General features: G+C 36.7%; 1 protein-coding gene across 1 annotated transcript; it reads right to left on the bottom strand.

Annotated features, from left to right (window-relative positions):
• Nucleotides 1–14,763: 14,763 nt before the first annotated feature.
• Nucleotides 14,764–62,394, bottom strand: QSER1 (glutamine and serine rich 1). Its single transcript, XM_047071562.1, has 12 exons — nucleotides 62,281–62,394; nucleotides 61,051–61,212; nucleotides 54,654–58,334; nucleotides 42,137–42,459; nucleotides 41,065–41,181; nucleotides 39,827–39,960; nucleotides 37,900–38,117; nucleotides 29,786–29,923; nucleotides 27,308–27,405; nucleotides 21,559–21,711; nucleotides 19,999–20,094; nucleotides 14,764–19,024 (listed from the first exon to the last, which is right to left on the bottom strand). Exons 2-12 carry the CDS (start codon nucleotides 61,145–61,147, stop codon nucleotides 18,884–18,886), a joined length of 5,196 nt encoding a protein of 1,731 aa, XP_046927518.1. The 5' UTR covers nucleotides 61,148–61,212; nucleotides 62,281–62,394; the 3' UTR covers nucleotides 14,764–18,883.
• Between the last annotated feature and the right edge of the window lie 9,695 nt (nucleotides 62,395–72,089).

Below are 72,089 nucleotides of genomic sequence, written 5' to 3'. Positions count from 1 at the left end.
AAAAAAATCAGCTTTGCAACGTAAGTGTCCATCAATAGATGAGTGGATAGAGAGGATGTAATATATGTATATATATATATATATATATAATATATATTTATAAATATATATTTTAATGTATTATGTATTTAATATATATGCACACACAATGGGATATTACTCAGCCATAAGAAAGAATGCGATCCTGTCATTCATGGCAACATGGATGGAACTAGAGGGTATTATGCTAAGTTCAATAAGTCAGACAAAGGCAAATGCCATATGATTTCACATATAGATAGAAAAAACAAAATAAAAAACCAAATTGAAATAAGTTAAAAACAAAATAAATGAACAGACATACAAATAAATAAAATGTTTATTCATTTAGGCTATTACAAAGTCTTAAAAGCTTAAAGAGTAAATATACATGATGCTGAAAGTATCCTCTTCTGTTACCTAGGAGGAACATTTTTTTTTCACAGGTAGTTTGCATTATTTGGTTTAGATTAATGTCAGTTCAGATGAGTGCATTCAACAAGTTTGAATCCATCACTCATAATTTAGAAAAAAAATTTAGATTTGCATGTCCTTACAATGGCCTTTTTGACCCTGGGTCTATCAGGACTTTAAAGATACTCTAGGGGTGCCTGGCTGGCTCAGTTGGAAAAACATGCAACTCTTTGATCTCAGGATTGTGAGTTTGAGCCCCACATTATGTGTAGAGATTGCATAGACAAACAAATTAATTAAATAAAATAAAGATACTCTAAAAATCGCAGTCTAGGGGCATGTTGCTGGCTGAGTCTGCAGACCATGCAACTCTTGAAATTGGGATTGTAAGTTCAAGCCCCATGGTGAGCATAGAGCTTACTTAAAAAAAAAAAGAAAAAAAGAAAGAGAAGAAAAATAAACATCATAGTCTAAAATAAAAGTTTCAATAAAATATTCTGACAATGGTTTCTACCATTACACACCTTTAAAAAATGCACATAAGGGGCGCCTGGGTGGCGCAGTCGGTTAAGCGCCCGACTTCAGCCAGGTCACGATCTCGCAGTCCGTGAGTTCGAGCCCCGCGTCAGGCTCTGGGCTGATGGCTCAGAGCCTGGAGCCTGTTTCCGATTCTGTGTATCCCTCTCTCTGCCCCTCCCCCGTTCATGCTCTGTCTCTCTCTGTCCCAAAAATAAATAAACGTTGAAAAAAAAAATTTTTTTTTAAAAATAAAAAAAAAATAAAAAATAAAAAAAAATGCACATAAGTGGGGTGCCTGGGTGGCTCAGTTGGTTAAGCATCCAACTTTGGCTCAGGTCATGATCTCTGGGTCTGTGAGCTCGAGCCCTGCGTCGGGCTCTGTGCTCACAGCTCAGAGTCTAGAGCCTGCCTTGGATTCTGTGTCCCCCTCCCTCTCTGCTCTTCCCCTTCTCTCACTCTGTGTGTGTCTCTCTCTCAGAAACAAACACTAAAAAAATTTTTTAATAAAAAATAAAAAATGCAGATTCATGTCTTCCACCCCACTTTTTGATTTCTTGCTTCTGGGGTGGTGTCCCTGACAGTCTTCATCATTTTTTAACTATGGTAAAAATAGACAAATCATCATATTTAACATGTATCACTGATATGCAGAATGCAGAATGTCAGTGAACCACATTTTGAGAAATACTTCTCTAAAATCTCAAAGTTTCCTTTTCCCTGATAGGACATTTTTCATAGGTTATAAGTTCCAAGACTGCAGGAATTTTTGTCTTTTCACTGCTATATCCTCAGTACTTAGTTCAGAACCTAGTTCATAATTAGCTCTTAACAATTTTTGTAAATGCCTGAAAAAAATAAAATATTTCAGATGCAGTATCAAGAAAAATATGTATAATTTTCTGTATACATAGTTTACTTGATATAATGGTATATCCTAAGCTTTCTGTTTTAAGAAGCATAAAAGTTTTAATGTAAACTTCTGTACAATTTTACTTGGAAAGTTAAATCATAGAAGATTGAGTACCAAATTGGTATTTTTAAAAAATTTTTAATGTTTATTTAGTTTTTTTAAATTTTTTTTTTCAACATTTATTTATTTTTGGGACAGAGAGAGACAGAGCATGAACGGGGGAGGGGCAGAGAGAGAGGGAGACACAGAATCGGAAACAGGCTCCAGGCTCTGAGCCATCAGCCCAGAGCCCGACGCGGGGCTCGAACTCACGGACTGCGAGATCGTGACCTGGCTGAAGTCGGACGCTTAACCGACTGCGCCACCCAGGCGCCCCGAATGTTTATTTAGTTTTGACAGAGAGAGAGACAGAGCGTGAGTGGGAGAGGGGCAGAGAGAGAGGGAGACACAGAATCCCAAGCAGGCTCCAGGCTCTGAGCCACCCAGGTGCCCCTCTTTTACCGATTTCTTATCTCTTTCTAATAGATATATTGACTTTTTAAAAAATTGTTTATTTATTTATTTTTCAGAGAGAGAGAGAGAGATGGAGAGAGAGGGAGACAGAGAATCCCAAGCAGTTCCGTGCTCTCTACACAGAGTCCGACTCTGGGCTTGAACTCAAACACTTTTACACCATGACTTGAGTTGAAATCAAAAGTTGGAGGCTTAACTGACTGAGCCACTCAGGAGCCACATATACTGACTTTTAAAAAAAATCTATTGTGGGGCGCCTGGGTGGCTCAGTCGGTTAAGCGCCCCACTTCAGCTCAGGTCACGATCTCGCGGTCCGTGAGTTCGAGCCCCGCATCGGACTCTGGGCTAACAGCTCAGAGCCTGGAGCCTGCTTCGGATTCTGTGTCGCCCTCTCTCTCTGCCCCTCCCCCATTCATGCTCTGTCTCTCTCTGTCTCAAAAATAAATAAACGTTAAAAAAAAAAATTAAAAAAAAAATCTATTGTGTATTGTCTATTTCCTTCCCCTCCCTCAATGTAATCTCTATGTAGGTAAGATACATTGATGTAGACTGAGTACCTGGAAGAGTGCCAGGCACACAGTAGGTGTTTAATAAATAGCTGATGAATTAAGGATTGAAAACGAGACTGTCCTTTCCATGCTATTAGGTTCTTTTATTTACACTGCAGAATTGTCCCATAAACTCCATTTTGAGTTTTTTCAGGTTTTTTTTTTTTTTTCCATTCTTGAAAGAGGAGAGGTCTTTTTAAGTCTAATATCTGCTTTAAAACAGGGGAAAGAGATCCTTTTTGGATCTCCATGTTATACACTGTCGTGTTGTTGAATGCCTTCTCTCCAGTCTTTCGACCAAGAGCTCATTGGTGTACATTTACATGACTAGATCTGTAATCCAACATCCCGAGAGCTTCTTTTCTGTGTTTGATGAAATATTTGTACAAGGGCCAGCTTTCTAACTTTATATTTGATCCAGTTCCCACTCCATGTACATGGCGTGACTGTATTCAGTGTCTTTCCTGTTGCAACTTCCTCCTGGTGGGGAATTACTTCACCACCTACTGGCTTACGTTTAGTGTGGAGGTACGTGCCCTGAGGCTTTCCAACACCTGTGGCTTTGGAAGGAAGGCCTTTTGAATGTGGGGAGGGTGTTTTAATTGAACTGCTCCACTAATGTCTTATGACCTATCCTTTCTGCCACCCTTTATTTCTCTGAATTAGGGGTTAATAGCTGGAGTCTGCCAAGATCTCCATTTACTCACCCTAGCAACATCCTGCCCTGTTCAGAAGAGTTGAAGATTATCTCTGGTATTTCTCTTCAACCTTATCTCATTCAACACTCTGTTTAGCAGATTTTTTTTAAGTTTGGAGCATTTGGATTATATCTATTTGTTATTGCAGATTTTTTCCTTATTTTTAAGTTCCTCTGGTCTTTTCAGTGGCAGTTTGGCAGGAACCAATTATAAATTGGTGCTCGGAAGTCCAAGAGTATATAATTTAATAATTGCCAGTAGGGTGTGTACAAAAATTTTCCATCTCTTTTGCACTTGGAAAGAAGCTTTCTAAATGCTTTCAGGATGCAGCCAGATTTGGGGACTGCTGGAATCGATCAGTGAGGCTTGTATTTAGGATTTAGAGGAAAGGCAAAATCTTGTGCTGATTATAAAAGCAGGACCCTCAACTGGTCACCACTTAGCTGCTTTTTTTGCTGCAGTTCATTTTTTTTTTTTTTCAAAACCAAAACACATTACCCAGAATACCAAGTTACTGAAGGTATCCAGCCAGCATCACTGCTTGAGGGGTGTTTCAAATTAGGGGTTTTTTTTCCTTGTTATTTCCCAATATTTTAAGGGAACCATTCTTTATAGGATTCAGTGTTGAGTACCATCATTTTATTAGATCTTAATTATGGGATTTAATCATTTATCCATTTTATTTTTTATTTAAAAAAATTTTTTTTTTAATGTTTATTTATTTTTGAGACAGAGAGAGACAGAGCATGAACAGGGGAGGGTCAGAGAGAGAGGGAGACACAGAATCCGAAACAGGCTCCAGGCTCCGAGCTGCCAGCACAGAGCCCAACGCGGGGCTCGAACTCACGGGCCGTGAGATCATGACCTGAGCCGAAGTCGGACGCTTAACCGACCAAGCCACCCAGGCGCCCCACATTTATCCATTTTAAAAATATGTATTGAGGGGCGCCTGGGTGGCGCAGTCGGTTAAGCATCCGACTTCAGCCAGGTCACGATCTCGCGGTCCGTGAGTTCGAGCCCCGCGTCGGGCTCTGGGCTGATGATGGCCCAGAGCCTGGAGCCTGCTTCCGATTCTGTGTCTCCCTCTCTCTTTGCCCCTCCCCCGTTCATGCTCTGTCTCTCTCTGTCCCAAAAATAAATAAACGTTGAAAAAAAAAATTAAAAAAAAAAAAAAAAAGGAAAGAAAAAAAAAAAATATGTATTGATTTCTTTTCATGTGCTAGTCCCACAGGTGGATCCAGGCTCTGTGAGGCCTGAAACTTATCACAAATCTGTGAGTCTTATTTATTTATTTATTTATTTATTTATTTATTTATTTAAATGTCTACCCATTTATTTTGAGAGAGAGTGAGAGAGGTGATCTGGGGAGGGGCAAAGAGAAAGTGAATCCCAAGTGGTGTGGAGCTCGAAGTGGGGCTCAATTGCACGAACCAGGAGACCACGACCTGAGCTGAAATCAAGAGTCAGATGCTCAACCAACTGAGCCACCCAGGTGCCCCATGTGAGCCCTCTTTAAAAAAAAAAAAAAAAAAAAAAAAGGAGAAGGAAGAGAAAAAAAAGGAGGAAGGGAAAGAGGAGAATAATACAAAATTATAAATTCAAAATTGGTTAGACTTCTGTTTCTGGAAGGATGGAATAGAAGTACATTTCCCTGTTCTTCCTAGTAAGTACAACTAAAAACTCTAGATACTATTATAAAACAAACATAAGAAGACTCTGAATGGTGTAGAAAAAGAAGACATACTGGCTAGGGACCAAGAATGACATGATGATGAGTTGTTTTTTTGTTGTTTTTTACCTTGTATATTCCAGGCTTAGAGCTGAAGAAGCCAGGAACCTGGATACCAATAAGCATGGACAAAAAAGCCCCTGCAAAAGCCTGCTCCCTCTAGCCAGGTACGAAGACTTGAAGGTAGGACGACTTGTTTCTAGTCATGGCTCTGCCATTAACAAATGTGTCTTGGAAAACACTCTCTCCAGCTCTCCATTTACAGCCAATAGCTGAGCCACCCAGACACCCCTAACGGAAACTGTTTTTAAAAATCTTTGTTAGGGAGCACCTGGGTGGCTCAGTCGCTTAAGCCTCTGACTTCAGCTCAGATCATGATCCCACAGTTCATGGGTTCGAGCCCCGAGTCAGGCTGTGCTGACAGCTCAGAGCCTGGAGCCTGCTTCAGATTCTGTGTCTCCCTCTCTCTCTGCCCCTCCCCTGCTCACACACTCTCTCTCTCTCTCTCTCTCAGAAATAAATAAACATTAAACATAAAAAAAAAATTTCTATTAGGGCACCTGGGTGGCTGAGTTGGTTAAGTGTCTGACTTTGGCTCAGGTCATGATCTCACGTTCGTGGGTTCAGGCTGCACGTCAGGCTCTGTGGTGACAGCTCAGAGCCTTGGAGCCTGCTTTGGATTCTGTGTTTCCCTCTCTGTCTGTCCCTCCCCCACTTGCGCTCTGTCTCTCTCAAAAATAAATAAGTAAACATTAAACATTTTTAAATTAACATTTAAAAAAATTTAAAATGATCTTTGTTTATCTTTTATTTATATTTACCCTTTTTGTGGCATTTAGATACGTGTACTTCGAGTTTACATTTCTCTGGGACATGGACTGAAATATTTGATTAAGGCTCTTAGAAGTTATGGGCCAAGGGCGCCTGGCTGGCTCAGTTAGAAGATCACGTGACTCTTGATCTCAGGGTCATGAATTCAAGCCCCATGTTGGTGTAGAGCTTACTTAAAAAACAAAAGAGAGACAGAGAGAGAGACAGAGAGAGAGACAGAGAGAGAAACTGACCCTAAGGACACACAGTGTTTTCAATTTATGAGACAAAAACTTAAAATCAGCTATTATAAATATATTTACAAAACTGAAATAAAACATGTTTAGAGACTTAAAGGAATTATGAGAGCAATATCTCATCAAATACAGAATATGAATAAAGAGACAGAAGTTATAAAATAAAATAAAGTTGAAAAGTATAATAACTGAAGTGAAAAATTCAGTAGAAGAGTTCAACAGCATATTTGAGCTGGCAGAAGAGAGAATCAGCACAGTTCAGGATAGATTAGTTGAAATTATTGGGTCTCACAAAGAGAAAGAAAAGACTGAAAGAAAATGAGCACCTCAGAGACATGTGGTACACCATCAAGTGTGTGAACATACCCATAATGAGACTGCCATGAAAAGAGTAGAGATAGAAAGGGCTAGAAAGAATATTTCAAGAACTGATGACCAAAAAAACTTCCTAAATTTGATAAAATCTGAATCAACACATTGAAAAGTTTAACAACTTCTAAGTAGGATAAAGTCAAAGAAATCCAAACATAAGCTGTCAAAAGACAAGGAGACTTAAAAATAGCAAGAGAAAAATGTCTCATTGCATACATGGGATGCTCAATTTGATTAGCTTCTCATCAAAAATCATGAAGTGAAGAAAGAAGACATATTCTAAAGTGCTGAAAGAAAAAGACTCAACCAAGACTTCTCTATCTAGCAAAACTGTTCTTTAAAAAATAAAGGAGAAATTGAGATATTCCCAGACATTATTAAAGTGTTATGTTTATTAAGCTAATTGTTTAACACATAGAATATGCTTAACAAATCTTTCTTGGGGAGCCTGGGTGGCTCAGTCGGTTGGGCGGCCGACTTCGGCTCAGGTCATGATCTCGCGGTCCGTGAGTTCGAGCCCCGCGTCGGGCTCTGTGCTGACAGCTCAGAGCCTGGAGCCTGCTTCCGATTCTGTGTCTCCCTCTCTCTGACCCTCCCCTGTTCATGCTCTGTCTCTCTCTGTCTCAAAAATAAATAAACGTTAAAAAAAAAATTAAAAAACAATCTTTCTTCTTCCTGTTGTATTATGTATCCCCAATTTTTATTTTTTAATTAATTAATTAATTAATTAAGTAGGCTCCATATCCAGTGTGGAGCCCAATGAGGGGGCTTGAACTCATGAACCTGAGATCAAGACCTAAGGTGAGGGGCACCTGGGTGGTTCAGTTGGTTGAGCATCCCACTCTTGATTTTGGCTCAAGTCACAATCTCAGGGGTTGGGATTGAGCCCTGCATCAGACTCCACACTGAGGTGGAGACTGCTTAAGATTCTCTCTCTTTCTCTCTACCCCCTTCCCTGCTCACTCTCTCTCTCTAAAAATAAAAAATATATATATATTTAAAAAAGAACCCTGAGCTGAGATCAAGATTTGGATGCTTAACTGACTGAGCTACTCGGGTGCCCCCACTCCTAATTTTTCAAAGTGCCCAAGGGGCTCCTGGGTGGCTCAGTCGGTTAAGCGTCCAACTTTGGCTCAGGTCATGATCTTATGGTTTGTGAGTTTGAGCCTTAAGATGGGCTCTCTGCTGTCAGCGTGGAGCCTGCTTCAGATCCTCTGTCCCCCTCTCTTGCTGCCCCTTCCCTGCTCATGTGCTCTCTCTCCCTCAAAAATAAATAAACATTAAAAAAATATAAAAATAAATAAAAGCCAGGACTGGGGTGCCTGGCTGGTTCAGTTGGTAGAGCTCACAACTCTTGAAATCAGTGTCAGTGTTGTGAGCTCCAGCCCCATGTTGGGTGTAGAGATTAAAGAAGAAAAATCCTCAAAAATAAAAAATAAAAAATAAAAGGACCCAGGATGACTGGCCCAAGTATCAAGAAGAAATAATTTCTGTTTTCACTACTAGTTAATAAATCTTAGCTTATCTTCATCCTAATTTTTATTGTGGTGTAAATCTCAAAAGTAGAGCACCTTGTACGGAATGGGTACTTTATAAACTAGGTAATGAATTATAAATATTGTTTTCCAGTTAGCCAAAAAATAATATTGTTTACAAAGAATGGGGCTTGGGAGCTAATGTCTTTATAGACAGTGAATTAATAGTAAATTACACCCACTAAGCTAATCATCTACTTTCTTTAACAAAATACATACACACAGAGCACTTAGGGCATGGACCATAATGGCATACTTACCAAGATAAACATTGAGTGGGATGTGAGATTGTGACTTCAAAGTTCACAACAAGCAGTCCTAAATCCAATGACAAAACTTTCTTTTATTTAAAGAACTGGATACAATGTAGTTAGTAAATCACTTTCCTATAATCTCAATATATAATAAAAACCTAATCATGCCAACATGCGTATTTGGAGTAATGTTTAATTCCCAATTGAAGGAAGTTTTGCTGCTCTCTGATTTAGAAAAAAACAGACCTTGCTCCTATTAAGGTTAATATTTATAAATGTTACATATAATAAGAAAAAGAAAAAAATGGAACATGAAAAAAAAGACTAAGGGACAACAAAAGGTAAAAGAGAAATGTATTCCCTAATATTTCATACCTATAATAATACCTTTAAAAAAACTAATCTGGGGTGCCTGTGTGGCTCAGTCAGTTAAGCGTCCACCTTGGGGCTCAGGTCATGATCTCATGGTTCATGAGTTCAAGCCCTGTGTCGGGCTCTGTGCTGACAGCTCAGAGCCTGGAGCCCGCTTGGGATTCTGTCTCCCTCTCTCTCTCTGCCCTTCCCCTGCTCACGCTCTATCTCTGTCTCACAAATAAAGAAAATAAACATTAAAAAAATATTTTTTAAAAATTAAAAGTTTACCAAAAAACCCCTGAATTTTAAAAATTATTTTTATTGCTTAAGCTATATATATATATAATATATAAAATTATATGTGTATATATATATTTATAAAATTTTTTAAATATTTTATTTTTAGCAATCTCTGCTAACATAGTGCTGCCAACATAGTGCCAACATAGTGCTGAAACACACAAAGCTGAAATCAAGAGTTGCATGCTCAATGGATTGACACAGCTAGGTGCTCCCTATTATTTTAATTACATTTAATTATTATTTTTATCACATGCAAACATGGTATAAAACTCATGGCATTGGGGCGCCTGGGTGGCGCAGTCGGTTAAGCGTCCGACTTCAGCCAGGTCACGATCTTGCGCTCCGTGAGTTCGAGCCCCGCGTCAGGCTCTGGGCTGATGGCTCGGAGCCTGGAGCCTGTTTCCGATTCTGTGTCTCCCTCTCTCTCTGCCCCTCCCCCGTTCATGCTCTGTCTCTCTCTGTCCCAAAAATAAATAAAAAACGTTGATAAAACTCATGGCATAGACCATTGAATTTTTTGCATAAAATCATACACTTAAAGTTTTTAACAGCTGGAGATTGACATCTGGCATGATAGTGTGAGGAGTTCCATTGACCCATTAACCAGTAAACTGATAAAAGTTATTTTCAAAAAACAACCAATTTGAGGTGCCTGGCTGGCTCAGTCAGTGGACCATGCAACTCTTGATCTCGGGGTTGTAGATTTAAGCCCCATGTTGAGATTACTTAAAAATAAATTCTTTAAAAAAAAACATTTGGGGCACCTGGGTGGCTCAGTTTAGCATCAGACTCTTGATTTTGGCTCAGGTCATGATCCCAGGGTTGTGGGACTGAGCCCTGAGTCTGGCTCTGCACTGAGTGTGGAGCCTTCTTGAGATTCTCTCTCTCCCTCTGTGACTCCTCCACTCATGCTCTCTCTCTCTCAAAAAAAAAAAAATAGGGTAAAAAAAAAAACATTAAAAGGTCCTAGGTATAAATAAAAGGTGAAGAAACATTTATTCAAGAAAAGGTGTGAAAATTGGGGAAGAGAGAAATTGGGAAAGGAGGGTTTATTTAGGAAGGAACTGATAGCCTGTTTTTGCCTATGTGAAGTTCAAAGTGGCAAGGCTTTGACCTCTATGCTAAGAGAGTTTCACTGTGGTCACTTCTCTATGATAGAAGAGTTATATATAAACTATGTTCTTGCTTCTGGATAGACCAGAGTTATTTTTTTTAATATAATTTTTTTAAGTTTGTTTATTTTGAGAGAGACAGAGAGTGAGCAGGGGAGGGGCAGAGAGATAGGGAGAGAGAGAATCCCAAGCAGGCTCCGCACTGTCACAGCAGAACCCAATGTGGGGCTTGAACTCACAAACTGTGAGATCATGGTTAAGTCTGATGCTTAACCAACTGAGCCACCCAGGCACCCCAGACCAGAGATAATTTTAAGCCAGTCAGTGCTGACTATTTGCAAGGCAGGCTTCAGCTTTTCTGTCATAACTGACACCTCAGTTATTGTCATGGACTGAACGTTTTTGTTCCTTGCCCCCAATTCATATGTTGAAGCCCTGACCCTCAATGTGGTGGTACTTGGAAGTGAAGCCTTTGAAAGGCAATTAGAGTTATATGAGGTCGTAAATTTGGGGTGCTCATGTTGGGGTTAGTGCCCTTAGAAGACACCAGAGAGTCTCTCTGTCATATGAGGACACAGCAAGAAAGTTGTTATCTACAAGCTAGGAAGAGAGCCCTCACCATCAACTCAACTGCTGGACCTTGATCTGGACTGACAGCATCTGGGATTGTAAGAATATAAGTCTCTGTTGTTTAAACTACCTAAGTCTGTGGTATTTTGTGATAGCAGCCCAAGAAAGCTAATGTAGTGGTGCTCAGCTACCAGTCAGTGATGACTTCTCGTGTTTCTCATTTGGATTGCACAGTATTTGCTCATGAGTGTGGGCATTCTTTAAAACGACAAATTTTTGCTTTGCAATGCTTTGTGAATGGTGCTTTAATACATAATCTTTTTGATAGTGAATTGTTTGCAAACTCCTGTGATAACATTAATGCATTTGTAAAAAACCTTCACTTCCTGACTTCTACTTAAATCAAATAACGTTATCTTCTAATAAACTCAATGGAGGACTGGCATTGAAAAGACTTTTACTGATTGGCCCATTAACAGTTTTTAAGTCATTGATGAAAAGAGTATGTAAACAAGGTTAATTTAAAAAATACATTAGAAAGCCAAGTTCTTTCGGCTAAGTTGTTGCTAGTGTTTTTAATTCTCTTGCTTCACTGCTTAAAGACAGCTGCTCTCTGATGATAGCTCATTCACTTCCATAGATTAAATGGAAATTAAATAGAAAAATTAAGAGAATGGACTTTGGTCTGTTGAGAAGCACAGTGATGAGAGGTTTTCTTTTAAAGATAGAGAAAGCAGGTAATGGACCACTGACATTAATGGCATTTTTAAAAAGACTTTATTATTTAAAAAATTTTTACTGTTTTATTTTTGAGACAGAGTGAGTGGGGGAGGGGCAGAGAGAGTGAGAGGAAGACAGAGGATCTGAAGCAGGCTCTGTGTTGAGAGCGGAGAGCCCAATGAGAGGCTTGAACTCACGAATCATGACCTGAGCTGAAGTCGGACACTTAACCAACTGAGCCACCCAGGCTCCCCTAAGATTTTATTTTTAGGAAATCTCTACACCCAATGTGAGGCTTGAATTTACAACCCTGAGACTAAGAGTCACATGCTCCCCTGACTGAGCCAGCCAGGCACCATACTAATGGCATTTTGAGCTTACAGGCCAGCTTGAAAACACTGTCCAAATGAACACTCATGTATAAATCACCCATCTATTCAACACATACCTATTAAGAGCCTATTGTGTAAAATACTTCGTGCTGTTGGAGCGAGAAAGGTGAAGATGATGTAGATATGACCTTAAGTACTTCACAAGTGACTGGTGAGAGCAGATGTTTCTAATCTTATACTACTGTCACAAGGTAAACTAAGCGCTGCCAGGGGGGATGTGTGTATAAAATACCTGCTTAATGATTTTAATCTAAGTCTTGCAAGTTAGTGAAAGCTTGGAAATAATGTGGTAAAGTCATTCTTCCTGTTCTGCTCTCTTTGGTGCTACTGTTGAACAACTCTGCATTTCTCCCAACGTTCCAGTCTCTATAGAATCAAAGAACATTAATAGTTTTAGAAGACTTTGTTTCTTACCTCACTTTCAGGATGAGAAAATAGACTAGGCTTCACATAACATGTCTGAGGACAGAGCTAGTTTAGTGGCAAATAGAAACCATTTTCCTGAAAACAAAGTATTATGCCTTTTTCTTCAGTCAGGTTTGTGTAAAATTTCTCCCAACCTTTGAGACTTGGCTTAATCATTACTGCTTCCATGAAGCTTTGCAGGATGCTCCCCAAGTAGATAAACACTACCTCTCGAGTATTTTGCTCACAATGAGTACTTCTAACAGAAACATTCATTCACTTTTACTGGAAATTTGTTCTCTAATTATTCCAGCTGGAGTCTCAAGCCCAAAAGAGAGGAATGTGAAATCAGGGTCCCTGGGCTGTCTCTGCAGATGAGGACAAAATGTAAAAAATAATGGCCACTACATTGCACTTTTTCATAAAATACCAATATTCTATTGTACAAACTCTTGGTATTGTCGCTTTCTTCTGACGCTGCAGTTGCACATTGCTCACTAAAGTCATTAATGCCTTTATTGCAAAATGCAGTGAATACTTTCCTGTTTTTACCTTTCAATGTTCCATGTAACTTTTCTTTCATATATCCAGTTATTCATTAAATATTTAATGAGATCAGATATTGCACCAGATGCTGGGAGTGCAATGATGAGCAAAACACACATAGGTCCTATCATATCACAGTAAAGAGCACCAGTCAAGTAACCATAACAAAGTGTGGTAAATGCTACATTATAGGAATCACAGGGCACATAATCTGGGCCAGAGGGTTAAAACCTAATCTGATCCAAAAGAAGTGATATTAAAGTGAAACCTGAAGAATTAAAAGATGAAGGAAGACTAATTCAGCAGAGGGAACAAGAACTACTAGAGGCAAGAAAAAACACACATTTGAGGAATTTAAAGATGTTCCTTAAGCCTGGGCCACAAATGGGGAAAAAAAGGAGGAAACATTTCATTTCATAAAGTGCTTTTAACTTTATAAGACTCTGGGTTAAAAGCAATGAAAAGACACAGAAACATTGTGAAGAGAGGAAGGACAAGGAAGAAAAAGATCCTTCTTGCTACAATTTAAGACAAATTTCTACCATGTCCATTATTTTTTATTCTAGGTCTTAAATGATTTTCATTGTTGCCTTACTCTAAATATTGTAAGGAGCTAAATTAAAAGAAAATCTGTATTTGCTACGGGTGAAAACATCTCTCAGTGTGTTACAGGTAAATTATATGTAAAACAGAAGTGATTCTTGCAAAGCAATTTCTGGACTCCTGATTAACATCACAAAATAGGTAAGGTTTAACAACAGACTACTAGGTAATTCTATCTTCCTTTTATTTGAAACCGGTCAGCTCTAAATTATTCATGCTAACTGAACAGATATATATATATATACATATAACCTAAAATGAACAATAATCCAGATAGTTTCTATTTCCCTTTGGAATGTGCCTTTTCATTTTCATTTAAACACAAGTATCTCTGAAATCTAAGAATTTACTTAAAGTCACACCACAGAAAAGGGCTAATCGCTAATACCTAATTTTGTGACCCATCCCAAATTGGGAATTGAAAGCATGTTCTGGGCTGATGTTAAGACTTAATATTGAGAGTGGTTTATACCTTTTTCTTTACATTTTCATATTTTGTGACTTTTTTTCATAAAATAAGTATGTAACTTTATTATTTTTCTGGTAATAAAAACATTTCCATATGGAAAACAAGTCTCCTCTTACACGTATTTCTTGAGAAAGTCAGGTTAAATAATTGATTTTAGAGAGCTCCTCTGAGATACAAAATTCATTTTAAAAAACACTAATGGGGCACCTGGATGGCTCAGTTGGTTAGTTGGTTAAGTGTCTGACTTTGGCTCAGATCATATCTCAAAGTTCCTGAGTTTGAGTCCCACGTCAGGCTCTGTGCTGACAGCTCAGAGGCTGGAGCTTGCTTTGGATTCTGTGTCTCCCTCTCTCCCTGCCCCTCCCCTGCTCATGCTCTCTCTCTCTAAAATAAACATTAGAAAAGAAAACCTTAGGGGCACCTAGGTGGCTCAGTCTGACTCTTGGTTTCAGCTCAGGTCAGAATCTCACGGTTTTGTGGGTTAAGCCCCACATTGGGCTCTGCACTGGCAGCTGGGAGCCTGCTTGAGATTCTCTCTCCCTCTCTTTCTGCCCTTCCCCCATTCGCACTGTCTTTGTCTCTCTTAAAATAAACTTAAAAAAATTAAAAGAACATTAAAAAAAAAATAAAAAATAAAAAATAAAACACTAATAAAAAGAACCAGAAAGTAACAAGACATTAATAAAGCAGTGTAGAAGTGTTATAATTTAGGTTTGCAATATAATTTTAATGACTATTTTCTACGATATTTGAATAATGACTATTTCTGAAAATTAACACAATTTTAGCAACCAATGGAGAATAAAACAGGGACGTTACAAAATTTTAAAACAATTTTTGATAGAGATCATTGATTGAAGATTTGGTTTTGAACAATGTAAAATAAGTCAAGGATTGAAATGTGCTCTTACAATCAAAATTAATTGGGGTGTCTGGCTGGCTCAGTCGGTAGAGCATGCAACTCTCAATATCAGGTCATGAGTTTGAGCCCCACGTTGGGTGTAAAGATTCTTGGAAAAAACTATTTTAAAACACAGCAAATATGCTGAGCATGTATTTACTTGGAATACTTAATGTTTTAAAATAGCATATGAAGGTAAAGGCAGGATATTATTACTCTGAAAATTAATGAATCAGGATAAACTCGTTTTTACATATTCAATAGTTAATATAGATTTGTACCTAATAACTTTACAATAGGACTTTACAAAATAGGTGTTGTGTGAAGAATCTATAACATGATGATGCTTTTGGATAATAGAATACCTCAGTTTTCAATTCTTAAAAAAAAAACAACAAACCCTCAAAACATTCTGATTTTGTTGTTTAAAAAATTGTTTTCATTTTAATGATCTGAGTTAGTAACAAACAAATATACAAAATTGTCTTTCACATTTCCATACATTGTGTTATGGACCACTTAAAACTCTGGGCTACAAATGCAGGTTTCTTTGTATCCTTAACTTCAATCATTGTCACTTATAAATAAAGGTGATTTTCGAAAACATGCATTTGTGAACATAGATGCCAAAAGTTGTACATGTAAGTTAATGCACAACCAATAGTGTACATTGTTCATTTGTGCAGTTACGTGTCAAATGCAACTGACATGGGTAGAAGCAGTTATCCCGGGACAGTTCACTCTGTTTGAAAATCATTTTTGAGAAGCAGATGAAACTGTAGTTCAAAACAAAAACTGTATTCTACAAATACAATAAAATTCACAACTTGCACATCTGAAGCAACTTTTGGGACCCAAAGCTGATTTAATAACCCTGCTGCTACATTGGGTTTTTATTGGTGTATCTTCAAAATCATAGATTGGAAAACAGTTGTTTCAACAAAAATAAATATATATATTAAAAGGAAAGTGAGACTTTAAAAAATGTGAGGAAAGCTTTGAAACCAGTAATAATGTATGAGTCACCTATCATTTTCAAGTTTTAGAAACTTAAAGAAATTTAGAAACTTAAAGATAATCTGAACGTCTCCTGTTTAAATTAAGATTTTTGCACCTCACCAATGTTTTCTATTTGATAGTGTAAAAGAAGAGTGGACAGTTTGTATTGTTGACTTACTATGATAAATTCACATCATCATAAGTTTGTGACTTCATTAGAGATCAAATAAGTGGAAACTGGATTATTATGAAAATGTGAACAAGGAAGCTCCTTCTACAACCACCAGTCGGAACTACAAATAAACACCAACACAAACTGATTTTTTATATTATTTCCAGATATATCTGCAGGAAGGAAAATCCAATCTTTCTTAAAAATGTTTTTCATGGGTTGTGGCAATGTGTGCTTTACCTCTTTAATTCTATCTACAACCTAAAATTATTTCTATACTACAAATTTCAAACTCCGTGGCAAGGAATGTGAATGCTAATCAGCTAGGTATTTATTCAACTTCATACAAAGAAAGGACTCATGAATGGTTATCATAATAATAGTCCCACTTTTTGCGAAGGCCCGAGTTTGAGGCCCTTGCCTATATTAATGATCAAATGAGAGAAGACAGTGCCAAACAACTGGGTCTCCTTCAGGCAGTTATCACAGACTTGGCCTCTGACATTATGAAAACACTTGTTTTACTAAAATGAATACAACTGCAAACATTTTGAGGACAACTGCAGTTGAAGAGGAAATGGGTTATTTTCTATAGGAAACATAAGATTAACTTTAAGGAAATGTACCTGTTTTCCATGGGCCTTAACAAGGAAATGTGGCTAGTGATTTCAAACATGTACTTCAAGTGTTACCTAAATGCATGATGGCATTTCAACCATCAATGATTCAGGAAAGTTAAACTGAGGGAGGAAAGACATGTACTTATGTACTTAGAACACTACATTAGGAGATGTAGTTATCTACTCTGCACTTTGGAAACGAAAGAAACCAATTCTGTCCAGAGTCAATATCAGAAAGAAATATGGCTGCTTCCTACTCTTCTCCACCTGGTGAAATTAATTTTATGATGCTCTCACTGGTAAGTCTCTCATTTGAGTTAGGCAAAATGAATCTAATAGGTTACTTTTGTTTTCAAAATCAACTGTTTAAACAGGTCTTTTTAGAAACTTTCAGAAGTGGAACATTTAACCCTTGAGAGAAACTTCTATTATTATCTCATCTAATGGCAGGTACAAGGATTGTTGGATTAAGAATTATTGCTTTTAATAAGATAACCATCAAAAATAAATATGTAAGCTTAACTCACTCATTTTCTACCCAATGCTACAATGTTTTACTCTCAAATCAAGTCACATGTTATCTTTAATTCTTTGCCAATTTAGCAAGGTTTTAAGTATAAGAAGTTGGCCTGTTAACTCAAAATCAAGACAACAGCAATGTCCACATAAGCATGTCTTATTTGGGCATTGAGCAGTAACACTGCTTTCTTGATAGGGCTTAAGGCACTAAACGGTGGTAAAATAAACAAAAAGTATGATGATTAACAACTTCTTTAGAATCCTAAAAAAGGAGATCATTTAGAAGGACACTAGTAAATCTTTTTCTCAAACAAATAAGGCATCCTGTTGGCAAACACAAATAAAACAAAAGGTCATGTTGAACCTAATACATTCACTGTCTCAGCTATACTACTTGAAACACTAGCTATCAAACTAAAGAAAGCTACAACAGCATGTATAAAGGTTGGAAAGGCACCAAAGGAGAGTTCTACCACTTGCAGTTCTAAGAGTTAGGTAAGCTGTGTTTAACACTGCATGTAGCCTAATCATAAATTTCATTCTTCCAAACGTATAACGTGGTGAATTTTGATTTGACAAATCAGTTTATCAAGTACTAGTTTAGTAAGAAATTTACTTTCATGAATTAGAAAATTACTGCAGTGTCTAACACAACTCCATTTATAAAGCTAAACTAATTCTAGTACTGAATGCATATTGTGGATAACACTGAAGCAAATCTGTATAAACAAAAATGGTTACCTCAAGATAGAATTCACAATAGAAATTCCATATATAACTAAATAAGATTTACTGAAAATAATGGAAAGTGTAGTACAGATACATCAAACTTAATTATAACCACAACATTTTCCTTGTGAAAAATACAACTATTAGTGAAATAAAATGTACAATTGAAAATTTTTCCAAAGGAAAAACAGTATAAACGAAAATATTCTTCGAGATAGGGAAAATAGTATGTCATTGTTTTTCTCATTACAATATAATTTGACACAAAAAGCAGTCCTAGAATTGCACCAATTCCACATCCAGTTTCCTGAACATGTTAAGAGTAAAAGGAGTTCGTAAAGCAGAATGCAGTTTCTGAATTTCATATTTTAAATTGAGGATATTCTCATACAAAATGTCACATCACACCAGATCTGTTTACATAATGTACAATACTTTCCATTTTGTGGCCAGACATGAATATAAACATATGCTTTCTGTGCCACCTCTCTTTCATTCTGGTATTTAGTCAGAGTCAGGAAAAAATAATCAAGTTACGTAAGTGTTATTTCTCTAGCCATAAAGAAAAATTATATTTAGTGCATGCTTCATCATTTGTCAAAAAACATTTCTGAAAATAAAACTCAGTTACCCAATGGTTTACAAAATAGAAAAGTCATTCATTAGGATAAAAACGTGGTAGGGTTTTAGGTCCATTTCCAAAGGACTGACTTCCTGGGCAGCACCGCTGTCCTTCAGCAGAGGTCATGATGCAAGTTCTATGGTCAAAGCAGGTGTGCCCGCAGGAGACCACTGCCTGACATTCAATTATCTGAGGCTCTGCACCCCCTTCGACCACCCGCCTCTGCCAGTTCATTAGTGCTATAAAATAGACGGAATTTTTGTGGAAATGTTAGGAACATTTCTGCTGTACATGATTTAGAAGTTCTCCAAATTTTTCAAATAGGTCTTCTACCCATTTTACATTTTTCATACAAAGTTGAACAATTTCTTCCTGTCCTAAGTCTTCATTTCTTTTCTGCACAGAAGAAATCTAAAATAAAGAGAATTGCCACATTAGCTTATACTTATCCCTTTATTAGCTCTTAAGAGCTCACTGTTTGTAGATCTCGAATGAAAAGGATTTATGAATCCACCTACAAATACTGCTTTAAAAAACAAATTCCATCCATGGAGAATGATTATGTCACATAAATTCAGGTGAAGTCTAATCCTATCATTTTTAGTTCCAGGAGGGCAAGGAGGAAGCTAGAAAAAAATGGCTCAAACTTTCTCAATTGCTTCCAGTTGTGTTAAATTTAAGTGGCCAATTTTGGGGTCAATTCTACATTTCAGAGCATTGTAAAAATAGTCAACATATATTGCACGACCATCTTTCCAGCACATTATCATCAAACACATCAAGTATAGCCTTGGGCCAACTTAACTCTTTATTAAAAAACTGGTAGTGCTGGTCAAAAAAGATACTACTGTCTAGAACCATTAAACCTTTGAGGAAATCGAACTTTATTATCCCACCTACAAAGTGGTAGTATGGTCATATATAATTTCTGAGCAACCTCAATTATGATACTTAAAAGTTACAATTAAATTTTAACTATCATTTCTTCCTGCCAAGGCACAAAAACCCCTTTCTCTGCAATTAAGTGGGATAAGGCCATTCTAGTGATAAGGAAGACAGCAGGATGTCAAAGCAGTGCCTGAAGTGAATTAAAGCAGGATCATTCTGTATTATGGGAGAAGAAAATGAAATAAAGTACCATTTATTATGGCAAGGTAATTAAGCATAATAGCTTAAAAACATTACCACTTACAGCTTCCCTAAGAGCCTCAGATTAATATGAGCACAACACATAACAGAGATACTCAGAATAACATTATTTACAGGACAACAGAGGGACATATTTTTCAACAGTTTTCTTTAAAACATTAAAAAACCACAATAGGTATGGAATCCTTAAAAGTTCAGAAAAAAATTTTCATTTTTAAATAAGTGAAAAAAATTACCTCATCTTTACATATCAGATAAACATGATATTTGTAATGATGGAGTGAATGATACAAAGAATACAGCTGTATTTTCTCTGGATCAACAGCAAACTCCTATAAAAAGAAAAGAGTTTATAGGTATATTTATTTCATGGAATATTTGAGCTGCGAATACTTTTTCCAAGAACACTAGACCAAAAGTCTCAATGGAAATCTTAAAAATAAATGACTAATATGGCTAGATATATGCTTAAATATGGACAAGAGGCTTATTTAAGAATTTAAATTGTATTTTAAAACCTTCACTCTTTTTCCTGAATATAAACACACACTATTTCAAAAAGTTTAAACATAGAAAAAATTTAAACAGTAAACATGTCAGATGGCTTATAAAGTATAAGAATCTATAATCTCTTGCTTTAGAGATAAACAAGATTAACAGCATGGTATATATTCTTTCATATTTTCCCTCGATGTATACTACGTATTAATAACTCTCATTCTGTAATGGGAAGGAAATCCTACTATACATATTGTTCTGCAACTCTATTTTTTAGAACTTATTTTTTCCTAACTAAAACTTGAATATCTATTTATTACATATATCCCCCCTGCCACTATAAATGATATGAGGGCAGGGATTTTTGACCATTTTTCACTGTTATATTCCTAGTACTTAGAACTGTATTTGCAAACTGTAGGCACTCAAAATATTTTACTGAAAGAATGAATGAGTCTCTTTTTAAAAAGTACATAGTATTACATTATCTGGATGGCTCTTTGTCCAATCTCCTACTGGCAAAGCATAACTGGATTGCGCTTACCAACAACTGCACAATGAGCAAGGGCATACGTTTTTATGCATTTGTGAATGTGTTTCTACAGAATATATTTTTTTTTTAATTTTTTTTTTTAACGTTTATTTATTTTTGAGACAGAGAGAGACAGAGCATGAACGGGGGAGGGACAGAGAGCGAGGGAGACACAGAATTGGAAGCAGGCTCCAGGCTCTGAGCCATCAGCCCAGAGCCCGACGCGGGGCTCGAACTCATGGACCGCGAGATCGTGACCTGAGCTGAAGTCGGACGCTTAACCGACTGAGCCACCCAGGCGCCCCCAGAATATATTTTTGATGTGGAATTGATTGGTAAAACTGTTTTCTGAAAAGGCAATAATTTAGACTATGTTTGAAAATGAGTGAATTCCAATTTCAATAATTTTACAGATATGGAATATTGAATCTCATGGAAATGTGTATGCTCACTTATCTATATGCATTTGTATCCAATGGTAAAAAGTATATATAAAATATAAATACAGGCATCAGGTGATTCCTTGCCTATTAATCTAGTTTAAAAATCTGCGAGCACTAACTACATGCAGATACCCTGCTGAACGATGGAGAAACACAAAGAATAAGACCAAATCCCTGGTCCTTGAGCTGGAGCTGCTCATGCGTATCTGAAAAGATTTCATATTTACAACAAAATTTAGTAAAATATTTGCTTGTTTCAATGTTTTAAATAGGAATTATATTAAGTGGAAAAGGTATAATTTTATCAATCAATATCTACTTACTTGTGCAGATTTGGTGGTTGTTTTAGAAGTCCTTAGAGTTTTCTTATTATAAGCTTTGCCATTCATTTTGATTTTAGAAATAGCAGAACCCCCACTTTTTGCTTTAGAGTCACGGGTAATTATTGTTAGTTCAGGAAAACTTTCCAAAGCATTCTTTAAAATAAAGCAAAAATAACTGACATCAGAGGAAAACTAAACTACTTTCAGCTATTCAAAATTTATTTTAAAAAATACAGAAAAAAATACATACATACATTTATGCTTAGTACACACACGAATATGCAGAGGGTACAGATGGCATGTGGTAAATATATACAATACAGATATATACACGGGTATTAAACATAGCTACAAATTCTTTGTAGCTCTTCCATCAAGATGTGGAATCTATTTCCTCATCCCTTAAATTTGAGTGAGCCTTATGACCTGCTTTATGCCAACAGCACATGGCACTGTAGGGACTCCTTAATGAGGCAGGGATTTCTAGTAATGCCTCTCTGTGGCTTCAAAGTAGGGGAAAGAGGGACATATGTTTCTCCAAAGCTCTACCAATTCCACTTGGCCAACCCCTGCTATAAAGAATTCATTGGATCACAGGTGAGGATGAGAACAGTGAAAATGAGCAGCATCATAATACTTCTCTGGCTTCACTACTCCTCTGCCTTTTTTGACTACGGTTGTGTTAAGAGAGTCTAAAACAGGTCTTGATGAATTTTTTGGCCACAATGACACAGTAGTTACTCACTGACAAGTTAGTGGTCATATAGCCAAACCAATTCTAGTCCATACTTTTTTTTTTTTAATTGTTATTTATTTTTAAAGAAGAGAGAGAATCCCAAGCAGGCTCTGCGCATTCAGTGCTGAGCCTGACATGGGGCTCAATCTCAGGAACTGTGAGACCATGACCTGAGCTGAAATCAAAAGTCTGACACGTAACTGACTGAGCCACCCAAGTGTTCCTCTAATCCATTCTTTAAAAGTCACTGGCACATTTATGCCCTTACCTACTTGGTAAATCATGAAAAGCCACAAACAATAACGAATGATCTTTATAGCTAAATTTAACTAGTTTAAGTATTGTTTTAAGGTGGTGGAGTGTGTGACTCTTGATCTCAGGGTTGTGAGTTTGAGCCTATGTTGGGCATAGAGTTTACTTAAAAAAAAAAAAAAGAAAAAGTTGTTTGAAAAGATTAAATTGAGTAACCACTATCATTTACTATTTTGAATTCTGACAATATACAGGTTCAAGTGCCTCCATTATTTTGATTATTCAGAATGTAATTACCATTTGACAGGCTATACTGTTTTATAAACAGTTACAACCTTTAGGGCCACCTCTTCCAAACTCTGTATGGGTTCCCAAGTACTTTCTGTGACAAGATGCTAAAGATGATTGGAAGCACATGGATTTCTGAGGAAAACAGAACATGATTTACTTCAAAAAGCTTTAGGATTCCTAAAATTACTAAGATCATCATGAGTAATGGTGTTAATTATTTCTAAAGGACTGACAATCTTTTACAATCTACTGTTTGTATTTTGGTTTTAAAATGCAAAATGCTGTAAATGAAAATAATAAAAATTAATAACTAATTTCAAAATTAGAAATTGTTTTTTTTTCTGTGCAAATAATATGAAAACTAATTTTTCAGTTGTTCATTATAAACTATCGCATAAGCTTTAAATATCTACAGAGTCTATTAAATGTCAAGTGGTGGCTTTATTTTAATACAAGTTATTAGAGAACTGGTTTAACATCCCCCCCCTTTTTTTTCCACACAAAAGCCTTCACACAAATGTTTTGAGAGAGAGACAGTGAGTGAGGAGGGGAAGACAGAGAGGAAGACACAGAATCTGAAGCAAGCTCCAGGCTCTGAGCTGCCAGCACAGAGCCCAACATAGGGCTTGAATCCACAAACTGCAAGATCATGACCTAAGGTGAAGTCAGACGCTTAGCTGATTGAGCCACCCAGGCGCCCCTCCTTTTTTTTTTTAACGTTTATTTATTTTTGAGAGAGAGAGAGAGAGAGAGAGAGAGGAAATGCAGGGGAGGGGCAGAGAAAGAGGGACACATAGAATCCAAAGCAGGGTCCAGGCTCTGAGCTGTCAGTGCAGAGCCTGACACAGGGCTCGAACCCATGATTTTGAGATCATGACCTGAGCTGAAGTTGGCCGCTTAATTGACTGAGCCACCCAGGTGCCCCAGAACGGGTTTAACATTTCTAAATGGCTGAGCCAAGGGGAGCCTAGCTGGTTCAGTTTGTAAAGCGGGAGACTTGATCTCTAGGGAGGAAGTTTGAGCCCCATATTGGGTATAGAGATTACTTGAAAAAAAAAGGGGGGGTACCTCAAACTGCTCATTTTTAAGATTTGGTAAACTTTTAGAAAACACACATCTAAAAGCATTCCTTTCTCTGCAGAAAGCAAGGTATTTTCTAAATTTCAATTGATAATAGCAGTTAAGCAGAAAATACTGGACTGTAGTCTGCAGACCAAATTCTTAGTACCGGGCTTCTTACTACCTTTTGACTTTTTTGTCTGTAAGTGCACGTCTGTGAATGATACAGGACTATTAGTAGTTTGGTGTCATTTAACTTTTGATTTTTTTAAGTAAACTCTGCAACCAACGTGGGGCTAGATCTCATGACCCCAAGGATCACATGCTCTGTTGACTGAGCCAGCCAGGCAACTCTGGTGTCATTTAACTTTGAACTCAATCTCAGAGCCTTAATTTTTACCTAGTAAAATGAGCCAATTTTCACTTTTATGTGGAGTCTGGATAAAATAGGGATGTGAAAAAGCTATACAAATTACCCAAATGAGCTGAAAACTTACATCCACACAAAAACCTTCACACATATGTTTATATACTAGCTTTATTGATAACTGCCAAGATTAGGAAGCAATCAAATATGTCCTTCAGTAGATGAACAGATAAACTGTGGTACATTCAGACAATGGAATATTATTTAGTGGTAAAAGAAATGAGCTGCCAAGCCATAAAAAGACATGGCAGAAAAAAAATTCTTTTTTTTAAAACAAGTTATTTTACAGATCTTTATTTTTTTATATTTTTTCATGTTTATTTATTTTGAGAGAGAGTGTGCGTGCATATGTGTGCAAGCAGAGAAGGGCAGAGACAGAGAGAGAGAGAGAGACAGAGAGAGAGAGAGAGGAAAGAGAGAATCCCAAGCAGGCTCCACGCTGTCAGTGCAGAGCCTGTTATGGGACGGGGGCTCAATCCCACGAACTGTGAGACCATGGCCTGAGCTGAAATCAAGAATTGGATGCTTAACTGACTAAGCCACTCTGGCACCCTTTTATTTTTTAAGTAGGCTCTATACCCAATGTGGGGCTTGATCTCATGACCCCTAGATAAGAGTTGCATGCTCTACTAACTGAGTCAGCCAGGTGCCCCCAAATCTTAAATTCTTATTAGTAAGTGAAAGAAGCCAAACTGAAAAGACCACATACGGTATAGTTTTCAACTATAGGACATTCTGGAAAAGGTACAACTATAGAGAGAGTAAAAAGATCAGTGGTTGCAAGAGGTTAAGTGGGTAGGGAGGGATGAATACAGCAAAGAGGATTTTCAGGGCAGTGAAAGTACTCTGTATAACACTTTAATAGTAGATAACATGTCATTATACCTTCTCCAAACTGATAGAATGTACAACACCAAGAGAGTCCGTGCAAACTGTGGACTTCAGGTTATAAAGATACATCAATGTAGGTTCATCAATTGTGACAAATATACCACTTTGGTGGGAGATGTTGATAATGGGGCAGGTTGTTCATGTGGGGTAGATGGGAACTCTCTGTACTTTGTTCAGTTTTGCTGTGAACCTAAAACTGCTATAAAAATAAAGTCCAGGGGTGCCTGGGTAGCTCAGTCAGTTGAGCATCCAACTTTGGCTCTGGCCATGATCTCACAGTTTGTGGGTTCAAGCCCCGTGTCAGATTCTGTACTGATAGCACTGATATCAGATAGTTGATAGTCCAGAGTCTGCTTCAGATTCTCTGTCTCCCTCTTTCTCTGCCCCTCCTTCCCTCTCTCTCAAAAATAAACATTAAAGAAAAATAAAAAAGAAATTCTATTTATAAAGATTAAAAGATACACAAATATATAAAAAAACTTTTCCCAAGGTAGATATGATCAAAAGATTCTAAACGTTATATGTTATACTTAAAAAAAATTTTTTTAATGTTTATTTATTTTTGACAGAGAGAGACAGAGCATGAGCGGGGGAGGGGCAGAGAGAGAGGGAGACACAGAATCCGAAGCAGGCTCCAGGCTCTGAGCTGTCAGCACAGAGCCCGACGCGGGGCTCAAATTCACGAGCCGTGAGATCACGACCTGAGCCGAAGTCGGATGCTTAGCCGACTGAGCCACCCAGAAGCCCCTCAGCTTTTCTTATTAAAAGTATAACATATAACATTTCGGGGCACCTGGGTGGCTCAGTTGGTTGAGCGTCCGACTTCGGCTCAGGTCATGATCTCACGGCTTGTGAATTTGAGCCCCGCGTCGGGCTCTGTGCTGACAGCTCAGAGCCTGGAGCCTGCTTCGGATTCTGTGTCTCCCTCTCTCTCTCTCTCTCTGTCCCTCCCCCGCTTGTGTGAGCACGCATGTGCTCTCTCTCAAAAATAAACAATAAAAAAATTAAAGAAAAAAAGGAAAAGCTGGAAAAACTTGACTACTAGGTAGCTTCTGTGATAAATTTTTCTGTGTTTAGATTAGCTTCTTTTTTTTTTTTTTTTTTTTTTAAATTTTTTTTTTTTTTCAACGTTTATTTATTTTTGGGACAGAGAGAGACAGAGCATGAAAGGGGGGAGGGGCAGAGAGAGAGGGAGACACAGAATCGGAAACAGGCTCCAGGCTCCGAGCCATCAGCCCAGAGCCCGACACGGGGCTTGAACTCACGGACCGCGAGATCGTGACCTGGCTAAAGTCGGACGCTTAACCGACTGCGCCACCCAGGCGCCCCTAGATTAGCTTCTTATTGTTCTATATTTCTGATGACACCAAGACCAATTTAAACTATATATATCTACCATTATGTTAAGATAACTTTTCCTCAGATATTGAGTAAATCAGACAAATAAAGGAAATTTTTGTAACTATGCTAAGAAAAGGCCAATTCTAATTATAGATGAAATGTGAAAATTTTGAAAAGGTTTAAAAGAAAAATAAGACTGGAATTTGGTAGTTTAAAGGAAGTACTTTTGTTTTTTTTTTAATTTTTTTTTAATGTTTATTTATTTCTGAGGCAGAGAGAGACAGAGCATGAGTGGGGGAGTGTCAGAGAGAGAGGGAGACACAGAATCAGAAGCAGGCTCCAGGCTCTGAGCTGGCAGCACAGAGCCCGACGCAGGGTTTGAACCCACAAACCGCGAGATCATGACCTAAGCCGAAGTCGGTCGCTCAACCGACTGAGCCACCCAGGGACCCCAAGGAAGTACCTTTGAAAATATTTGGAAATTATTATGTAAAAGGAATTCTAGATAAATATAAAAGCCTAAAAAACGAACTTAAGCAAAAAAAAAAAAAAAAAAAGCAAATGATTAACACTAAGAATCTGCTTAATAAAATGAAAAGACAAGCTAAACAGACTCATAATGAATAAAAACTAAATTTTCGTTTGGTGAAAAATTTTATAAAACTGAGAGTGACTTTCATAAATTTCTTGCCTATTATTCTTAAGACTATGATTGCCAGTGAGTTTGCTAATAAATCATCTGAAGGAAATACCTTGAATGGCTGATCCAAATGAAGATTCAAAAGAAGTCTCTTTCGGTTATCATTCAGCATACTATCTATTTTTTTCATATGAGGCAAAAGGAGCTCATCTAAAACAAGATAAAAATTTATTGTAACAGGATAAACTATCAACATAAAAACTTGTTAAAAATCCAAGTTTTCCTCAAAGTTAAGATATTAAATTCATTGGTGTATGTAAATATTACTTTAAAAATACTGGACATGTAGCTTTCTGAACAAAAGGTAACTTGAAAAAATAGGTTTGCAATAGCCAACCTGAGAAAGAAACAGCACAGTATGAGGACAAGATCAGAAGTCCTGGGTTTTAGCCCTGTCTCTGCCACCAGAATTGATTGATGACAGCTACCATGACCAGTGAGCAGACTGCCTAGTTTCTCCAGACCTCATTTATCATCTGAACAATAATCATATTACAAAATATAGATTTATCTGACATTATAAAAATCTATAAAATACCAAATATGATAGTCTTAATTTAACTGTAGTTTGGGCCAAAAAAAAGTAGGGGAAGAAAAATGATCAAAATCCAGTTTCAAAAACACAAGAGAAGAGTCAAAATAGTTATTTCAGAAAAGGAGAGAGTAAAAGTATGATAAAGATTTCTAACCAAAACTTTTTACTTTCTTTTTCACCCCTCTAAAACTTTAAGATCTCTTTAAAAAAAAAGCACTTTCATTGGAGAATTAATTACTTTTGGTGCTGTATTAAATATTTTAGGTTACTAGATTATTTCTCAAATTACCAGCATAATAATATATTTTATAACACTACCTTTAATGACCATTCTGAAAACGTATATGTAATCCTCAGAATCTGGCCGCTAATTTCATAGATGAATAAAAGTATTCTTTATATTTGGAATACAAACACAAGCAGTGACCAGCAGAAGAACACTTCCTCTAATTGAAGAAAAAGTCCTTAGTGAGGAATGCATTCTGAGGTCATTCACCTTAGATACACACTGTGATAGTTTTCTTTTATCTTTCTAGTAGTGATTAAATCTGTTCAAAAACTGTAAGAATTTACATTTCACAAAACAAGGTTTAAACAGCTGTGGATATTTTAAAAATGTTACCATTAAAAAAAATAAAATATAACCATTAAAGTCTTTCCCCCTTATATCAAATAGAGAAAAATCAGAAAACAATGATAAGCAACAGAAAAAAAAAATCAATTAAAATACAACTACCCAGGAATTGCCATTACTAAGAAATGTATGTTGTATGATGCAAGGAGTTTTGATTGAGAGAAAACATTTAATGGTGAAAACACTGATGTGGGGAATTAACTATGGGTTTTAATTGTGGTTATTCAATGATTAAGTTGTTTTATAACTATGAAATACATTTAATCTTTTTGAACCTTAGTCTACAAAATAAATGTTTTAGACTAGATAATCTCTAATGTCTCTTCCAGGTCTACATGACTCTAAAATTTTAGACTGATGAATGGATTACTGTCTCTGATACGGTCAAAAAACAATGGACCAAAAATTAGAAGACTTGAGATTGTAATCCTTTTGCTGCTACATGCAAATTGTGGGCTCTTAAGCAAGACACTTAACCTCTAGGTGCCTCACTGTCTTCATCCACAAAATGGCTGTCTGAATTGTTTTGGGAGTAAAACAGAATAATGTATATCAAAGTATGTGGAAATAACATATGTATTATTAGGCATTACTGTTGAAGTATATTGTTAGTGATTTTTGTTACTATCTTTTGATCATACATGCATACAATCATTTTGATAGGAGGGTGATGGAAACTGACTCATTAACAACCCTTTCATTCCCTCTTTTAGCTTCCTTGGTGAATGCTACAGTAGATGAGTAGTAAATATTAGCAAGCAACATTAAATATATGAGTCACCAGTTATTTCAGATATCAATCTCATCTCTATTTTACTGTAAGGAAAAGTTACTAAAGGAAGAATATAAAGGAATAATATTAATGAATGTAACCTAATGCATACATTGTTTTATTATTAATTGATTAGAATATAATTATTTGGTGATGTATCTTTTATGAGACACAAATAATGTGATTTTAATCTTTATACCATTATTATCCACTTCATCTTTCCAATCATTAGAAAGCAGAATGTGTTGACCTCTGGACCTTGCGTGTAACATAGACACTTAGTGAAATGTTATAAGGATGACAAAGATTTAGAATTGAAAGAAACTAGTGGGTAGTTACATAATTTTCCCATGAGTAGGAATCAATAAAAATACATTCAATCTAAAAAAATCCCTCAATATAAATTTGTTCAAATATTGACAATTCATGAAAAGACAGGAATACTTTATAGAATCAGTATCATGAACATGTGAACTGACAATATACAGATATCTATTAGAAAACCTACATACTAAACACATAACTAACAGACAAGAATAAAGAAGATCCATGAAGCACTACCAAGAAAGTACTACTTAGCAGACTGTACCATTGCTCTTCTCTAAGGCTTGCATTGTGTCAGGGTCCAAAGCGATGCTAACAAGCAATTCCATGTAGCTCTTAAAGGTTTCCTTCATCGCTCTTGTGTTCAAAAAACGAGTGACAAAGGGAGCTGGAGGATCAAATTCTGAGAGAGTGAAAAGACGAAATATTAAATATTCTTCCTGATAAATTTAAAAAACACTTTTGTTTATAAAAAGAGCCTACAAGCAGATAAAAGGTTGTAGATAAAATTTCTTCAAATTCAAGCTTCTCACATTTGGCTTTTAAAAACACCCCAGGTTACAGATTCTCAAAGCTGGTTTGCACATCACCATCACTAGAGAGCTCGTAAAACAAAACAAAACAAAACAAAACAAACAAAGCAAATCAGCTTGCTAGACTATTAAAACAGAATCTTTTGGTGGGGGTGGGTGGGTAGGTGGTGGTAGCAGTAATGATGAGGTTTAAATATTATACTTCTAAAGGTTCCCAGGTGACTCTGAAGCCCAATACTAGCCCAGCATTGGTAAACATCAGCCCCACAGGAACCTGTTTGTTCTCCCCTGGCTGTGCTACTCCAGAACTGATGGTTTCTCTAGATTGAAGAAACTACATAAGACATCTAATGTATGAGTTAATATACAGCCATCTCTTCTTTTTTTAATTCTACACTTAAATTACTGTAAAATTCTGGTCTAGAGCCAAGGCATATACACATTTTTAAAAAAAATATAAAATAGCCCATACACAAGGAAAACTTCACTCAAGTTCAATGGCAAGAACTTCAAGATTAGAAATGTCTCAATTTTTACTTTTTTGATTAAAATACATAACTTGTAAAAAAAAAGTTTGTTTGTTTGTTTTATACACACACAGGCCCAAAATGGTGTCACTTAGGGTAAGGCCCCAAGTCATTACCAGGACTTAATAACAGGACCAGGACATAAGCCAGGACATAATAATACCTAACCTAACTGCAGTTTCAAACCCCAGAAATGTAACCTTTACCCAGTTAACATGGGAATTTCCTGGTCAGCACTAGGAAATTTACTGATAGATCCTTTTTGTTCCACTTAGGAGGGTGACCTTGCCTAAAACAGTGGATTTTTGCTAATAATTTCCTTTTTACCACTCCCTCTCTACTTTTAAAACCTTTCCTTTTCTATAGCCCTTTGGAGCTCCCCTCTACTTGCCAGATGGGATGCTGCCTGATCCATTAATTGAATAAAAAAGCCAATATGTTTAAAACTTATTTGGTTGAATATTTGTTATTTAACAAATTATTATCACAGCCTTTAAAGCAATTCTTAATGTATGGTCCAAGGATCTTTTGAGGTTTCCTCCAAGATCCTTTTCATGATGTCAAAATTGTTTTCATAAAAATATTAAATGCTATATACCTTTTTTACTCTGTTGACATTTGTAAAAATAATGATGGGTAAAAATGCTGGTGCCTTACTTAGTATGAATCAAAGCAGTGGCACCAAATTGCACTAGTAGCCATATACTTTGCCATCTCCCTGACATGCATTTAAAGGGGAAAAAAAGCCAGTTTCAAGTAAGAATAGTCCTTAAGGAGGAGCACCTGGGTGGCTCAGTCCGTTGACTGTCTGACTTTGGCTCAGGTCATGATCTCGTGGTTTGTGGCTTTGAGCCCCGCATCGGGCTCTGTGCTGACAGCTCAGAGCCTGGAACCTGTTCGGATTCTGTGTCTCCCTCTCTCTCTGCCCCTCCCCTGTTCACACTCTGTCTCCCTCAAAAATAAATAAACATTAAAAAAAAAATTTTTTTTTTTAAAGAATAGTCCTTGGGGAGCCTGGCTGGCTCTATCGGTGCAGTGTGTGACTCTTGATGTTGGGTCCTGAGTTCAAGCCCCATTGGGTAGACATTACTTAAAAAAATGAAAAAAACAGTTTTTCATGAAGCAGTAAAAATGATTAATTGCATTAAATTTTTTACTCTTGAGTAAATGTCTCAATATTCTGTGTGATAAATTAGAGGTACAAATGAAGCACTTCTGTTTTAAAGTATGATGGTTATCTCCAGGAAGAGCATCCATGCAATTGTTTGAGTTACAAGATGAACTAGACCCTTTTCTCCCCTTGGGACAACCATTTTCATTTGAAAGAGTGATTGCCAGACACACCATGCCTATTCAGACTCAGGTATCTGGCAGACATTCTCTCAAAAATTAATGAAATGAACCTGTCATTCAAAGAGAACAAATGACAGCATTTACTAACAATGACAAAATTTGAGGTTTCATTTTTTTTATTTTTTTAAAAGATTTTATTTTTAAGTAATCTCTACACCCCATGTGGAGCTCAAATTCACGACTCTGAGACTGAGTCGCATACTCCACGACTGAGCCAGCCAGGCACTCCCAAAATTTCAGGTTTCAAATGAAAATCAGAATTCTGGAAAACATGTATCTACAGCTGTGAGCTTGACAACATCCCCGTACTTAAGGAATTCACTGATGAGATCAGTGGTAATATTAGTGTTACACTGTAAAAATGTATGACCTAAATGTAAGAGCTAAAATCATGAAACTCTTAGAGGCGCCTGGGTGGCTCAGTTGGTTGAATGCCTGACTTCAGCTCAGGTCATGATTTCATGGAGCCCTGCATTGGGTTCTCTGATGTCAGCACAGAGCCCGCTTTGGATCCTCTGTCTCCCTTTCTCTGCCCCTCCCCCACTTACATGCACTCTTTTTTTCTCTCAAAAATAAACCTTAGGGGCACCTGGGTGGCTCAGTTAGTTAAGCTTCCGACTTTGGCTCAGGTCATGATTTCGTGGCTTGTAAGTTGGCTTGTGAGTTCCAGCACCGTGTTGGGCTTCATGCTGACAGCTCAGAGCCTGGAGCCTGCTTCAGATTCTGTGTCTCCCTCTCTCTGACCCTCCCTTGCTCACGCTTTGTCTCTCTCAGAAGTAAACAAACATTAAAAAAATTTTAAAAAAACAAACCAACATTAAAAAAAATAAAGTCATGAAACTCTTAGGAAATATAGGGGTAAATCTTCATGACCTTGTATTTGGCAATGGATTCTTAATATGACACCAAAAGTCTAAGCAATAAAAGAAAAAATAAAGAAATTTGGCTTCGTTAGAACTTCAAACTTTTTTTTGAGAGAGAGAGCATGCAGTGAAGGGGCAAAGGGAGAAAGAATTTTGAGCAGGCTCCAAGCTCAGCGTGATGCCTGATGCAGGGCCCAATCCCACAAACCTGGGATCATGACCTGAGCTGAAATCAAGAGTTGGATGCTCAACTGACTGGGCCACCCAGGTGCCCCAGAATTTCAAACTTTTGTGCATCAATGGACATTATCAAAAGAATAAGATAAAATATTTTAAATCCTACATCTGGTAAGGGTTTATTATCTAGAATATATAAAGAACTCCTACAACTTCAGAACAAAAGAAGAAATAGCCTAATTAAAACTAGGCAACATATCAGAATAGACATTTCTTCAAAGAAGATAAGGAAATGGACAGTAAGCACTTGAAAAGATACTCAACATTAGTTGTTAAGGAACTACAAATCAAAACTTCAGTCATATACCACTTTACACCTACTAGGATGGCTACAATAAAAAATAAAACAAAACAACCCACCAGAAACAAAAAATAACAAGTGTTGGTGAGGATGTGAAAAAACCGGAACCTTACGCATTGCTGGCAGTAAAGTAAAATGGTGCAATCATTGGGGTATTTCAAAGGTTTGGTGGTTCCTCAAAAAGCTAAACATACACTTATCATATGGCCCAGCAACTCCGCTCCTAGGTATACACCCAAAACAATAAAAAAAAGACACAAACATATTTGTATGCCAATGTTCAATGCATGCACCATTTATAATAGCCAAAAGGTGGAAATAATCTATGTGTCCATCAAAAGATGAAAAGATAAATGAACATACAATGCATAAACTTACAATGAATAGCTGGCCGTAAAAAGCAATTAAGTTCATATACATGCTGTAACATGGATGAACCTTGAAAACATTATAAGTGAAATAAGACAGATACACTTATATGAGATATTTAGAGTAGGCAAATTCATGGAAACAGAAACTAGATTAGAGATTACCAACAACTGGGGGAAAGAGAGAATTGGTAGTTATTGCTTAATGGTTACAAAGTTTCTGTTTGGTGTGATGAAAATGTCTTGAAAATAGTTGTGATAGTTGCACAACAGTGTGAATATAATCAATGCTACTGAAATGTACACTTAAAAATGGCTAGGGGCGCCTGGGTGGCTTGGTCGGTTAAGCGTCCGACTTCGGCTCAGGTCATGATCTCACGGTCCGTGAGTTCGAGCCCTGCATCGGGTTCTGTGCTGACAGCTCAGAGCCTGGAGCCTGTTTCAGATTATGTGTCTCCCTCTCTCTGACTCTCCCCCGTTCATGCTCTGTCTCAAAAATAAATAAACGTTAAAAAAAAATGGCTATAATGGCAAATATTATGTATATATATTTTAGCCCAAGTTTATAAAATGTGGAAAAAAAAAGAAATAGAATATGTACCTCAATGAGCTAACAGATATTTTCACACGCAGAATGGATAAAATCATTCATGAATTAAAGATACATTCAAGGGGTAAGAGAAACCAATAAATTTTAATGTAATAAGCATGAGAAGTTGAAGAAGCTACTACTGGTCAAGTTTATAAAATAAAAAACTTTTGAGTATCAAATAATAAAAATATCCATAATTGTCTGAAAAGGTAATTAAAAACCTATATAGGGGCGCCTGGGTGGCTTGGTCGGTTAAGCATCCGACTTTGGCTCAGGTCATGATCTCACGGTCCATGAGTTCGAGCCCCGCGTCGGGCTCTGTGCTGACAGCTCAGAGCCTGGAGCCTGTTTCAGATTCTGTGTCTCCCTCTCTCTCTGCCCCTCCCCTGTTCATGCTCTGTCTCTCTCTGTCTCAAAAATAAATAAACGTTAAAAAAAAAATTTAAAAAAAATCTATATAAGTCTGGGTTTTCTTTTTATACATTACCTTAAATAATATATGTAGAAGCAAACATGAAAATGCTACTCTTCTGTTAGTTTAGGAAAATATAGTAGTTAAAAATGTTAATAAGTAATGGGTTTATTTTATTTTATTTTTTTACATTTAAAAAATGTTTCTATTTTTATTTTTTTGAGAGAGAGGGAGAGGGAGAGACAGAGTGCGAGTGGGGGAGGGGCAGAGAGACAGGGAGACACAGAATCTGAAGCATGCTCCAGGCTCTGAGCTGTCAGCACAGAGTCCAACGCGGGGCTTGAACTCACAACCATGAGATCAAGACCTGAGCCGAGATCAAGACCTGAGCCGAGATCAAGAGTGGGGGGCTTAACAGAATGAACCACCGAGGCACCTCTGTAATCTGTTTATTTTATATTTGAGAGAGTGGAAAAAACAGAGCTTGAGCGGGGCAGGGACAGAGAGACAGAAACAGGATCTGAAGCAGGCTCTAGGCTCCAAGCTATGAGCTGTCAGTACAGAGCCCGAGGCGGAGCTCAAACTCAAGACACCGCGAGATCATGACCTCAGCCAAAGTCAGATGCTTAACCAACTGAGCCACCTGAGCGGCCCTTGGTTTACTTTAAATAAATATTTTAAAAATTTGTTTTAGGGGCACCCTGGTGGCTCAGTTGGTTAAGCATCTGACTTTAAGCTCAGGTCATGATCTCGTGGTGTCATGAGTCTGAGCCCCGCCTCAGGCTCTGTGCTGACAGCTCAGAGCCTGCAGCCTGCTTCAGGTTCTCTATGTGTGTGTGGGTCTCTCTGCCCCTCCCCTGCTCATACTCTGTCTCTCAAAAATAAATAAACATTAAAAAAATTTTTTTAAATTATCTTAATAGACATTTGGTAAATGTCAATACATATAGCCCACAAAAGCACAAGTATTTTGGAATCCTCAATAAATCTGAAGATTATAAAAAACTCTTAAATAATTTTAAAAACCACCAATGTATAAATCTATGTTTATTATCAATATTTGCCTTTTAAGAAATAATCAAAAATAATAAAAATGCTTACCTATTAGTGACACCTAGTGGCAACTCAAGTCATCATTAAAGAAAAACATCTTGAATGTCATTTAAGGAAGCGGTATAATTGCGTGCAAATTTAGAACCTAAACCATTCCATTCTAAACCATAGAAAGGAAAGCAAACTACAAAAATTACAAGTATTGCCTTCCATACACACTCAAGGCACTGAATATCTTTTTTTTAATCTTTAAAAGAATTAAAATTTTTTTTTCCATTTTAATTTTTGGGTGTGGGGAGGTGGGGGGTAGAGAGAGAGGGAGACAGAAAATCCCAAGCAGGCTCTGTGCTGTTAGTGCAGAGCCTGACATGGGGCTCAAACCCACAAACCATGAGATCATGACCTGAGCCAAAATCAAGACTAAACACCCAGGTGGCCCAAAGCACTGCATTTCTTTATAAATTCTGATGTTCAAACTTCATGAGTAGCTTTTATTTTTTTATTTTTATTTAATTTGAGAGAGAGAGAGAGAGAATATGACCTGGGGAAAGGGGCAGGGGGAGAGAGAATCTCTAGTAGGCTCCCAAAATGGGGCTCGACCCTGAGATCATGATGTGAGGCAAAATCAAGAGTCAGACGCTCAACTACTAACCAACCGAGCCACCCAGATGCCCTACCATTCTCTTTCTGTTCAAAAAAGCTTTAAGATAAGCTCCCAAGCAATGAGCTTGTAATGTCAGAATCCAACCTGGTCATCAACCTCAATAGCACCCCACAATTCACCATTTATATTCAACCTGAATTTCTCATGTGTCCCCCTCTTCCATCCCTACTGACCCAACTTCAGACTTTCAATTTATACCTGAACTATGAGGTCTTATAATACAAATTCCAATTTTAACATGTTGCTCCCTACTCAAATCCTTCCAGGGACTCTCCTTTGCTTACAGGATCCCAGGCTTTTTAGCTTTAGCTTGGCATATCCGGCCTTCTATCATCCTTTCAACTTTTTCTGCCTACCTCCAACTTTATGCTCTAGAAGGGTCACCAACCTTTTTCTGTAAAGGGCCAAGTGGTAAATATTTGAGGCTTTAATGGTCACATGCTCTTTGTAGCAATGACTCAAATCTGCCACTGTGGTAGAAAACCAACTATATGAAAATATGTAAATGAATCCACATTCCAATTAAAACTTTATTTACAAGAATAGGCTGCAGGTCAGATTTGACCCATTGGCCAGTTTGCCAACTTTTGCTCTAGAATGAACTGCTTGGTATTTCTTACTTATATTCACAACAATTTGATGGCTAATGGAATGTGCACTAGTATATTCTTGTGTTTTACAACTATCTCAGGTTTAGTTTCTAATAAATCAATATACCTGTATCTGTATCTAGCCAATGAAAATGCTCTTTGGTGTCTTTTAACAGTTTTAAGAGTATAAAAGGGTTTGAAGGTCAAAAAGTCTGATCTATTTCAACCTTTTCATTTTATAAAAGAGAAAAAATTAAGGCACAGAGAGGTCACCTAGATTAGTCAAGGGTACTGGTTGGCTAGTGGCAGATATACGGCAGTATACATTATATTATATAATTAACAAATATATTCCATATATTCCAAATATATTCCATACACTTATATTCCATATAAGTATACATTATTATATACATTATTATACCCTATTAACTATAGTTTCAGAGTTGCTGCCTCCTAGGCTCATTTTACTCTTTTCTTCCAGCATAAACATAGACTCTGAAGATTAGAACTACAGAGATTACAGGACTCAGCATAAATGATCTGATCCAATCCCCATCCTACCCAAAGAGGCGAGATAACTGGCATGACTATGGCAGCAGTCTTCTTTCAGTTCACTGTTCTTTTCTACTTTACAAGGCTGCACGTATGGGCAAAGTGTACTTCAATTAGTGTTCAAGGAATGAGAATTTATGTATGTATATATGTATTTATTTATTTATTTTTGTATTTATTTTTTAATGTATTTTTATAAAAGCCTAGGCAGAACTTAGGTAGGTAAATCCCCTGAGAAATAAAACAATTTTGAATTGTGAATATCATTGCTTCTCTCTGTTCAGGTAGATAATCTAAAGTTACCAAGGTATTCACTTCATAGAGAACTTACCCTCCTCATCACTACTAGTAGAATGGATCTCAGGACTGGAGTCAGATTGGGATGATGAAAACTCTTCTTTCCATTTCTTCCGCTTCTTTGGTGGTGGCTCAGCCTTTACTTTCAGCTGTTTAACTTTGGGTTTCACTGAAGGGGCTTTTGTAGTTGTAGTTTTTGGTGTTGGAGGATCAGAAGTTTTACTGCTACTACTTGGTTTAGCCTGAACAGTTCTGCAATGTTACAAACAAACTTCATTAACACACTGCAATCTTGTCAGATTAAAATAAATTAGACCAAAAATGAATAACACTGTGAAAAAAAGTATAATTACCTCACCAACATCTCCAAAATAAAGCCCAAGTCCCATACATCTCCAATGATGATTCCCACCCTCCTCCCGACAAATTCTCTTGAAATACCCTCTAACCACTGACATCAGTATTCAGTTATTAAGGGACTATTAATTTAATCCCTATTTCTCTCTCTTCACTCCTTCTCTCCCTTTATGAACTCATTTTCCTGAGGATGAAGCTGTACAACAGGTGATCAAAGGGCTTTGGGAAGTAATGCATGATAAACCATCAATAGCCATATGTAGTAACTCTGACCATCTGAAACTCTCAGATTCTTGTGGTAGCAAGTTTTGGTGTGGAGACCAACTACATCTGTCCTAGAGCCCTTCAAGATTTGCCGTGTTAGTTCTGGAGATTTGAGTGGATTAAATTCCATCATAAAAATAAGGTGCACTGCTTCTAATAAGTTGGAATCTTAATCAAACTAGACCTTACCAGCACTAGATTGAGAATATCTAGGGTCATACCCCCTTTTCCCATACAGATCACAGGAATGTGGCTAGGTCAGTTGTCTTCCAGATCCATGTTCCAGACAACCCAGATCACATTAATATATGATAATTCTATTGTACACTTGCCTGGTAATGTATAGGTTTTAGAGTTTTTTCTCAAAATTTATTTCAGTTTAAATTTGACACTCCATTTTAATTTTCATTTTATGGATAAAAAAGGGGGCTTCAAAAAGGTTGTGTTACTCTAGGTCATAAAAGCTGGATTCAAACCTCCTGACTCTAAACCTATTTTCCCTCCATTACATTAGGGTGACACCAAAAGGCTTCTGGGAAAGAAAAGAGTACCTATCCCACCACAGATGGTCATGAGCTTTACGGCTCCGGTCTCATTACTTCAAAAAGAATCACCTATTGGGGCGCCTGGGTTGCTCAGTTGGTTAAGCGTCCGACTTCAGCTCAGGTCATGATCTCACAGTCTTGAGTTCGAGCCCCACGTCAGGCTCTGTGCTGACAGCTCAGAGCCTGGAGCCTGCCTTGGATTCTGTGTCTCCCTCTCTCTCTGCCCCTCCCCTGCTTATGCTCTATCTTTTTCTGTCTCGACAATAAATTAAAATACAAAAAAAAAAAAAAAGAATCACTTATTATAGCAGACACTGAATTTTTAGACTTGTATATAATGAAAAAATGTTAGGCTCTTTAACTGATGTGATTCTTTGTTTAAGACATTGTGGGTGTGGGCAGATGACTGGATAGGTCAGTTGGTTGAATGTCTGACTTTTGATTTTGGCTTGGGTTGTGATCCCAGGGTCATGGGATCCACACTGAGTTCGGAGCCTACCAAAGATTCTCTCTCTCTGTGTCTCTCTCTCTCCCTCTGCTTCTCTCCCCCACTTGTGCTCTCTCTCTCAAAAATTAAAAACAAATTAAAAATTAAAAATAAAAATAAAAAAAAAAACATTGCTGGAGTACCTGACTGGTTTGGTCAAAAGAGCATGTGACTTGGGGTCACATACTTGGGGTTCTGGGTTCAAGCCCACGCTGGGTGTAGGGACTACTAAAATAAAATTAACTTAAAATAAAAGACATTGCCAAAAATAAGCCTTTCATATATATATTACATATGAAAATAAATACCTGATAGTTTGTGAAGGCTTACTTCTTGGCTTTTTGGAACACACTCTGACATATTCCTTTTTGTTTGTGTTTTCAATGAACTTCACGTAGATCTTTTTGTATTTACTCTTTGCATCTCCAAAATATCCAAGGTACTAAGGAAAGAAACACTATGAATTACATACTTATACATTCTGTACATAAAATATTTGTTGGCTTGACTATTACATTAGCATCCTTTAAGTTTTTCAAAATGCATATCTGGCCAAGCTACTTTTCACCCTCAATAAAAATGATCTCAGTCTCATTCTTGACTGTAAGCCCTTACATAGAAGCTTACATTTGGCTAATCATTTGGCTAATCATCACATGCTTACTTACTCAATGCTGTTAAATAACTACATAAGTATAAAAGAATCACTTTTCTAAGTCTTCTGATAAATTGGGATGTTTGATTGGCAGAATAATCAATATAGTAGCAGCCCCTGATTCCGTATGAACTTTTTATAGACTAATAACTAATTCATTTTTTTAAAAAAGGTTATATATATATATATATATATATATATATATATATTAGTAAAAAGTGATTTAATTTTTAAAAACTGGTATTTACATACTGATTTTGTTTTATAATCAGACTATCAGAGTATTATATTATCAAATTTTATATCAGAAATGCTTAATATAAAATACATTTAATTTAGGGGCGCCAAGGGACGCCTGGGTGGCTCAACTGGTTAAGTGTTTGACTTCAGCTCAGGTCATCATCTCATGGTTCGTGGGTTTGAGCCCCGTGTCGCACTCTGTGCTGATGGTGCAGAGCCTGGAGCCTACTTCAGATTCTGTGCCTCTCGCTATCTCTGTCCCTACCCCACTTGTACTCTGTCTCCCTCTCTCTCTTTCTCTCTCAAAAATAAATAAACATTAAAAAAAAATTAGGGGCATCTTGATGGCTCAGTTGGTTAAGCATCTGACTTTGGCTCAGGTCATGATCTCACAGCTCCTGAGTTGGAGCCCCGTGTCGGGCTTTGCGCTGACAGCTCAGAGGCTGGAGCCTGCTTGGATCCTGTGTCTCTGACTCTCCCTGCCCCTCCCCTGCTCTTGATCTCTCTTTATCTCTCTCTCTCTCTCTCTCAAAAATAAATATTTAAAAAATAATAAAAATACACTTAAATTTAAATCATCCTTTATTTTTCCCAGGATAACTGTTTTGTCAAAAAAATAGGAAGGCTAATGTAACCAAGCATTTTACTTACACTATTTGTAGCAGCAAATTCTCTTTGTCCATCTCGAATTTCAGGAACAAACTTCTGTAATAAAGCTTTTTGTACTTTCCAAATAGCTGGGGGTTCTTTTCCTGTTTTTAAAGCCTCCTGTAATATGTGGAATCAGTTACATTTTTAAAAACTGGCAACATATTCTAGATTTATAGAATCTTAGAACTAAAAGAAAAATGAATGACCTATATAGCTATTATTTTTAACCTAGCTGAATTTTTGCAATAATTTTTATAAGGTGGCTATTCAATCTCTGCTAAAATTCTTCCAGAAATAGGGAGGACACCAACATGTACAGTAGCTCATTACCCTTTTGTGTAACTACTGGAAAGTTTTCCCCTAATGATATTTTGATACATTATTTGTGCAGTTTTACAAGAGTATGTACATATTCAAAAAGACCAGAAACAAATATGCTAAAATATTAACAGTAGTTAATTGTGAATGGAAGGCATATAGACAATTTGAATGTTATATTATAGTCCTCATTATACTTTTTAATGCCATTCTTCTCCACCCCAATTCAAAAATAAAATCAAAAGCAAGGAAACAAAAACCCAAAAAATATATTATTTTAAGCACAGCTAAAATCGTCTGGTATGAAATTTACCATTCTACCTATGGTTCTATAATTTGAAATTATGAAAATAAGTGAATTCTGTGTTTATTTTATATTCTTATTACTTTCTTTAAACTTTTAAATAAAAAAAAATAACCATTTTCTCCAACCCCTTAACAATACAATTGAGTTGGGAACCTTCAAAAACATTAACATTTCAAAACTGCTCTCATTACTAGCACCTAAATGCAGCATACTGACTAGTCAGAAATATGCAAAACTCAAAAAAAGTCAAAATAACTTTAAACTGTTTTTTCAAAATATCTGACATCTGCTAGTTTGATTTTATTATCTAGCAATTACAACAGAATAACTATAAAAATATAACTTTTTGCAGTTCAAGCCAGAGGCATACTGTTAGTCATTATGAAGGCTTAGTATAGGACATGCCCACTAAACTATGACCTTTACACCTGTGAACATTTAAATCACCTTAAAAGTCTCTATGTCTTCTATCTTTACCACAAATTCATCACGCTCTCTGTATTGGCCTTCTCCTCCACTTTCTGTGTTCTCCTCATCTGTAAAACCTTCTATGGCAACAGTTTCCTGTCCTTTTGCAAACTGGTCTGAAGGAAGCCCATCAAGTTCGCAGGGCTTTGGGGGTTCTGTAGAGTTTATATTTTCCAGGATATTTATTGCAGATGAAGTAGAGCAGGGAGGTTCTTGTTTAACTGCACCCACAGTGGTAGAGGTAGCAGTACCAGTAGTATTGGCAGTTGGGCTAGTAGTTGCCACCCGTAGGGCTTCTGAAACTAGATCAAGCAAATGCAAATCAGTAATACAAATAAACTTGTTTGGAGTAAAATCTGAACAGTGTAAAAAGAAAGACTTGATTATTTTTACCATCAATTGTTTGAAACAATGAACACTATAGTAAGAAATTAAAATATGGCTGTAAATTTCCAAGAAACAAAGTGATAGAATTACATCTGGATGACAATCAGACTGAGGGCCTCCATCAACCTACTCTTACCCCTGAGTCCATTAAGTAGCACAAAGCTATTTTAAGAACAGAGGGGTGCCTGGGTGGCTCAGTCAGTTAAGGGTCCGACTTTGGCTCAGGTCATGATCTTGTAGTTTGTGGGTTCAAGCCCTGCACTGGGCTCTGTGCTGACAGCTCAGAGCCTGGAGCGTGCTTTGGATTCTGTGTTGCCCGCTATCTGCCCCTCCCCTGTTCATTCTCTTTCTCTCTCTAAAATAAATAAAAATTAAAAAAATTTTTAGAAGAACTGAGACACAAAAGGGATGCAAGATAAGAAGGGTCAGCTGACCAAAGCTGTGAAGAATTCCTAGAAGAAAAAAAGCAAATTGGATGTGGGAAGGGAAAACAACACCCCAAAATACTTTGAAAAAGCTCTAAGAACTACAGAAATAAAAAGGATTATAAAATAATAACATGAAAAATTGTATGCTAACAAATAAGACTAAATTCCTAGAAAAATGAAAACTAAAAAGGACTCGAGAAGAAATACAATATATGAACAGACCAACAAGTAGGGAGAATAAAAAATGTTAAAAAGCATCCCACAAAGATAAGCACAGGCCCAAATGGGTTCACAAATAGATTCTACCAATTTTAAGTTAAGTAAGAATTAATATCAATCCATCATAAGCCAAAAAAATAGAAGGAAACACGTCCCGCTTCATTCTATAGAGCCAGTGTTATTCCAATACCTAAACCAGACAAAACATCATACACAAAAAACCATAGGATCAGCATCCCTCATGAATATATACACAAAAATCTTCAACATATGAGGAAATCAACCAACATATAAAAAGAATTATACATCATGACCAAATGGGTTTTAACATCTAAAGATCAATCAGTCATCATATTAACATAACAAAGGACAAAACCAAAGGATCATCTCATTAGATGCAGAAAAAGCATTTGACAAAATTCAGCACCATGAATTTAAACACTTTTGTGATAAAAATACTCAACAAGCTGAACATAGGAGGGAACTTCAACCTGATAAAGGGCATCTACAAAAACCCAAAAGCTGACATCAGACTTAATGGTAAAAAACTAGATAGATGCTTTCCCCCAAGAAAGATGTCTGAAGAAATAAATAATCTCTATTTGCAGATGACATGATCTTGTATATAGAAAATCCAAAGGAATCTCCTAAAAAAACTATTTGAGTTAATAAGTTCAGCAAGTTTTCAGAGTATAAAATCAATATATAAAAATCAATAGCATTTTTTTAAAGTAAGCTCTACACCCAACGTGGGCCATGAACTCACAACCTCAAGATCAAGAGTCACATACTGTACCAACCGAGCCAGCCAGGCGGCCCCAAATGTATTTCTATATACTCGCAACGAACAATCCAAAAATGAATTCAGGGGGTGCCAGGGTGGCACAGTTGGTTAAGTGTCCCACTCTTGATTTTGGCTCAAGTCATGACCTCACGGTTTGTGAGATGGAGCTCTGTATGGGGCTCTGAGCTGACAGCATGGAGCCTGCTTGGGATTCTCTCTCGCTCTCTTTCTCTCTGCCTTCCCACTGTTCACACGAGCACACTCTTTCTCTCAAAATAAATAAATAAATAAATAAATAAATAAACAAACAAACAAACGTTAAAAAAAAAAGAATTCAGGAATACAATTCCACTTATAATTGCATCAAAAAGAAAAAAATATTTGGGAATAAATTTCAGAAAAATATAAAGCTTCCCTTCTGAAAACTATACACATTGTTCAAAGAGTTCTAGTGTTCAAAAGTCTACTATTATCCAGGAGGAGAGAAAGATATTAACAGATTTTGAGAAGCAGAAAATACATACTGCAATTCCTACTATAACCAGGAAAAGAACAGAAATATTTCATCAAAATAATGAGGGGTTGGGAATACAGGAATGAGACGAGACTGACCACGTATCAATGATTATTAAAGCTAAGTGATAGGGGTACCTATCACTGGGTGGCTCAGTTGGTTAAGTGTCCGACTTTGGCTCAGGTCATGATCTCACTGTTTGTGAGTTCAAGCCCCCCACTGGACCCGCTGCTGTCAGCACAAAGCCCACTTCTGATCATCTATACCCCCCTCTCTCTGCCCCTCCCTTGCACATGTGCATACACACTCCCTCAAAAAAATAAACACTGAAAAAAATTAAAAAAAAAAAACTGAGTGATACATACATTGGTTTAATTATATCAATCTTTGTTTATATTTGAAAATGCCCATGGGCACCTGATTGGCTCAGTGGGTTGAGCATCTGACTCTTGATTTTGGCTCAGGTCATGATCTCATGGTTGATGGGATTGAGCCCCACTTCGGGATCTGCACTGACAGCATGGAGCCTCCTTGGGATCCTCTCTTTCCCTTTCTCTCTCTCTGCCCCTCTCCTACTCGTGCATACACATGTGCTCTCTCTCAAAATAAATAAATTTTAGGGGTGTCTGGGTGGCTCCGTTAGTTAAGTGTCCGACTCTTGATTTCGGTTCAGGTCATGATCTCACAGTTCACGAGATTAAGCTCTACGTCGGGGCTCTGCAATGACAGTGCAGAGCTTGCTTGGGATCCTCTCTCCCCTCTCTGCCACTCCCCCCCCCCCCCCACCCTGCCCATGTGCTCTCTCTCCCTCTTTCTCAAAATAAACATATAAAAAAATAAACAAAAAAAGAAAATGTCCATAGTAAAAAACTAAGCAAATATTTCTTTTAAAAGAATGTACAACTGGGGCACCTGGGTGGCTCAGTCAGTTAAGTGGCCGAATTCAGCTCAGGTCATGACCTCGAGTTTCATGAGTTCAAGCCCCAAGTTGGGCTCTGTGCTGACAGGTCTGAGCCTGGAGCCTGCTTCAGAGTCTGTGTCTCCCTTTGCTCCACCCCTGCTCACACTTTGTGTGTCTCTCTCTCTCAAAAAATAAATATTAAAAAAAATTGTTTTATTTCTCTACTTTATTTTTATTTCCCAATGTATAATTATTTTTATTTTATCAATGGAGCTTTTGCATCCAGACTTTTTAAATTCTCATGTCATCAAATACATTTTCCTTTTCACTGTGAGTTTTTTTTCCTTTTAATTTTTATTTAATTTAAAAAAAAATTTACATCTAAGTTAGTTAGCATATAGTGCAACAGTGACTTCAGGAGTAGATTTCTTAATGCCCCTTACCCATTTAGCCCATCCCCCCTCCCACAACACCTCCAGTAACCCTCTGTTTGTTCTCCGTATTTAAGAGTCTCTTATGTTTTTGTCCCCCTCCCTGTTTTTGTATTATTTTTGCTTCCCTTCCCTTATGTTCATCTGTTTTGTATCTTACAGTACTCATACAAATGAAGTCCTATGATATTTGTCTTTCTCTGACTAATTTCGCTTAACATAGTACCCTCTAGTTCCATCCACATAGTTGCGAATGACAAGATTTCATTCTTTTTGATTGCTGAGTAATTAAAAAAATTTTTTTAATAAAAATAAAAGAATGTATAACTTTAAAATTAGTAAAGGGAAACATCTATATATAAATACTCTATGATGCTCTTTTTATGAAGCTTTAAAACAAACCAAAGCTAAGAAGAGTGTTCAGGTATAGTATAGTATAATATACATAAAAGGGATTAAGAGGTACATACTTCCAGTTATAAAATAAGTAATGGAGATGAAAATAACAGAAGGAATACAGTCAATAATACTGTATTAATGTTGCATGGTGACAGATTGAGAAATGTATGAAATTGTTGAATCAATAAGCTATGCATTGGAAACTAATATAACATTGTATGTCAAATATACTTAAAAAAACAAAGGTATAGTATTTACGGATGCATACACATGTGATAAAATTACAAAAGAAAAGCAAGGAAGTGATTACCACCCCCAACTAAGATAGTGGTTAGTTCTAGAGGTTATGAGTTGAGTTTAATGTATAATATTCAATTTGGGGGCACCTGGTTGAGCGTCTGACTTTGGCTCCGGTCATGATCTCACAGTTTGTGGGTTCGAGCCCTGCATCAGGTCCTGTGCTGACAGATTGGAGCCTGAAGCCTGCTTCAGATTCTGTGTCTCCCTCTCTCTCTGCCCCTCCCCAACTTGCACTCTGTCTCTGTCTCTCTCTCAAAATACTAATCATTAAAAAAATTAATATAATATTCAAATTTTGTACTTTCTTGTTCTCTAATGAGTAGCATTTAACACCATTAAATTTTATTCTTTGCTCCACACTTTTGGCACATCTCATTGGTTTTGAAATGTAATGCTCCACTGTCCTTTCTAAGTGGTTAATCATTTCAGTTTTGGTTTCTTTTTAAAGCCATGAGTTATTTAGGAGAAGTTATTTAGAAGTTTTAAAAATAAACTTTTTATTTCTTTGTCCTTTTCTTTTTTTCCTTTCAACTATTATTTATAAAATTATTGCATTATAGTCAGGGAATATGGCTTAAGTAATGTCTGCATTTTCAAATTTATAGAAATTGTATGTGTGTTATCTTACATGTCTTACATTTATTTCCATATGTGAGTTATATTTCACAAGAGAAAATATTTTGAAAGAAAACAGATATGGAAAAATATACCAAAACAGTAACAATAAAATTAGTATGGCAATATTAAAAACAGAAATGAGAAATTAAAAGGGAAAAAGATTTTATGAAAAGGAAATTTAACTTAGTACAATTTTATGTATCCGATCACATGGGTTTGAAACATATCAAGTAAACAGTATTAGAGAAACAATCAAACATAGTTGGAAACTTTAACACACCTTTTTCAGGAATCAACAGATCAAGCAATCTAAAAACAAATAAGGATAGGGAGGATTTAAAAACTGTTTATTATTCAGAATTTCAAACATACATAAAAGTAGAAAATACAAACCCTCAAATACCATAACCCAGTTATAGTAACTACTACGAACATTTTGGTATACTTCTTTCATATTTCCATCACCCCTTTTATATTTGCTGGGATAGTTCAAGGCAAATTCTAGACCTGTCATTTAGGTCCAACAAACATAAATTTTCTTATATAACCTAATGTCATGTATTACATTAAGCAAAAAAGGAGATATAAAGGATTTGAACGGCATTACCAAATATAATCTATAGCACATAGTATTCATGAATTATTTATAAAAAATGATCATTTACCAAGCCACTAGCAAACTTTTCATAAATATCCAAAAGCAAGCATTATTGAAGCACTCCTTTGACCAAAATACAGTAGGGCCATAAATTAGTAATAAATGAGTACCAACAACAACAAAAATAGAAACCTATTAGGAAATAGGCAAAAACACACAATTCTTAATAACTCTTAGGTTAAAAAGGAAATTAAAACTGAAATGACAAAGCATTTAGAAAGGAGTGAGAGCATTACAAATTGAAACCAAAGGCATAGATAGAGCCGGAGTGTGTTGCAATGAAGAAACCTTACACTTTAATGCCATTCATTAAAAAGCAAGGATATACATATAAAAATAAACTATTAAACTCAAGAAGCCAGAGAGAGAATATTAAATTGAACCCAGGGAAGATAGAGAAATAGAACTGAGTAAAGAAAAAGTGAGTAAGAAAATGAAAGCAGGAATAAATAAAAAGTACACTGGTTCATTGAAAAGAACTATTAAATAGGTAAACTTCACAGAATGATAAGGAAAAAGATTCAAACACATTTGGAGCAAGAAAGAGAACATATGTATAGAAACAGAGGGAATTAAATGCTCTGTGCAACTTCATAACAGATTAAAAAATCTAAATGAAAGGGATGATTTTACTAGAAAATACCATACCTTTAAAAAAATTGATCTTGATAGATTAAACTACCTCAGGAAAAAAACTGGAAAGTCCCAGATATATTCTTAGAAAGTTCTACCAAACCCTTATTATATGTGGTAGGTAAATTTTTTCAAAGCTTAGACAAATACAAAAACTCTTCCAATTCGGGGCGCCTGGGTGGCTCAGTCGGTTGAGTGTCCGACTTCGGCTCAGGTCATGATCTCACAGTCTGTGGGTTCGAGCCCTGCGTTGGGCTCTGTGCTGACAGCTCAGGGCCTGGAGCCCGTTTCAGATTCTGTGTCTCCCTCTTTCTCTGACCCTCCCCTGTTCATGCTCTCTCTCTGTCTCAAAAATAAATAAACGTTAAAAAAATTAAAAAAAAAAACTCTGACTATAAAAGTGAATATTAAGACAAAAAACGAAAACACAAAACCAAAAATACAGCAATAAAAAGATTAAGGCAAAAAACACTATAAGCATAGGGGCCCCTGGGTGGCTTAGTCAATTAAGCATCCAACTTCAGCTCAGGTTATGATCTCACAGTTTGTGAGTTTCATGTCACAGTTTGAGGCCCTCGTTGGGCTCTATGCTGACATCGCAGAGCCTGGAACCTGCTTGGAGTTCTGTGTCTCCCTCTTTCTGCCCCTCCCCTGCTCATCCTCTGTCTCTTTCTCTCTCTCAAAAATAAAATAAATATTTTTAAAAAACTTAAAAAAAACACTATAAGCGTTAATCTCACTTATGAATCTAAGTGTAAAAATCCTAAATAAAACACTAGCAACTTAAATCTTGCAATGGATTAAAATAATTCAGCATGACCAAGCAGAGTTTATGGTAGAATTTTCTTAAAAAGGTTCAACATTAAGAAATCAAATAAAAGGGCACCTCAGTCGGTTGGGTGTCTGACTTCAGCTCCGGTCATGATCTCACCACTCGTGAGTTCGAGCCCTGCTTGAACTCTGTGCTGGACAGCTCAGAGCCTGGAGCCTGCTTCTAATTCTGTGTCTCCCTCTCTCTCTCTCTCTGCCCCTCTCCCACTCACACTCTGTCTCTTTCTCTCAAAAATAAATAGATGCTAAAAAAAAAAAAAGAAATGAAATAATAGATTAATGTGGGAAAAAAAGCATATGACAAAATTCAACACACATTGTTAATTTAAAAATATTTTTTTAAGGGGTGCCTGAGTGGCTTGCTCAGTTGGTTGAGTGTCCAACTTTTAACTTCAGCTCAGATCATGATTGATCCCAAGGTCATGAGATTGAGCCCCATTTGGGCTCCACACTGAGCATGCATGGTGCCTGCTTGGGATTCTCTCTCTCCCTCTCTTTCTGCTCCTCCCTCACTCACTCTTTCTCTCCCAAAATAAAAAAAACTAAAAAAAAAAAAAGAATTACATTAAAATGAATGGAAATATGTAAATTCTCAGCAGAGAAATAGAAACTAGAAAAAAGAACCAAAAACAAATTTTATAATTTAAAAAATATCTGAAATAAAAAATTCACTGGATGGGATCGATAACAGAATTGAGAAGGCTGAAAAATCAATGAACTATAAGGCCAATAGAAATTATACACTGTTTACAACAGAGAGGAAAAGAAGATTGAAAAAAATGAACAGAATGTCAGGAACAATATCAAAAGGTTTTACATTTGTGTCACTGAAGTGTCACTGGAGTCCTGTAAGGAGAGAAAGAGATTGGTACAGAAAAAATAATGTCCCCAAACTCTCAAATTTGGTAAAAGACATACGTTTTATAGATTTAAGAAGCTCAGTGAACTACAAACAGGATAAACCCTACCCAGATAAACAATTACATTGTTGAAAACCAAAGAAAAAGAAAAAGTAATCTTTGGGCTAATGGGAAGCAAATGATACCAGAGGGTAACTTGGAACATCAGGAATAAAGGAACTGCAACAGAAATTATAAATATCTGAGTAAATATAATAGGCTCTTTTCCTCCTCTTAAGTTATTTAAAATGTATTTGACTATTGAAAGCAAACCCCTATTAGAGTTGTCAATATATGTAGATAGATGTAATATATATGCCAAATATGTATAACATAAGGGCAAGGGTAAAGGGACCTGTATGGTCGTTAGACTTTGACATTTTACTTGAAATCATAAAAATATTGTTTTAAAATGTTTATTTATTTATTTTGAGAGAGAGAGAGAGTGCAAGTTGGGGAGGGACAGAGAGGAGAGAGAATCCCAAGCAGGCTCTGCGCTGTTAGGGCAAGGCCCAATGTGGGGCTTGAACCCACCAACTATGAGACCATGACCTGAGCTGAAATCAAGAGTCTGATACTCGACCAACTGAGCCATCCAGGTGTGCCAGAATCATAAAAATATTAATTCTATGTGGATGGTAATCACTAGGTCAAACACTAGAAGCATAGTACAAAAAGATACAGACAGAAAAAGCAGAGATAAATTTAAAAATGAAATACTAAAAGTTGAAATATTGTTTTTATAAATTTTTTAATGTTTATTTTTTGAGAGAGAAAGAACTGAAAAAATAATATATAAATAAAAAATAATTAAAATTTGTGGGACATAGCTAAAGCAGGGCTTAGAGAGAGGTCTGTAACATTAAATGCATATAGCAGAAAAGGAGCCTTAAATTAACAATTTAGGCTTCTACCAAAAGAAACTAGAAAAATAGGGTATAATAAACCTAAATTAAGCAGGAAAAAGGAAATGACGAGAAGAGCAAAAATCAGTGAAACTGCCAACAAAGGAGAAAAAGAATCAATAAAATTAATAAACTTCTATTCAGACCATGACAAAAAGAGAGAAGACACAAATTACTAACATGAGGAAATACTACCAACGACTCTATGCTGATAAATTTGACATCTCAATTAAAACGGAATGATTCCTTCAAAGATACAAACTACCAAAGCACAGTCAAGAAGAAACAGGCAAGGTGAACAGCTCTGTATCAAAGAAACTGAACTCATAGCAAAAAAGTTTCTGACAAAGAAAACTCCAGGTTCAAACGGTTTCACTAACAAATTCAATCAAACATTTGTGAAAGAGATAGTACTACCCAACCTCTTGCAGAAAACAGAGAAGGGAAGAATCACCAAGTCATTTATGAGGTCAGCAACAACCAGATACCAAAACCAAACAAAGGAATTACAAAAGGAAAACTACAGACCAATATCCACTGCAAACATGGATGTAAAAAAATTAGAAAATTGAACCCACTGATGTATAAAAAAGATAATATATCACAATTGCTGAGGTTTATCTTGGGAATGCAAGCCATGAATATATTTGAAAATCAGTCAATGTTATTCACCATATTGAAAGACTTAATAAGAAAACTACATGATCATTTCAACAGATGAAGAAAAATCATTTGACAAAATTCAACTTCCATTCATTATAAAAACTGTTACCAAACTAGGCAATGTAAAGAATTTCTTTAATGTGATAAGACATCTACAAAAAACCTATAGTGAACATCGTACTTAATGACAAAAGGTTGATTTTTTTTCCTCCAAAGATCAAGAACATATTCAGAATGTCCACACTCAACTCTTTCATTAAACACTGTATAGGAATGTTTATTCCTATACATTAGGACAGGAATGAAGAAGGCATTAAGACTGGAAAAGAAAAATGAAACTATCCTTATTTGCAGATGACACAATTTTCTACATAAAAAAATCCTACAGAATAAAAAAAAAAACAAAACACAACAAACCCCTAGAATTAATAAGTTGTGCAGATTTGTAGGATTTAAGATCAACATATATATATGTATATTATATACACATATATAACATATTATATATACGTATATATTATGTATATAATACACATATATATGACAATTTTTATAATCTACCAATAAATAACTAAACAAGCATCATTTACAATAAATAGCACCGGGGCACCTGGGTGGCGCAGTCGGTTAAGCGTCCGACTTCAGCCAGGTCACGATCTCGCGGTCCGTGAGTTCGAGCCCCGCGTCGGGCTCTGGGCTGATGGCTCAGAGCCTGGAGCCTGTTTCCGGTTCTGTGTCTCCCTCTCTCTCTGCCCCTCCCCCATTCATGCTCTGTCTCTCTCTGTCCCAAAAATAAATAAACGTTGAAAAAAAAAAATAAATAGCACCAAAAATATTTAGGCTCTACATCCCTAAATATAGATCATGTGCAGGATCTATATGCCCAAAACTGTAAAAGACTAGTGAAAAATCAAATGTGTTCATGAATTGTTAACACTCAGTACACTGTTAATAGTTCAGTTTTCCTCAAAGTGCTATAGATTCAAAGAAATCAAAATCAAAATTCCAGTGAGAATTTTTTTTGGTAGATACAGCTGATTTGCAATTTTACATGGAAAAGGAAAGGAACTAGAAAAGGCAAAACAATTTTGAAAAAGAACAAATTTGAATTCCCAACTGCCCTTTTTCAAGGTTTACTATAAAGCTACAGCAATTAAGACTGTGTTATTTTCAAAAGCATAAACACACAGATCAATGTAACAGAATTGACAGTCCAGAAATAGATTCATACAAATATGATCAGCTGATTTTTTATAAAAAATGCAAAGGCAACAGAAGAAGAAAGGACTCTTCAACAAATGGTGCTGGAAAAGCTGGACTTCCATATGTAAAAAAATTAACTTCAACCCATACCTCACTCACCTCCTGTAAAAATAAATCAGAAGGGTCAGACTTTGGGTACCTGAATGGCTCAGTCCGTAGAGCATGCTACTCTGGATCTCAGGGTTGTGAGTTCATGCTGGGCGCAGGGCTCACATTTTCAGATTTGATTTATATTCATTTTTCATATTTGATTCATATTTTATTTTTACTTATCTTTTTTAAATGAAAGGGCCCTCTCAGTGCTGGACCTTTCATTTTTTTTTAAGTTTATTTATTTTGAGAGAGACAGAGAGAGGGGGAGAGAGAGAGAGAGTGTGAGCGAGCAGGGATGGGGCTGAGAGAGAGGGAGAAAGAAAATCCCAAGCAGGCTCTGCACCGACTCAGGGTTCTATCCCACAACCTTGGGATCATGAGCTGAGCTGAAATGAAGAGTCGGAAGCCTAAGCAACTGAGCTACCCAGGTGTCCCTAGATTCCTATTTTAGAACAAAAATTATAAAAGCATTGTTCTACAAATGGAAGAGGGAATATAATAACAATTGCAAAGTACCCTGAATTGGGGGAAAAGGAGTGTAGAATCTTACTAGGATTATCCACGTATGTAATGTCTTTGGCTCTAACATTGACATTCCATTATACTGATTTCCCTGTATAACAAAATGTGAATTCTTTAGAAATGAATTAGCAGATGTTTATGCTAACAGATTATTTGGAATACAGGTTGTTTCAGATCACTTCAGCAGTTAAAGGTAGTCTCAAGTCCAGAGAGAAACTAATAAGGTACATCACAAAACAGGGTTTAACTTTCAAAGCACCACTTTATGCAAAAGAGCTACGCAGGAATAGAGGCTCTACAATCAGACAAACCTGAGTACAGACTCCAGCTCTGTCGCTTACTAGTTGTATGGACCTGCACAATTCATTCACTCTTGGTTATACCATCTGATATTGGAGAGAACAATGCAGATCTCACAACACTGCTACTAGTTCCTAGCACAGAGGTGGTGGCTACTATATTGTTATAAATATTTTTCCTTAGCATCTTCCTTAAAATAGTTGACATGAGGCAGAGCTTCTTAAATCAGTTCCTCCAAATGTTCATTTAACTACAGAGTAAAGTGAAAGCACACCCAAAGATTTGGGTATAGTCTGAAGCCAACACAAAAAATTTTTAATTTTACCTTAATGTGCATGCTACACATAGTATAATAATATTTAACAGCAAAATGTTAGTCTTCATGTAAAATTGACATACCAAGAAAATATGCCAGTTACTACTACAACAGGGTCCCCAGTACAAATGCCTCATGTCCATAACCCACCTCAAGATGTCTCAGATTAGAGAACCTGGATACACACTATGTAAATTATGTATCATGTGGTAAAAAGTCAAGAAAACACAGAAGTTCTCAACCTAAACCCCAAAACTTTCCTACAGGGAAGAAACATTAAAAAAAAAAGTACCTAAAATACCTACCTATGCATTTTGTCCTGAAAATTTATTTGCAGACCTGCTTCAAGTTAAGAAAGCTTAATACCCAATCTGTCACCATAAAAATAAGAGTGGAAAGCCATTATTATGAATCCAAAATTTAAAACTTTACCTGCTTTCTTCTTTTTATCAGAAGTAGCATCCAAAGTAGTTAAGGTAGTAGAGGCGCTTTTATAAATATCATGACCACATACTCCAGGATCTTCTTCATCAGAAGAAAATGAAGATAAATGTTCCAAGTTTTTAAGTTCATTATCAACTTTTTCTGATGGACTGTTACCCCCAATTTCAGACACGGAAGGTGTGGGTGTTGTCGAAGAAATCTTTGGAAGTGGTGGGGGACAAAATGTACGAACAGTCTGGGTCCCTGGTCGTCTAGTCCTGTTAGGCATTCGTACAGCAAGAGTGGAAAACTGCTGCTTGGGCCCAGATTTCAGAAAATCTAAGAAAGAGGCAATAAATCCTGTTTTGACTTCTGGCTGTTTTTCCTCTACTTCTTTGATCTTCTGTCTCATTTTTTCTTGATGCTGATAACCATCATGGCAGCTCTCTGAGGAAGGAGGAGTATATGGCAGATACACATCTGTTCCCCTTGGATTCTGGCGTTTGCCCTGGGCAGGTCTTTTCAGCTGTTTCTGATTACTGTTGTCTTCCTCTTTTGTTTGCCCCTTTCCAGTTTTTTTCTTCTGAAGGTTAAAATGCATTAAATCTTGATTTTCTTCTTCAATCTTGACACCAATGGCCTCCCCAGGTTGGGCCATGGCCAACAGTGCAAGTGTACTTCTAGTTGGGTTCACTGACACACTGCTGTCATCAGTGGTGAGCTCACTCTCTGATGTAGCACTTTCTCCACTTATACTTCTACTAGAAACAAACTCTTGGCTTCTGTTATTATTTAATGTACTATCCATAGGAACTTCGCTATCTTCTTCAGATTCGTGATTGGTAGCAGACTGTTTCTTGAATGAGCCAGAACTTTGCTCCTGGACATCATGACTTGGTCCAACCACAGGTGAAATTACTTTAGATGCTTTATTTTGACCAGTTTCAATATGCTGTTGATCAAGAGTCATTTTTGACTGGAGGGTTGGTACTGGTGACAGGTTTACAGCAACTTGATTTCCATTTAAGGAAATATCATTTATATTCTGTGGCTTTCCTACTGCGGCTGTCACAGAGTTAAAATCTGAAGTCACATGCCCAACATCTAATGACTGCTGAAAATGAGATTTAGAATCACCATCTTCAACTGCCGGAATGGTTTCATTTGAAGTTGACTTGGAAAAATCAGAAGGAGTAACCCCACAAGCTGCTGCTGTAGCTGCTAAGATATCATCTACATTTGATAAAATATTTCTCTCATCACTGAGAAGCATTGCCTCTGGGAAACACATTGATCCAAGAGAAACAAAATGATTCTTTGAATCATGTTGACTTGTTTCACTAAAATGGCCTTTAGCTGTTAGATGTTGTTGTAATGGTTTTGAAGACTCAGAGAGGTCCATTTTCATAATTTCAGAAGTTTGAGGATGGAGCTGCTGCTGAGAATGATCACCATTGCTCTGAATAATATGACCATCCATTTGAAGGAAAGGATGTACTATTTGTTGAGGACTTTGAACACGCTGTACTTGTAAAGATGCCTTTACTTGTCCTAAACCTGCCTGCAGTATTGACTGCTGAAGAATTTGTAAATCACAGGCAGAATCTAAAAGGACCTGTGTGTTAGGAAGAGATGCCTGATGGCCATGCCCTAAAGCATGATTTGGAATTTGAATCTGAGATGAGGCATTAATTATTTGATCATGTTGCTCCTGGACCTTGGCTTCATGTACCTTATGTATAAGAGAATGCTGCGGGTTGAGGTCTTTAGTATTCAACCTTATTTGTGGAGTTTGCATTAAATTAGTTGCCTTCTTAATATCAAGGGTTGCTGCACTGACTTGGCCAATTTGTTGGGTAAGCTGTGTCACTGAACCAACCATGCTTTCTTCTTTTTTTGACCCTTGTAGAGCAATCCCAACAACCTGATCTTCAAGACGAGAGTTACTTCTAATTACACTCTGAGAATACCTGTCATCTGCCTTTGACACCTTATAAGCCGATTCTTGAACATTAATTTCTCCATCTGACAGCCTTTGGGTTGATGACTCAAGAGACACTTGTGGCTGCAATACCTGTAACTCTTGCATTGGAAAATCCTCTTCTTGCTTTGAAGATGTATACACAGTTGAGTCAAGTTTTCTTTCAGCATAAGACTTTGGATCAGGGGAAGGTATGTTATTCTGTAATGTCTGACAGTGAGTAGAGGATGCAAAAGATGATGACTGGGCAGCAGGCAAAAACTTTTGGGACTGGGGAGATGATGACCCTTGAGTCTGAGCATTCTGGGAAGAATGCATGGAAATATAATTCTGGGTTGGGCTAGAATCTGGCAAATTCTGAGCCCGAGTGGCAGAAGAGTAAGAAAGAGAAGGGGCTGTTAATGTTAGAGACTGCCCTGAAGCATAGCTTTCTGAAGGACTAACAACTGATAACACCTGTGACTGAGATGAATAACTAACCTGTGTCTGGCTAACTGGTGGTAAACCCTGAGAATGACTAGATGAATAACTTTGAGACTGACTAACTGAAGACAGATCTCTTGTTTGGGCAGGGTAATTCTCATTTGTAACTGAAGATAATACTTCTTGTTGATTAGAAGAATAATTAAGTGTCTGATTTTCAGAAGTTATAGTCTGAGATGATCCAGAAAAAGTCAATGTTTTATATAAGGATGGCAACTTCTCAACTTTGTTGGACCTATAAACCTGTGAATGAACAATAGATGGCACATTATGTGGCTGTACTAAACCATAATTTTGGGACTGACTAACTGATAAAAGGCTTGGTAGCTGCGCTGTAGAATAAATTTGTGCTTGGCCCGATATTACAGAACTCTGGTTATGTAAAGGTTTGGAATAGCTTAATGTTTGCACAGGAGGAATTACACTTTGAGGTTTGGGGGTCTTAGTTGATGCTAGTGGTTGTTTTGTAGAACAGCTTTTTACTTTTGTAGCAGATGGAGGAAACCCTGATGATGGAATTGTAGATGAGTAAGACTGAGCAAGTTCCACTGACACCTGGGAGGTCTTCTGTTGTAATCCTCCATTGCTCACCTGAGTAGAATCTCCAACTGGGCTACAGGATAAAGATGACTGCCTACTTGTTTCCTGAAAATTAACCACACTTGCATTTGACAGATAGCTATGTAAGGAATGCTGTGAACCAGTCAGTTGTGCCTGAATAGACGGGGTACCTGAAGGCCGCTGATGGTGTTTAATAACACTACATTCTCGAAGAAGAGCTCTTTCAATGGAAGCAGTAGAACTAGTAAAGAGAGTTGAACTGTAGGCTTGAGGAGTTTGCTGGGCTCCCCCAAGTGCTGAAGGCAACAAACTAAATTGAGGTTGTAAAAGATGGGGTGCAGACTCTTGCGCTGAGCGATACGTTGAAGACTGAGGTGGTATGCTGTTACTTAACGCAGAACTGCCTAGGCGCTCAAATGCCAAAGCAGTTGGAACAGTTCCCTGGGAAGTCTTGATTTGTAGCAGAGGGTCATGAGGATTTAAAATTCCATTTGATGTAGTGTTAAAAGACGAATCCTGAAGCACCAAAGGTGAGGTGGTAGCAAAGTTTCTATTGCTGAAGGTGGTGGGATGCTGATAAGCAGAGAGGGCAGAGGGTGGAAGTGTTCCAGTGGTTGGCAAAGGTCCAGTAACAAACAGCTCAGTTGCTGCTGAGGAATGCATACCTGTGAAGAGAAAACATAAAGAACTTTATGCAATCACAGCACATACACACACACACACACACGCACACGTTTTTACAGTAGAGACTTATGTACCCATAACCCATTATAATCTCTGTAAGGGTGAAGGGGCAGGGGAAAAAATCTCTCTAAGACTGAAAAGCCTGATAAGCTAGTTCTACATGTAAATTTAAAAAATTACATTTCAAGACAGCTAGCTTTCTTAAAAGCAAAAATAAAGTTACAAAGGTATTACCAATTTGTATCTATAATTGTTATAGAAATGAGTTTATAGATAATGCCATCTGAAAATTAAGAAACCAGTAAAAATGTACACAATCTCTAGTGATTAATTTATCCTGAAATCTCAATGCAATAGCAACAAACTAAAATGTTCATAACATTAAAATGAAAACTAAACTGTCTACATTTAACATGATAAATAAATCTAAAAATATACAGTGAGGTTAACACTGCAATTTCCTTTATCAAAATATATAAATTTTAAAAATCTCTTGGATTCCAAATTTTGGCTTTCTATGAACAACTTCCAATGACAATAGATGTGTGCTTATTATACAAGGCTGATCAGAAATTAATAAAGTATTATCAATAAGATTATTAACATTTCAAGAAACCATCCTAGCCACATCTAGTAAAGTGAAAACGTATACTCTTGTGATCTAAAAATTCTACTTCTAGAAATTTATCACATAGCAATACATGGACACAATGATATCTATACAAGATACTTTCTTATAGTTATTGTGTGTAAGAAGTAGAAACAACCCGTATGTATACCAACATGGGAATGATCAAATAATTATGGCATATCCTATTAATACTATTGCTACAAACCCTGAGTACGTGAATATAGATGTTTTGATATACAAAGATATCAAAGAACTGTTAACTCTTCTCTACAAAAGTGGGAAGGTAGTTAGGAAGTATCACTTTCCATTTCATATAACTTTTTTATTGTTTCCATGTTTTTTGTGAGCTTCCATTAAAATTTTGTTGTTTATTTTAGAAAAATAGGGGAAAAAAAAGATTCTCTGGCCCTTTCAAAAACCTTTTTCTCTCACTTCTTCCCATTAAATGTCAAAAAATATTGCTGCTACAAAGACAGAAAGTAATCTAGTTATACTTAAAAGAATAAACATTTAGTATTTGTGTTTAAAATAATATAATCATAGAAATTGGAATAGAAAGCCTAACTGATTATGTGTAATGTACAATTATTCCAGGGACCAAAAAAGGAAGAAGCTACTTTGTTTAATATTCTCCTTTATTTCACATTAAAACATTAATTATCTCCTTGGAAGCAGAAAAAAAAAACTGCTAAATTGAGGAGCTCTATTAATGGAATTATATCAGAATAGTAAAGTATTATTTCCTATAGCTATTATTTAAAAATATCTCTTTGGGGCACCTGGGTGGCTCAGTTGGTTGAGTATCTGACTTTGGCTCGGGTCATGACAGGTTCCTCAGTTCTAGCCCTGCATCAGGTTCACTGCTATCAGCCCAGAGCCTGCTTGGGATCCTCTGTCCCCCTCTCTCCCCTGCTCACACTCTCCCTCAAAAAAATATAAACATTTAAAAAATAAAACATCTCCTCAAATAATAAGATGACATTTCTTATTATTTAAAACAAAGCCTCTAAAAAAAAAAACACATAACTTTCCTGTCACCTGAGAAAAGTAAAAACATACACATAATTTTGGGGGAGAAATAAGTGAAAAATGGAATGTATACATAAACAGGGAAAATATAATATCAGCTTGTAATATCCACTACAGTTTAATTAATGTCAGACTAAATTCCTCATCTGTATGAATAAAGGACTAGACAAGATAATCTAAGGCCCCTCTAATTCTATGGAATATCAGATAATTCAAATAAACTGATTTAAACAACTTACCTAGAAAATTTCAAGCTTGTACATTTTGAGAGTAATTCAGAATTTTAAATAAATAGTGATTTAATCTGTTCAATTCTGGATAACTTTACATTAAACTCTAATGATGAAATCAGTCTCAAGATTGTTTTTTACTGTATCATCTACTCAACCTGAAGTCACTAAGATAAATGAATTTAATCGTTCACCAAAAACCAAAAAAGATAAATATGTGAGGTGATAGATGTGTTAATTAATCAACTGCGGGGTAATTCTTTCACAATGTATGGTGAATCACCACAACATACACTTAAAACATATTATAACTTTATGTATCAATTATACTTCAATAAAGCTGAAATGGAAAAATAAAAGAAAATTTAATTTTTGCTTTTATTAAGTAGACAAGTAGCTACATAAACTGCCAGATAGGAACTTTATACCTAGGGTTTATCTTCAATAATTATCTATCTTCTTCAATCTGTTAAGTTTTCACCGAAGTGATAAATCTGAGTTTCGTCCAACTTAAAATTGTGAAAAATTCCAGGTTTTAAACTTCACCGCAAAACCAGTAATTACTCTCAGCTACACTATATAATGACAAGGCCATAAAAATTTTTATCAGTATTTTTTCTGGACTTATAAGTTCTGAAAACAGGAGTGCCCGGATGCCTCAGCTGGGTAAGCATCTGACTCTTGATCCTGACTTGGGCCATGATCTCATGGTTCCTTGGGAGTCTCTCTCTGCCCCTCCCCCACTCATGCTTTCTCTGAAAATACATAAATAAACTTAAAAAAAAAATTGTGAAAACAAAGAATCACCTGTCTGCCAGGATGGAGCCCTGAATTGTGGTAAAAGAGTAGTTCCTGAAGAAGCAGCCTGAGCAGTTCGGGATTCAACAGCAGAGAGAAAATTCATCACTGAAGATTCTTTAGTGTTAGTGCTGGCACTGTTCACACTAGTATCAAAAATTCCAGAAAGACCTACGTTTGAAGATAAAATATGTCACAAAGTAAAATATTTAATAATACAAAAGTATATTTCTGTTCATATTTAATTAATTTATTTACCTATTTTTTTTGAGAGACAGAGAGAGTGTACCTGGGAGCAGGGGTAGGAGGAAAGAGAGAATCCCAGGCAGGCTCCATGCTCAGTATGGAGCCCTTGGAACCTGACGCAGGGCTTGATCCCATGATTCTGGGACCATGACCTGAGCTGAAATCAAGAGTTGAATGCTCAACTGAGCCACCCAGGTGCCCCCAGAGAGTCCTTTTTAAAATAAAAACAGGGGGGTGCTTTGGTGGCTCAGTCGGTTAAGCGTCTGACTCTTTGATTTTGGCTCAGGTCTTGACCTTGCTCGTGAGACTGAGCCTGGCATAGGGCTCCATGCTGACAGCGCAAAGCCTGTTTGGGATTCTCTCTCTCCTCTCTCTCTGCCCCTCCCCCCACTCGTGCACTCTTGCACTGTCTCAAATGTTTTAAAATAAATATATAAAAAAGAATCCCTGAAATTTAAGGCCAAAACCTCTACAACCCTATAAATTGTTTTATTTTGAAATAGCAAACACACGTGAATTTGACGAAGCATGGTTACAATATAAAATCTACAAAAATCAGGGTGCCTGGATGGCTCAGTTGGTTAAGCATCTAACTTCAGAAGTTCAGGTTATGATCTCACAGCTCATGAGTTATAGCCCTGCATTGGGCTCTGTGCTGACATCTTGGAACCTGGGGCCTGTTTCAGATTCTGTGTCTTCCCCTCTTTCTGCCCCTCCCCTGCTTGTGCTCTGTCTCTCAAAAAAAAAAAAAAAAAAAAAAAAAAAAAAAGGTAGAAAAAAGTTAAAAAAAAATCTACAAGGATTCGGAAGATCTCCCAATAAATTAATTATACAGATATCCCCTATCAGTAAAAGACAAAGCTTTTAATTTCATTTTCACTTTTCCCACAGCTCCATTATTTTCTGCCCACATTCATAACCCAAAATATGAAAACTGATTTTTCTTCTTATTCACTAAACGTAGCCAGATTAATTTTACAAGAGCATTTTTACCAGTTGGCTGAGGTGTGGCAGCATATCCAGGAAGCTGATGGGAGGCTGCAAAAGTCTGTCTCTGAAGGAGATCTGTTTCAGAGTGTGAGGGATGTCCTTCTTCATAGCTTAAACTAGAGGATAATAAAAATAAGTGACCAAAAACACAGCTCAAACCATATGATCAAAAAATTTCTAGGAGAGCAATTATCAAAAGTAGCAAAAGTCTCTGACTAAATTCAATAGATTTGATTAATAGATCAAATACGGTCTGACAATACTGTCAAAATGGGGAAATATGTTGAAGATATACTAGGAAGAAAAATGATACACAGTATATTCCTTAATTTAACTTTACTTCCTTTTACTGGGAGAGAAATAACATGGTACAGTGGGAAGAGCAATAGCCTGGAAAACAGGACAGCTGAATTCATTATACAACCTCTAGCACCTGCTTACAGTATCATTTGAATAAAAGACAATGTCAGACTGAATTCTTCATCTGTATGAATACAGAATTAGAGAAGATGATCTAAGGTCCCTCTAATTCTACCATTCTATGGAGTATCAGATAATTCAAATAAACTGATAATTAAATAACTCACCTAGACAATTTCAAGCTTGTACATTTTGAGAGTAATTCAGAACAAGATATTTTTTATCCCCTTGACATTTATTTTGAATATTTTAAACCCAGAGAAGAATGGAAAGTCCAATAAAAATATTATACACCTGTTGCTTAAGACTCAATAATCATGAACATTTTGTTACCTTTGTTTTATTTTTCTCTACACACACATACACACACACACACATATATACACACACACACACACTTTACATATATACACTTTTCTTTACTAAACCTTTCTTTTTTTACTAAACCACTTGAAAATAACTTGCATAAGGACACTACATCTTTAAATACTTCAGCTGTATCTCCTAGGAATCGGTCATTCTCCTATACAGCTAATTATCATTATAATTATCATTATTAGACTTGAAGAAACTTAACAATTTGAGTCAATAACAGTATGTAATACAGAGGTCATATGCTAATTTCCCAATTGTTGCCTAAATGTTTGGGATTTTAAAGCTCTTCTATGTAGGATCCAATGAAAAATTCAAGAATTACACTTGCTGGGGTGTCTGGGCAGCTTAGTGGGTTAAGCCTCTGACTCTTGGTTTCAGCTCAGGTCATGATCTCATGGTTCATAAGGTTAAGCCCCATGTCAGGCTCTATGCTAACAGCACGGAGCCTGCTTGGGATTCTTCCTCTCCCTCTCCCTCTTCCCCTCACCTGCTCACACTCACATGTATGTGCACACTCTCTCTCAAAATAAACTTTTTTTTAAAAAAAGGAGAATTACACTTGGCTATTTCTCTTTAAATTTAGAACAATGCCTCTACCCTGCCTCTAATCCCAGATCCCTTTTGTCTTGGTTTCATGACATAGACTTGTTGAGGAAAACAAGTCAGCTGAATGCAGACTATCCCAAATTCTGACTCTAAAGGATACCTCATGAGAAGTGCATAAATGATATTTTGTACTTCATATGGCCTCATATGAGGACACACATAATGTCAGTTTGTCTCATTGTTGGTGATACTAATCTTAAAGTGGGTAAGGTACATGTCAGATCTCTCCATGTAGTTATTTTTTCTCCTTTGAAATGCAATTGGGAGATGTTATTTAAGACTTTGTAAATACCTTATTCCCAAAAGCAAAGATTTCAGACATCATCCATCTTTAATTAAATTACCACCTTGGAGATTGGAAATGGTAGTTTTCTAATTACATCATTCCTTTAATATTTAAAAGTATTCTTCTGTAAAATAAAAATCAGCTTCCCCCCTTTTTCTCTCATGTACATACATGATATTTACTTATATTTTAATAATATTTTTCAAAAATGTAAACACCTTACACTTTAAATATATTGCTGTAGACTTAAAAATTGAGGTACAGTTGACATATAATATTATATTAGTGTCAGGTGTACAGCATAGTGATTCAACAATTACATACATTATGGAATGCTAACCATGATACATGTAGTTGCCACCTATCTCCTATAACATGATTATAATATTATTGACTATATCCCCTGCTATCAACATTTGTATATGTCTTTCATGGACGTATGTTTTCATTTCTCTTAAGTTAAATAGCTAGGAGTGGAATTACAGGGTCATAATGTAGGGGTATGTACTACTTTACATTACCATGTAAGGTAATATATCAAATTTCCATTTTTACTTTTTTAAAAAATTTTTTAATGTTTATTTTTGAGAGAGAGAGAGACAGAGCACGAGCAGGGGAGGAGCAGAGAGAGAGAGAGACACACAGAATCTGAAGCAGGCTCCAGGCTCTGAGCTGTCAGCACAGAGCCTGACGTGGGGTTCAAACTCACAAACCGTGAGATCATGACCTGAGCGGAAGCCGGACACTCAACCGACTGAGCCACCCAGGCGCACATTTTTACTTTACAACCTTTTCACCACATGATATTTTCAGTCTTAATTTTAGTCATTCTAGTAGGTATAGTGGTATCTCACCACAGCATAATTTGCATTTCCTAATAACAAATGATGACGAGCATCTTTTTATATGCTAACAGGCTATTCTTTCAGCTCCTCTTGTAAAGTTCGTTCTGAATTTTTGCCTTTAAAAAAATTGAGGTTGGTAGCACTTTTCTTATATTCTGGATCTACCTTTTTTGTCAGATATATGTATTGTGAATGTTTCCTTCCAGTCTGATGGTCTCCTTTATACTTTCTAGTGTCTTTCTTTTTTTATTGTTTGTTTTTGAGAGAGAGAGAGAGAGAGAGAGAGAGAGAGAGAGAGAGCATGTGCATGAGCGAGGGAGGGGCAGAGAGAGCAGGGGTAGAGGATCCGAAGAGGGCTCCGCACTGACAGCAGTAAGCCTGATGCTGGGCTGGATCTCATGAACCGCTGAGATCACAACCCGGGTTGAAGTCGGATGCTCAACCAACAGAGCCACCCAGGTGCCCTCTAGTGTCTTTCAGTGAAAGGTTTTCATCAGTTTTGTGGTAAAAGCACTTAACACATCTACCCACTTAGCAAAGTGTGAAGTACAGTAGTATTAACTGTGTTGTACAGCAGAGCTCTAGAGCTTATTCATCTTGAATAACTGAAACTCTATATTCTTTGAACAACTCCCCAATTCTCCCTTCCCCTAGTCTCTGGCAACCACATTCCTTTTCTCTGCTTCTGAGTTTGACTAACAAGGTTTTAATTTTTGATCAACCTGAATTATATTTTTTTCTATAAAGTCAGTGCTTTTAGTATCCTGTCACTAATATATTCACCTATATTTTCTTTAAGTTTTAAAGTGTTAGCTTTTTTTTAAAAATATTAGCTTTTATATTTAGGTGTATGAAATCATTTTGAGATAAATTTTGTAAGGTAAGGGTAAAGGTTCATTTTCTAAATTTCTTCAAAAATTAAGGCATAATTTGCATACAATAAAATTCACCCTTTCTAGTGTACAGGTCAGTGAGTTTGAAAAAATATGTAAATACTGCAAAAACTAAGGGAGAGAACAGTCCCAGCATTATAAAAGACTCCCCCATGCCCAACTATGGTTAGATCCTCCCACCATCTCCCAAGGATCTATTCTCTGTTCTTATAGTTTTCCCTTGCCCAAAATGTCAAATGACTAGAGTAATTTAACATGTTGTGTAGCCTTTTGTGTCTGGCTACTTTCAGTTAGCTTAATGCCTCTGAGATTTATCCATGTTTTTATTTACACCAGTAATTCATTACATTTTATAGCTGAGGAGCATTCCATTATGTGGATGCATCAGAGGTTAGTGCTTGTTTTAAATCCATTTATCACTTTAAGGACCTTCGGGTTCCTTCCTGTTTTTGGCAGTTATGAATAAAGTTGTCATACACCTGTGTATGTTTCTGTGTGAACACAAGTTTTCATTTCACTTGACTAAACATATAGGAGGGGGATGGCTGGTATGGTAATAAGGTAATGTTGAACTTTAGAGAAACTGCTTGTTTTCCAAAGTAGCTATCCTTTTTCTCATATCCCTAGTACTGTATGTCTGGTCTATGGCTCTGCATCCTCACTGGCACTAAGTATTACCAATTTGTAAGTTGCTTCTTTTCTTTTTAAAAATTTTAGCCATTCTAGGGGCGCCTGGGTGGCTCAGTCAGTTAGGTGTCTGACTCTTGGTTTCAGCTCAGGTCATGAGCTCACGTGATTCATGAATTCAAGTCCCACGTCAGGCTCTGTGCTGACAGCATGAAGCCTGCTTGGGATCCTCTGTCTCCCTCTCTCTCTGCCCCTACCCTGTTCTCTCTCTCGCTCAAAAGTAAATAAACTTAAAAATTTTTTTAAATATAAAAACAAAGTTTAGCCATTCTAATTGGTGTGCAATAGTACCTCACTGTGATTTTAATTTGCATTTCCTTACTAACAATGTTTAGCATCATTTGCTCATCTAACATGCAGAAATCTTTGGTAAAATATCTACTCAAATCTTTTGCCCGATATCATCAAATCCTTGGTGAGATATACATTTTGAAAACAATTTCTCCCACTCTGTGGCTTTCATCCATCCTCATAATAATGTAGTGAGAAGAAGAGAACCATTTTTAAATGAAATTTTTTAGGATTTTATTTTTAACTAATCTCTACACCCAGCGTGGGGCTCAAACTCACAACACTGAGATCAAAAGTCACATGCTCCACTGACTGAGTCAGCCATATGCCCCTATGAATTGTATTTTTGCTATTGTTGCTAAGAGATCTTTGCCTAATCCACTATCTCAAAGATTTTCTCCTTTTTCCTCTTGAAGGAAGGTTTGTTTCCTTCTGAAGTTTTATGGTATTACTTTTTCCATTTAAGTCTGATTCATTTGGAGTTAATTTTTTGTACATGGTGTGAGGTTAAGGCTTGAGATTCATTTTTTTAAAAATTTGGATATGCAATTATCCCAGTACTATATATTGAAAAAAATTATTCTTTACCCATTGAATCGCTTTGGCATCTCTTCTTTAAAAAAACTAGCCATATATTTGTGGTTCTATTCTTATCTATTCTGTTACATCAATATGTCTGTTCTTAGGCCAATAAAACACAGCCTGGTAAATGATTCATTCAGGTTGGACAAATCTTCCAATTTTGTTCTTTTTCACAACTATTTTGGGTATGCCAGGTATTCCCATATAAATTTTTGAGTCAGCTTGTCAACTTCTACAAAAAACATTGTACTGAATCTATATATGACTTTCAGAAAAACTACCACCTTAGAAATACTGAGGACTCTAATCCAGGAGTATATCTATTTATTTAGGTCTTTAATTTCTCTGCAGTCTTCTGTAGTGTTTAGTGCATAATTCTTGTAAGTATTTTGTTAAATTTTTTAAAAGTTTCTTTTTTAAGTGTATTTATTTTGAGAGAAAGAGCATGCGCACATGAGTGTGATAGGAGCAGAAAGAGAGGGAGCGAGAATTCCAAGCAGGCTCTGGGCTGTCAGTGCAGAGCCCAACATGGGGGCTGAACTAACGAACCAGGAGATCATGACCTGAGCCGAAGTCAAGAACTGGATGCTTAACCGACTGAGCCACTCAGGCACCCCAGTATTTTGTTAAATTTATCCCTAAGTATCTCATTTTTGTTATGTTGTTCTAGATGTTTTTTAATTATAGCTTTATTGATATGTAATTCACATACCATAAAGGTCATCCTTTTAAAGTGTACAAATCAGTGCTTTTTAAGAATATTCAGAGTTGTGCAACCAGAACCATAATCTAACTTTAGAATATTTTCACTGCGTCAAAAATAAACCTGTACCCATTATCATTCCACATATCCCCTGGCACCCAGCCCCAGGCAATCACTGATCTACTTTTGTCTCTATGGATTTGCCCTACTCAAAGTATTTCACAAAAATGGAATCATACTATACCTGGCCTTTTGTAACTAGCTTTTTTCACTTAACACAATGTTTCCACGGTTCATCCCATGTTACAACATCTATATATAAGTACTTCACTTCATTTTATGGTGAATAATATCTCATTTTATAGATACACATTTTATTTAGCCACTTAACAGTTGATGGACATTTAGGGTGTTTCCACTGTTTGGCTATTATGAATCATGCTCCTAGGAACATTCATGTACAAGTTTTTGTGTGGATGTATGTTTTTCTCTTGGGTGTATACCTAGGAGCTGAATTTTTGAGTCATATTGCAACTCAAATATGTTAAACATTTTGAGGAATGGCCAACCAAAATAGTGGTACCATTTTACATTCCCACCAGCAATGGTTAAGGGTTACAATTTCTCAACATCTTTGCCGACACTTCTTACAGCCTGTGTTTTTATTATAATAGCTATCCTAGTAGGTATAAAATAGTATCTCATTGTGGTTTTGATTTGCATTTACCTAATGATGTTGAACATCTTTATGCTTCCTGACCATCTGTATTTCTTCTTTGAACAAATGTCTATTCCAATCTTTGCCCACTTTAAAATTGGGTTGTTGTTGTTTTTTAAATCAAGGTGTAAGAAGAATTCCTTGTACACTCTGGATACAAGTACCTGACAAATACATGATATTTAAATATTGTTTCCCATTCTGTAAGTTATCTTTTCACTTTCTTGATGGTGTAATTTGCAGCCTGAAAGTTTTTTGTTTGTTTTTTTTAATTTTTATTTTATTTTATTTTATTTTATTTTATTTTATTTTATTTTATTTTATTTTATTTTATTTTATTTTATTTTTTTTATTTTATTTTATTTTATTTTATTTTATTTTATTTTATTTTTAGATTTTTTAAAGTAATCTCTTTTTAAAGTAATCTCCACACCTAACATGGGGTCAAACTTACAACTTCAAGATCAAGAGTCGTATGCTCCGCCGACTAAGTCAGCCAGGTGCCCTTGAAGCCCAAAAGTTTTAAAGTTTGAGTTTGTTTGTTGTTGTTGTTTTTTTTTTCCTACACCAACAACCACTTCTCCAACTCTCTGGACACCAACTGGGTGACCATCCAACAATTCGGTTCAACCTTTTTTTTTTTTTTTTTTAATGTTTTATTTATTTTTGAGAGAGAGGGCACAAGCAGGGGAGGGGGAAAGAGAGTGACAGAAGATATGAAGCAGGCTGTGCACCGACAGCAGCAAGCTGGACGACGCAGGGCTCAAACCCACAAAATGCAAGATCATGACCTAAGCCTAAGTTGGATACTTAACCAACTGAGCCACCCAGGTGCCCCTTAAAATTTAAGTTTAAAATTAGATGCAGGTAAGAGCACCTGGGTGGCTCAGTCGGTTAAGCATCCAATTTTGGCTGGGGTCATGATCTCACAGTTCTTGGGCTCAAGCCATATGTTGGGTTCTGTGCTGACAGCTCGGAGTCCGGAGCCTGCTTTGGATTCTGTGTCTCCCTCTCTCTCTCTGACCCTCTCCCGCTTCTGCTCCGTCTCTCTCTCAAAATTAAATAAACATTAAAAAAATTAAAAATAATTAAATAAATAAAATTAGATGCAGTTCAATAGATTTTTTTGTCACTTGTGTTTTTGATGGCATATCCAAGAAACCATTACTTAACCAAGGTCCTAAAGATTTATTCCTATGTTTCCTCTAAGAGTTTTACAGTTTTAATTTTTCCATTTAGGTCTACAGTGCATTTTGAATTAATATTTGTACATACTATAAGGTAGGAGTCCAACTTTATTCTTTTGCTACTCATTTTGAATATAATTTGAAATTCTTTAATAATAAAAAACATGAATGAGCATTCATTGGCCAAAGTTGAAAGATTTTAACCCTGACAATAATCTGATAGTCACTGGTTTGTTGACATCACTTATTTCTTTAAATCTGTGTTTAAGTTTTTTTTAGTAATCTCTACACCCAATGTGGGGCTCAAACTCATGATTCCAAGATTAAGAGTCACATGCTCTACTGACTGAGCCAGCGAGGAGCCCCAACAAAAGCCAGATTAAAAAAAATTATCTTGGGGCGCCTGGGTGGCTCAGTCGGTTAAGCGTCCGACTTTGGCTCAGGTCATGATCTCGCAGTCCGTGAGTTCGAGCCCCGCGTCGGGCTCTGTGCTGACAGCTCAGAGCCTGGAGCCTGTTTCGGATTCTGTGTCTCCCTCTCTCTCTGACCTTCCCCCGTTCACGCTCTGTCTCTGTCTCAAAAATGAATAAATGTTAAAAAAAAAAATTATCTTGGTAAAAAAATATGTCTCAAAACATGGTCAACAAATTCCCATATTTGAACCAATAAAAGATTTCCTTTGAATAAATATACATTTATTTAATATCGGACTTACCCTGGTATAGTCCTCCTAGCCCCCAGGTCTGGATGGGTGGTACGGATAAAGACAGAGAATTTATACTATCCCCATACATAATCGAAAAATTATAGGAGCTAAGGCCTAGAGAAGAGGAAGGAGCCAAGAGATAAGAGATGCAGTTGTTTTAATCTTCATATTCCCAGCCTAGCATAAACTTCAATCTTCTATCCCTTCTCCACACACTCAAAGTAGGGTAGACTCATTGTGGAAGATAAGAAGGATCAGAATTTTGCAAGGGAAGTATCGTCTTCCTTCAGCTGTTGTCACTTTAAATGCCAAATTTTAAAAAAATGACATTTTCCTAAAAATTAAAATGAGCCAAAAGATTATTAACACTCTCTACCTTAGGTCTGAACATTCTTTCCCTAAACTTAATTATAATCTGTTTAACAAAGAAAATTAAGTTTTTTATTTATTTTTACTTTTACTTTGAGAGAGAGAGAGTGAGAGAGAGAGAGAGAGAGAGAGGGAGGGAGGGAGGGAGCGGGTGAGGGACAGAGGCAGAGGGAGAGAATTCCAAGCAGGCTCCACACTCAGCATGGAGCCCAGGGTGACCCTGGGAACCCAGGCACCCCAGGATCTCATATTTTACCTTCAAGGGAATCAAAAGCCTCTAAAGAATTTTAATCAGAGTTAAACAATTAAATTTGTATTTTAAAAGAGTGGTTTTTAACCAGGGGTGCCCATTAGCATCATCTGGTAGTTGTTGTTGTTCTTGTTGTTTTTCCTCCAAAATATACCTTTCCAGTTCTCACTTCCAGAAGTTATTTATTAATAGTTCTGAGACAGGACTCTGTAAGTCACTTTGAAAAACTCTTAAAGCAATTCTGCCATGTACTAGCAGTAAGAATCACTGTGTTAGAAAGACGATCTGATAAGCAGTGTGAAGAACAGAGGAAGCCTGTGGGGCCACCTGGATGGCTCAATCAGTTAAGTGTCCAATTCTTGGATGCTCAAGTGATGATCTCACAGTTTGTGAGATTGAGCCCAGTGTGGGCACTGCCAGTGAAGAGCCTGCTTGGGATTCTCTCTCTCCCTCTTACTGCCCCTCTCCAGCATATGCTCTCTCTCAAAATAAACAAGCAAACAAACAAACAAAAAGGACAGAGAAAGCCTGAAAGCAGGAAAGCCAAGATTCTACTGCAGAAATCCAAGTAAAAGGCTGTAAAGACAGAACAGTGGCCGCAGATAGACATTTGAGAACTCTTAAAAACAAACAGAACTGACAAGGTTTGGCCAACAAAGATTTGTGGGAAAAGTCAGAGGAATCATGAATGATAGTGAACCACCCATAAGGCTGAACAAATCCAACTGGAAGAGTTCAATTCTGGATGCATTAAGTTTGAGGTGAGGTGTTCTTAAGAGACAGAATGAGGAATAATCAAAAGTGGACTAATGAGGGGTGCCTGGATAGCTCAGTGGTGTAGCACCAACTTCAGCTCAGGTCATGATCCCATGGTTTGTGAGTTCAAGCCCCATG

The sequence above is a fragment of the Lynx rufus genome, unplaced genomic scaffold, assembly GCF_022079265.1.
Source record: "Lynx rufus isolate CCGP_SWC_20201006 ecotype Redwood Valley unplaced genomic scaffold, mLynRuf1.p SCAF_9, whole genome shotgun sequence".
NCBI lineage: Eukaryota > Metazoa > Chordata > Mammalia > Carnivora > Felidae > Lynx > Lynx rufus.
This window is presented reverse-complemented; position numbering and strand designations above follow the sequence as displayed.

Bases quoted from the DNA above. Each gene is read 5' to 3' on its own strand.
- QSER1 (XM_047071562.1), bottom strand. From the start codon at position 61,147: ATGAATTTTCTCTCTGCTGTTGAATCCCGAACTGCTCAGGCTGCTTCT. The intron at 42,460-54,653 runs GTAAAGTTTTAA...TGCTTGATCTAG, and splicing joins TGATAAAAAGAAGAAAGCAG to TTTCAGAAGCCCTACGGGTG. The intron at 29,924-37,899 runs GTAAGTTCTCTA...TCACTCTCTCAG, and splicing joins TACTAGTAGTGATGAGGAGG to AATTTGATCCTCCAGCTCCC.